This window comes from Caretta caretta, chromosome 13 (genome assembly GCF_965140235.1).
Source record: "Caretta caretta isolate rCarCar2 chromosome 13, rCarCar1.hap1, whole genome shotgun sequence".
NCBI classification, from domain to species: Eukaryota; Metazoa; Chordata; order Testudines; family Cheloniidae; genus Caretta; species Caretta caretta.
In genome coordinates this window covers 12,103,805-12,175,893 of record NC_134218.1, presented here as the reverse complement: position 1 = coordinate 12,175,893, position 72,089 = coordinate 12,103,805, and the positions used below count along the sequence as shown (strand labels likewise).

At 42.4% G+C, this 72,089-nt stretch overlaps 2 long non-coding RNA genes across 2 annotated transcripts; one reads left to right on the top strand and one right to left on the bottom strand.

Annotated features, from left to right (window-relative positions):
* Positions 1 to 43,781: 43,781 nt before the first annotated feature.
* On the top strand, positions 43,782 to 52,348 carry LOC142068808 (uncharacterized). Its single transcript, XR_012664687.1, has 3 exons — positions 43,782 to 44,104; positions 46,698 to 46,824; positions 51,695 to 52,348. It is a non-coding gene; the product is annotated as an uncharacterized LOC142068808 (long non-coding RNA).
* Positions 52,349 to 54,127: 1,779 nt separating this feature from the next.
* On the bottom strand, positions 54,128 to 65,094 carry LOC142068809 (uncharacterized). Its single transcript, XR_012664688.1, has 2 exons — positions 64,966 to 65,094; positions 54,128 to 54,911 (listed from the first exon to the last, which is right to left on the bottom strand). It is a non-coding gene; the product is annotated as an uncharacterized LOC142068809 (long non-coding RNA).
* Between the last annotated feature and the right edge of the window lie 6,995 nt (positions 65,095 to 72,089).

Sequence of the window (72,089 nt, the reverse complement as noted above, 5' to 3'; positions counted from 1 at the left end):
AGGGTTTCTTCAGGTATGTTGGCAACAAGAAGAAAGCCAAGGAAAGTGTGGGCCCCTTACTGAATGAGGGAGGCAAACTAGTGACAGAGGATGTGGAAAAAGCTAATGTACTCAATGCTTTTTTTGCCTCTGTTTTCACTAACAAGGTCAGCTCCCAGACTGCTACGCTGGGCATCACAAAATGGGGAAGAGATGGCCAGCCCTCTGTGGAGATAGAGGTGGTTAGGGACTATTTAGAAAAGCTGGACGTGCACAAGTCCATGGGGCTGGACGAGTTGCACCCGAGAGTGCTGAAGGAACTGGCAGCTGTGATTGCAGAGCCATTGGCCATTATCTTTGAAAACTCGTGGCGAACCGGGGAAGTCCCGGATGACTGGAAAAAGGCTAATGTAGTGCCAATCTTTAAAAAAGGGAAGAAGGAGGATCCTGGGAACTACAGGCCAGTCAGCCTCACTTCAGTCCCTGGAAAAATCATGGAGCAGGTCCTCAAAGAATCAATCCTGAAGCACTTGCATGAGAGGAAAGTGATCAGGAACAGCCAGCATGGATTCACCAAGGGAAGGTCATGCCTGACTAATCTAATCGCCTTCTATGATGAGATTACTGGTTCTGTGGATGAAGGGAAAGCAGTGGATGTATTGTTTCTTGACTTTAGCAAAGCTTTTGACACGGTCTCCCACAGTATTCTTGTCAGCAAGTTAAGGAAGTATGGGCTGGATGAATGCACTACAAGGTGGGTAGAAAGCTGGCTAGATTGTCGGGCTCAACGGGTAGTTATCAATGGCTCCATGTCTAGTTGGCAGCCGGTATCAAGTGGAGTGCCCCAAGGGTCGGTCCTGGGGCCGGTTTTGTTCAATATCTTCATAAATGATCTGGAGGATGGTGTGGATTGCACTCTCAGCAAATTTGCGGATGATACTAAACTGGGAGGAGTGGTAGATACGCTGGAGGGGAGGGATAGGATACAGAAGGACCTAGACAAATTGGAGGATTGGGCCAAAAGAAATCTGATGAGGTTCAATAAGGATAAGTGCAGGGTCCTGCACTTAGGACGGAAGAACCCAATGCACAGCTACAGACTAGGGACCGAATGGCTAGGCAGCAGTTCTGCGGAAAAGGACCTAGGGGTGACAGTGGATGAGAAGCTGGATATGAGTCAGCAGTGTGCCCTTGTTGCCAAGAAGGCCAATGGCATTTTGGGATGTATAAGTAGGGGCATAGCGAGCAGATCGAGGGACGTGATCGTTCCCCTCTATTCGACATTGGTGAGGCCTCATCTGGAATACTGTGTCCAGTTTTGGGCCCCACACTTCAAGAAGGATGTGGATAAATTGGAGAGAGTCCAGCGAAGGGCAACAAAAATGATTAGGGGTCTGGAACACATGAGTTATGAGGAGAGGCTGAGGGAGCTGGGATTGTTTAGCCTACAGAAGAGAAGAATGAGGGGGGATTTGATAGCTGCTTTCAACTACCTGAAAGGGGGTTCCAAAGAGGATGGCTCTAGACTGTTCTCAATGGTATCAGATGACAGAACGAGGAGTAATGGTCTCAAGCTGCAGTGGGGGAGGTTTAGATTGGATATTAGGAAAAACTTTTTCACTAAGAGGGTGGTGAAACACTGGAATGCGTTACCTAGGGAGGTGGTAGAATCTCCTTCCTTAGAGGTTTTTAAGGTCAGGCTTGACAAAGCCCTGGCTGGGATGATTTAACTGGGAATTGGTCCTGCTTCGAGCAGGGGGTTGGACTAGATGACCTTCTGGGGTCCCTTCCAACCCTTATATTCTATGATTCTATGATTCTATGATAAGAAGCTTCAGCTTGAACAGCTTGAACCCAATATAATTACATTCTTCTTTTCAGGATAGCTGATCAGGGCGAGACTGTAAACTGGCTGTTCGGAATAACATGGAGCCCCTGACTCTGCTCTTGCAAACAGCCTGTTAGATTCATGTCTGGCCATTTGCACCCACAATCACGGCAACTGTATGAGCAAATGCACGTGCCCTTATTGCATGTACAGGTCTGACAATCAGGCTTTGTTTTGTCTGAAACATTTCCCAGCAAAATGAGAGCATCTCACAAGATAACATTCCTGGATATGCTCTGACAGATGTTTATTTATTTAAAGGCAGAAGTTGGTTAGTGTTCCACTTTTACATTGTTAACTGACAGACTGGAGTAGCATTAGGTGGCTAATGCAGCATCCTCCCCCAGCTAGCAATGGAAATGATAAGGTTCTGCTGAGAGGTGAAGAAGGGTTCCTGCTGGCCATGCAAGATGTGGAGACCCCTGCCTGTTTTACAGGAGGTTCTTTTGCACCACTGCAGGGAGCATGCGTGTGTGTGGGGCTGGGGGTGGAGGGCGGGGAGCGGTACACCATCCCACCCTTGTGCAATCAGTACAATAAACTGTAGATACGGCTACATCCTTGAAGCTGCAGTAGCCAGAGCGGCTCCATGGTCACTCCACAGCTTGGGTGAGGGGAAAATGTCCTGTTGCACTAAGTCAATTTACTCTACTTGACACTGTGTGTGTAATAAAATCACCTATATCAAAGACAGTGTTGGTCATTTCCCTTTCATCATCCTGGGTATATCCAATGCAGCAATCTGACTTGACTCACGGGACTAGATACATTGACAGCTAAACCTGGAATTTTAAATGCTCATGGTGCAAACGAATTCTACTGTAGATTGTTTTTGGGGGCGGAAGTAGAGAGAATCATGTAGAATCTGCTGTATCATATGTCATCTGTCTTTGCGAAGGGTTGCGCTGAAATCACAATGCCTCTGCTTTGTGCATCTACAAATGACAGACCTATTTCCAGGTATGTTTACACTAATGGAGATGACGGTAAGTGGGATTCTTATTTAATCCATACTGTTGCGGTCTGACAGCTTTGTTTAATGTTCCCTTCCCCAGGCTCGGGTCACACCCGAATGTTCCGTAGATGCAATTGCTCCAGGTATGGAAACCTCGACACCAGTGAATACATGGCTGCAATTAAAGAGTGCCTCTTGTTATAGCATAGATAGCATCAGATTCCACTTGTTATAGCATCAGATTCCACTTACAATGGCTCTACGGGGTTGAAAATCTGAGAGAGAGATTTCAGTGGAGCTAAATCAATTTACACAATGGGAAATGGCGAATACTGGCAGAACTGGCAAAAAGCTTCTAACTGACGAAAGCCTTTAAAGTGCAACCACTGTACATTTTTCTTAGGTGACTGATAAAACAAAAGATAGTTAAGATCTGCCAATAAGGATTCTTACAGCAGTGAACAAAATGCCTCAAATCACAATCTGTTCTTCTGGGCCCTGATCCTGTTCCCACTGGAACCAATGGGAATTTAGCCACTGATTCCAATGGGAGCAGGAGCAGCCTCTGAAAAAGAAATGGGATAAATCCTACAGAATTTACTAATTCCTGACTCGGACAAAATTCCCCTGGAAGAACTCAGTGAAAACCAGACTGTGTGGAATTAGAGATGGAGTGGGTGCTACCGCAGCCGTAATAATAATATAACATTCATTACTATTACTAACATCCAGAATATTATAGAGGTAGGAAATGGTGAGGTGACTTCCATGAGACTACTGCTGTGCTTAAAATTAAACACACACTTAAGCCCTTTGCTGACTCAGGGCCTTCATTTCTGATAGATATGACTTTAGGTAGGTACATGCATTTGATATCTTCCTTCTGATCTTTTTGGAGGAGTTGAAGGAAGATATCAATCGTGTAAAAATAAGAAAATTAATTCCTGTCTTAATAATGCAGAACAAATATCTGCTTCAAGTTTGTGAGCAACTTGCAAATCAAAAGCACAAACTGAGATGACCTTTTTGTTTAAGAAAGCACCTTGGCAGCTCAGCAGAGGTAAGAGAGGTTGTATACAGGAGAAAAGGAACCCTGACATGAGCCAGAAATTCATTTGATTAGGTGACCCTAAAGATTAGAAACTAATTAAAACTAAAGAAGATGTATCGGGGGGGGGGGGTGTCAGGTGCCTTCAACCATAGCAAACATCCTCTCACGTCTCAAGTTTGTGTGGAAGTCAAGAGCACAGGCTTTGTCAAGATGAAATATTTGATTTGTGTTTGCTCAGGAAAGTGCTTTGACAGCTTAGCGAATAGGAGTTTGTATTTGAGCAAAGCTTGGATTAGATAACAGCCAAGAATGCTGGAACTGAACCAGCACCAAAGAGAGAGGAAGCAGGTTGGTGAACATGTTACTTGAGAATATTTGCTGAGCCACGCTTTTTTCTAGCACCTACCTTGTAAAGAGTGAAATGTGTTGTGCCAGAACTGGATGTTCTAGACAGTGTAAATTTGTCTCCCAAAGTCAATCTGTCTCAGTCCATTTTTTTCTGCAGCCATTCATTTGTTGTTCAAATTAATCTTTATCACATGCTCACCTACTTCCTTGTGTTGCCATTCTTCCCCTCTAGCAATTATTTTGGACTAGTGCTGTGCTGGTCAGAAACTGAGGAGGGAGGGGCACCATAGAAAGTTTAAACAGAAATAAACAAACAAAAATGTTTTAATTGAGTTTTGCACTGGAAAAACTGAGTTTTCAATGAAACAATAAAATCTGAAATATTTTGGTCAAAAAACAAAATATTTTGATTTTGAAAAGCTATTGCAGTGCCTCGTGGGAGGAGGTGTTTGGGTACTCATACTCTCATTCTCTATAAGCCAGGCTCCCAGGTGGGACTACAACTTTCATGACGCGCCATGGCCTCTGCACTCCTGGGGAGGTCAGACAGTGTGCCGTGGTAGTTACAGGGCACCTGTGCATCATGGGAGAAGAAGTCCAGCTGGGAAGCCTGCCCCATAAAGGAGAATGGAAGCGCGAGGCACCCAAACTACAATTTCCGTGAGGCACCGAAAGGGCATTTCAGAATCAAAATATTTCAGCTTTTGGCTGAAATATATATATATATATATTGGTGGGTTGTTCAGCTTTTGGAGATCAACATTTTCTGTGGAAAGCAGACACTTTTACATGAACAAATTAATTTAGTTGAAACCCTAATTTTCCGCTGAAAAACAGTTTTGATGGATATTTTTTGACCGACCCTACTTTGGACTTATGTCTGTGTGGTCTTTTCCTCCCTCAGCTGGAACTCCAGAAGTGAAGACTTCAGATAACCTAGCAAGCTAGCATAGGCACCCAACTGCCAGGAGATCTGTAGGTACCAACAAAATACCCCTGGCTAAAAAGGAAGCCAGTCCATAAGACAAAAAACGGTAAGCATCGGGAGTTTGATACTCAAAAGTATTACCCCTCAAAGGATTAAGATTGTCAGCACCCAGTTTTGTCTCTGCCTATGAATTCAGTACAATCAACATTTAAGAAGAAAAACAGCAGAGAAACAAGAGGCAGAGATAAAAGTAGATCTGTGAGAATACCACATTTTTGTATTAAGTTGGGAGAAAGAAGAGGGGGAAGAATGCTGACATGCCTGCTGCGCTTTGCTGACAGGAAGTGTCTTCCAGGCCCAGCTATGCTTTCCCAGGGTAAGAGCAATAGTACTAATATATTTTCAGCAATTTCATTATCAGGCAGTGTTTAAATGATGATTTAGTTTAAGCAATGTGCAGAGCATGGTATATATTGATAGCGTAAGCATCATCCCTTGCAGCACCTGCATGAACTGCATTGACACCTTTGTCTATAAACCTACTTAGGCTGCAGATTTTCTCTAATAATGCTCCCCTCCATCAAATAACAAAGCTGACCTGGTAAGTGTACTGCTGCCAATATGGAAAATGCTTTTCTGTCCCCAGACAGTGTGCAGGTATGCGTATCCACCACAGTGTTCTTTCAGCATGTGGTCAATGGGCAGGGCTTTAAAGAGGATTTCCAAAGAAATTGCATGGAAGGTAAAAATTGTTTACAGAAACTGAGGACCAGATTTCACCTCCTTCTATCCTCATGCAGCTCCGTCTTAATCAGTGGATGTACCCAGGTATAAATGAGGACGGGATGTAGCTCAGAGGAATCTCAAAAAGTGATGGGTGAATCTCAGAAAGTTTGTAGAGTCATCCTGGCTGACCATTCAAATATGAGTCAGTGTTTTTGGATACTGGTTGGAGCAGGTGCTGGGAAGCAGGAGATTAGAGTGCATTTCCCAATTCTAAGTTTCAGAGTTGCAGCCAGGTTAGTCTGTATCCCCCAAAAAACCAGGAGTACTTGGGGCACCTTAGAGACTAATGAAGTGAGCTGTAGCTCACGAAAGCTTATGCTCTGATAAATTTGTTAGTCTCTAAGTTGCCACAAGTCCTCCTTTTCTTTTTACAAAAGCTATTCTGGCATGCCAATGAAGTCCCAAACTTGTAAACGGATCTCCAAATATTTCCTTTTGAAACTGAAAAAATGTATAGTTTTGCATATCCTAGTCCTAGATGATATTGCTTGGTGAACTTGATAACTGTTCTATTGCTGGGCGTAGGGCAGGGCGTGTTGAAGTCTTCCTTCATTTGGTGAACCGTTACAAATATACACTCGGGCTAAGGAACCTGCTAGGTGGCTGGCATGCCATATAATCTGTTGATCTACAGGTTCTGTGTCTAAGACTCTTTTGACCTCTGTTATGTTTTGGCATTGCTGTTAGTAGATCACAGAAAACATTATACTCACTTCCCAAATTGACAGCAAAATTTATTAAAAAAAAAAACAGTAAAAGGGCCAGATTCTCAGCTGGTGTAAATTGACATAACTTCACGAAAGTCAAGGGAACTCTGCCAATTTACACCAACTGAGAATCTCTCACTAATTGTTTAAAATTACAGGTCCTGTCCTAAACCCTTGTTCAGATGAATAGTCCCAGGAAAGCAAAGTAAATCCTGAAGAAGTAAGGATTACTCAGCTGAGAAAGAGTTACAGTGTCAGGTCGCTGGAATTTAGATAAAAATGTACATTATAGGTTTCCGAACATTTGTTTTTTCACATTTTATCCAGCAGTTGCATTATACACAGATGCAAAACTGAGCAACAAAATCAGTGATGCATGTTTAGATCTGCAGCAAAGTGTGTCAGAACTGAGTACTGAACAAGATATTGTCAAACACTAGATGGTTCACATTCAAGACTAAGCCAAACATCCACACAAATTTCATCTACAAAGTTGCTTTCCATTAGCTCTAGAATTTTCTTTGTCATCTTCATTTGGCTTTACTGCTTCCTTGGTAATGCAGGAACATCTTGAAACGGAATGCTTTACCATCTGGAATCTTCCACCAGCTGAGAGATTTGGTCATATTAGTGCCAGGCAAAATGATCAGGGATGCAGAATGTCAAGGACACCATAAGTATTGAATGAAAGATAAAAATCACACAACAAAAAATTCTATCATCCTGAAATTAAAACCCACATAGATGAGAATCAAGAAAAAAAGGGATTCCCAGAGGAGCTTACATCTTTAAGGGATGGCCTTAAGGAAATTATGGGTGTGGTTTTCAAAGGTGCATGAGTAAATTAGACACCCAAAGCCCACTCGCATCGCACCTTTGAAAATCCCAGCATGTAGTAATACCTATTACTTGTGTAGCTCTTGTCATTTGTAGAATCCATAGTATTTTACCATGGAGGTAAATTTTATCATCATCCCTGTTATTACCTCACTCACCTTGTGTCTCTAATTTCCTGGGACTGACACAGCTACAACAACATTGCATACAGCTTATAAAGCCAGTTTTTTTTAAAATAAGCTATAAAAGTTCACACTGATCCTGACTGAAGCTTGGCAAGAAAGAGTGGGGGTTGTTTTATCCCTTTGCTTACATTTTCATTACCAAAATCTATGTAATGGGAGATTTACTTCATCTGGGCTCTCTTTTGTATTTTTAATGCATCAGTTGTATCATTCATTAAAACAAATATTTTACCCCCTGCCTTTCTTCATCCAGACACCCAGTGGGCTCAGTCTTTGGTAGCATGAGATAGATAGATAGATAGATAGATAGATAGATAGATAGATAGATAAAGCCAGCTAATAAAAGTGATGCTTAAAACATCCAACGTGTTGCCATTTAAAAGTTTAATATAAGATTGCACAATCATTTTTAATGATAACTTACATTGATGCACACAGCGTATAATCCACCTGCATACCAGTAGCCCTAGTAGCCCTATTACCCCTGCACAACTACTGTGGCTCAGCTTCGGTCACTATCTTAATCCACAAGTTGAAATAGCAGCTGGGTTAGAGGCCGAGCGGCTGCCTCACACCCTAAAATGGATTTTACTTCCCACCTTCTGCACACTCAACCCACATAAGGTCTGATCCAGAGTCACTGAAGTCAATGGGAGTCTTACTTCAGTGGCCATTAGCCCAAATTCTCATGTTCGATGTGAGTAGAGTGGATTTCACCGAGAAATCCATTCTTTATGGGTTTGGGCCCATGGTGTAATTACCCATGATCACGTCAAATCACAGCACCAGCAGCTCTCCCACATTACACACTGATTAAATGTTTTGTAGGCGCTCTCTTTCTCCCTTCTGCATCTTCAATAAATAAATAATAATGAATAGTCTGAATTCTAGTTGAATACATGTGGCTAAATTCTGCCTTCAAATGTGCACACACAGTTATCATTGGTTTCAACAGGATCCCCACACAGGCCCCCCATCCATGCATTCTCTCCACACAGGAGCTGTAATATGAAAGCCACAATCATGAATGGCTTTTCCCCCACATTTTCATATTTCATTAAACAGCAAAGGAATGCTAAAAAGAGCAGGCATTTGTATTTTAGTGTATGGTGTCCTATTTGCACATTTCTCAAATGATTGCTATGGCCTCTAATTGGATTCAGTGTTTTCTATATGTAGGGATCAAGTTTAATGCAATCTGAAAACTAATCATGTTTAATTAGGTTGTTCTATTAGAGAACAGCCAAGCAAATTAAAGAATTGCATATCATACTTGAGAAACTTACAAAGGCAATATTATAAAATGCAAGAACTGTTATGGCTAGGATGTGAAAAAGTCGACTGTCTGAGCCTTGAATGATGTGGAGAACACAATAATTATATCTAAATGACCCCCCCACACACACACACCCAAAAGAACCAGGCTTTAATAGCCCCTCTTCTACGTAATTTTGCTTGCTCCCTTTTGCTGTAATTTCTACACACTGGATAAAGTTGCTTAAGGTAGTTTCCTTTTAAAGTTAAAAGCACTTCCATTTGTAAAGCAACATTATTATTCAGAGCAATGCAAACAAATCAGAAAAATTCTTATCAAGCTGACTCAAGACTTCAGAAGGAGGAACGACTCAACAGAAATTAGAGGCACAAGAATTCAACTCACCAACCTAATAGTCATAGATTTAATAGATGAATGTGTCATATAGCCTAGTTTATTCAATATCCACCCCAACATTTTTCAGTAGCTTGCTTAGAGATCATTCATCTAGTGCAAATTTAATTCACTTTCTGACAAAGCTCAAATGATGACACAGCCGTTTGTACTGAAAAAAATACCCACCCACCTACCTCATGGTAGGTACACTAGATTCACTGATATTTACACTGACAAGTATTTCCATTTCAATGAGTTCACTTCATGATTTATACTATGTATTTATGCTTAGTCTTAGACACTTTGGCAATGGACAGCATGGAAGACAGAATTTGGATATAGATTCTATGAGGGATAAGCTGAGATCAGAAAATGTAACATCAAAGTATAATTTAAGAGTAAACCTAGGCATTCTATGGAATTCCAAGTAATGCAAAGCATGATTCCTTCATATATACGCCATTGAAATTGTCTTCTTTGTAAGTATTTATGGAGCTAGCATGATGGTAACTTGAGATCCGAAGTAACATCAGATACTGAAAACTGGCTTCTGGAAGTTCCATTATTATCCCAAGTCAGTGCCTTTCCAAACACACACATGCTCTAGCTGTTTCAAACGCATTCAGCTGTTTTCATAAAATCCAACTGTGATTTACTAGCTTTTTTTGGTACAAGTTTGCTAGTGAGTTAAGTCCAGCTTCTGGAGCTGCGCTATTACATCTGATTATATATATTGAACAATAGCCTTCTTCTGTCCCAATTATTTCTATATAGAAACATAGACTATCAGGGTTGGAACAGACCTAAGGAGGTCATCTAGTCCAACCCCCTGCTCAAAGCAGGACCAATCCCCAACTAAATCATCCCAGCCAGGGCTTTGTCAAGCTGGGCCTTAAAAACCTCTAAGGAAGGAAATTCCACCACCTCCCTAGGTAACCCATTCCACTGCTTCACCACCCTCCTAGTGAAAAAGTTTTTCCTAACATCCAACCTAAACCTCCCCCTCTGCAACTTGAGACCATTACACCTTATTCTGTCATCTGCTACCACTGAGAACAGTCTAGATCCATCCTCTTTGGAAATCCCCTTCAGTGAGTTGAAAGCAGCCATCAAATCCCCCCCTCATTCTTCTCTTCTGCAGACTAAATAATCCCAGTTCCCTCAGCTTCTCCTCATAAGTCATGTGCTCCAGCCCCCAATCATTTTTGTTGTCCTCTGCTGGACTCTTTCCAATTTTTCCACATCCTTCTTGTAGTGTGGGGCCCAAAACAGGACACAGTACTCCAGATGAGCCTCACCAGTGCTGAATAGAGGGAAACGATCACGTCCTTTGGCAACAAGGGCACACTGTTGACTCATATCCAGCTTCTCATCCACTGTAACCCCTAGGTCCTTTTCTGCAGAACTGTTGCCTAGCCATTCGGTCCCTAGTCTGTAGCGGTGCATTGGATTCTTCCGTCCTAAGTGCACGACTCTGCACTTGTCCTTGTTGAACCTCATCAGATTTCTTTTGGCCCAATCCTCTAATTTGTCTAGGTCCCTCTGTATCCTAGCCCTACCCTCCAGCGTATCTATCACTCCTCCCGGTTTAGTGTCATCTCAAACTTGCTGAGGGCGCAGTCCACGCCATCCTCCAGATTATTAATGAAGATATTGAACAAAACTGGCCCCAGGACTGACCCTTGGGGCACTTCACTTGATACCAGCTGCCAACTAGACATGGAGCCATTGATCACTACCCGTTGAGCCCGATGATCTAGCCAGCTTTCTGTCCACCTTATAGTCCATTCATCCAGCCCATACTTCTTTAACTTGCTGGTAAGAATACTGTGGGATATGAATATGAATAAGTATTTGAGAATAATTTGGGGATACCCATCCTGCTTCTGCTTTAGCATATGGAATACTTCTTGTAGCAACAAGTGTAGCCATGTTTATCTCACCACATTATACCCTACTCCATACTGACTCTGCTCTTAGTCTGACTAGATTAGTATACTTAGTCTACTTTTTTCCTATCTCCTCTTTTTCCTTTTCTTATTTCTTTTCTCTGTGTCCGATTATGTGAAATAACTGAGTTTCATTTCGCAAACATGTCTTGCCCTCAAGTAGTTGATTTTTCCCACTTGCACCTTACTATAACACTCTCTGTGGGTGTATTACATAGAAACCACTACATACTGGATTAAGCAGCAATTATAAAGCAATATTCCTCCTTTGTGTTACACCATATTCTTCTAAAGAAGCAGCATTAGAGGCTGCATAGTGATAAATTTGTAGCTCTTCTTCTCACTTTCAGCTTATAATATTGCATTGTAAAAGGAATTTAGTGTCATGACTATAAACTATGCATAAAAACCATTATTATTTATTGAGCAATGGCAGCATGTGCTTGGCATTGCACAGAACAAAGATGACAAACTGGTCTCTATCCAACAGAGCTTGCAGTCTAAAGGATCCAGACAGTGTTGTCCAAACTTATTGGGTCACATTTAAACAGAATACATGAAATATTGATTGCCCAAAATGTTGTGCACATTTGCATGCCTAATTTATATGTTGAAAAGACCGGTTTGATGCATATCTAAGTCATTTGTGCATGTAATTATTACATATGTAAACGAACACCCATTTATTTCTGAAAATCTATGCCCAGAGCAAACCTTGGAGTGATCAGCAAGCTTTCTTAATATATGTTCTTATACTCAGTTCTTGATGGTTCACCACTGAAAGCTTTGAGGGAAGGAGTATATTTTAAAGGCTATATTTGAATATAGCAATGGGGATTGCTTTGTGAACAAGGGGAAGAGACAGTGCGGGGGTGGCATGTGTAGGGCAGTGTGAAAATGGGAATGGTAAAGGGTAAATCAGGCAGAAGGTTTGGGAGGAGCAGGTGCAAGTAACAGCAGAGATTACAAACAATTTGGGAAAGCCTTGAAATTGCAGCCGGGAATTTAATGCAGAAAGTGAAGGGATTTGAAGAAGTGAGTAACATGGTCAGAGCAATGGGAGAGGAAGATGATTTTAACAGCCGTGTTCTGAAGAGACCATCTGATCATTTGTTCCCCTGTCTCCTTTTCTGGATGCCAAGTCTGCTTCTCTGTTTTGTTACATAGGATATGTGAGACACATGCATATCAGCAAGTTGCGGGGAGGGAGCTACTGTGATTTTCAAACACTAAATTAGCTCTTCGCAAGTTAAATAACCCACAGAGCTGACAAAGCTCATGGCTGTTCAAGTAATAAGGGAATTAACATTGATTTGAAGTTCGGTGCAAGCAATGCTCTGTGCCACCCCGTCTGCATTTCCGCACAGAACAGTCTCTCTTCCATCACAGCTGTCACTACATAAAGATCATCTGAGCACTCTGATCAAGTTTTCTAACTGATTGTTCTGATGAGTTCGATCATCAGTAACTTGTTACAAGGCATCCTCTCTCTTCTCCCCTGCCATTACAGAGGATCGATCTGCTGTCTGTAAGAGCAAGATGCTCCCATTCACGTGCAGAAGGTTGAATCTGGGATCGGGGTTTTCACAGCTCTCTCCTCCTCTCCAGCGCTGCTCAAGAAGCATTTCTGAATGATGGTATAGAGAAAGCATTTTAACTCCCAGCACTTTTTGGAAAAAATAGCACGATTCACAGATAAATTCTAAACAGACGTGAAGGGAACATGAGGCAAACAGCAGGTGGGCAGGATGGCAACAACAGGTGGCTATCAGGTGGACAGGGTGGAAGGATGCCCAACACCTGGTATTTAGTAGGTATGCAGGATGGTCAGCTACCATCATCAGGTAGTTATCCGATGGCAGGAGCTAAACCAGGGCATCAGAAGCAGGAGGGCATGGCAAAAAATTATTAATGTTCATCAATTTGACAAGACAAGGCAGAATAGCCCCATACGTCCTGCTGCATAAGTCTGTAATGCCAGATATGGCAATTTCCTGTAATATCTTTGAAGATCTTACTGTATTAAGTTGATGTATCATTTTGCACCCGGGATTTATGTAATTCCATGGGGGGAGGGTTACCACAGCTCCTCCAAGAACTAAGAACAGTGGATGAGGAGTGATTAGGCAAGTTCACTCAGGTTGAAATGCCTCCAAAGAAGTACCACCACCTGGAGAGGTTCACATATACTGGTTCAAACTGGATTCTCCAGAGACCAACTAACAAAGAAAAGAATCTTGCATAAATAGTCTCAGGTTAAACTGACTCCAGGCCTTCTTTCTGATCCAGCAAATGGACAGGACCTCCTGTCCAAGGGGAGTGGGGGAAACCTAATCCTTCTTAGGAAGGGTTGAAAGGACTTTGGCCTACTGAGGCCATAAGACTGATGGCTGACCTCTAGTAAGCTTTTAGCATGTGTATAGGAATCTTTATATGTTTTCTCTCTAATGCTTTCACCTTAAGAATAAATGTGCTTGCTAATAAAGGGACATGTGGTAACTTACAACTGTTGGTGATTATGCTGGTCTTAAGTCTTCAAAGAGAAAGCATAGCACAGATTCTGGCCTGTTCGGGCAGTCTGGTTTGCTGGAACATCACAAAGTAGGCAGGGAACTGTGCAGCCTGAAAAAACCTCGATCCGGGGGGAGAGAAGTATGGGTCTCTGCCCAAGAGAGACAACACTTGAGGAGGCAGAAGCTGAGAGTGGGTATACCCCCTAGGGATCACAGAGGGGGAAATACAGGTGCAGTTGCCCTGAGCTGTGACACATGTAACTCGAGGTGTAATACTATTGATTTCAAATGAGACTATTCTTGTGTTTAAAGCTATGCTTGTACTTAAGTGCTTCGCTGTGGGGCCATCATGAGCTAAAACCTATTATGGAATGTCTGCATACTTAAAAATTTATATATGAGGGTTACTGAATAGAAGGATGTTGGATGTGTCAATGGAAAAAATGTGGCAGGAGACAAGTCAGGTGAAGACAAAACATAGGAAGGAGTTAGGCTCCATCCTCCACCTAATATCAAAATCCCAGCTGACTTCAATAGATGCAACAGCAGGCCCATAATGAGCAGCACCAACAGTCAGAATAACTCTAGGGATACAGAAGGCTATTTGATGCTGAAAATAAGCAGGGATTAAAGGCAAATCATATCTTTCAGGGGAGCAAAGCGTGAGTGACAACTCCCTGAATCGGCAGGCTCGCCTTCCAGTCATACTGACTGGTTCCAAAATTGGATCTGAATAGTTTTAAGAACTAATTTGGCCAAGACAATACAAGCGTTTCATCCAGGCCTGGCTCATTCCCATAACAAAACCAGCCTCACCCACCCAAAAAGGAGAAAGTCTCCAACTCCCTTCTCTGTAGGTTTCTACTTTGAATCCAGTTTGTTCCTTTGGCCACCTTAGAGGGATATGAACATAACATGCTTCTTGTTTCAAATCCACCAGGATTGTTAGCAAAGTTGCAGGTTCGAACCATTCTTGAAACAACTAGCATGTTCCAATGGACTTTTCCAATGCAATAAAGATCATTCCTGCTGAAATGCTATTGCTAGTTTTATTGCCTGTTTTAAGCTGGAATTTCACAGAATTGTTTCTGCTCGAGTTGTAGCCCATCTGCTGGTATTTTTTGTTCCTAGTCATAGGGAAACTTGCTCCACAATATCCTTCCAGAGAGAAAGTATTTCATCTCTCAGTATTGCATCAGCAATAAAACTTGTTACTTACAAAACATATCCTTCAAAAAGGACTAATAGCAATAATATAGATCAGGGGTGGGCCAACTTTTTGGCCTGAGGGCCACATCTGGGTGGGGAAATTGTACACAGGGCCATGAATGTAGGGCTGGGACAAGGGGTTCTGGTGCGGGAGCGAGTGCAGGGTATGCAGGAAGAGGCTCAGGGCAAGAGTTTGGGGTGCAGGAGGGGACTCAGAGCAGGGGGTTGGGGTGCGGGGTGTGGCAGGGGCTCAGAACAGGCGGTTGGGGTGCAGGAGGGGATGCGGAGTGCGGGACGGGGCTCAGGCAGGGGGTTGGGGTGCAAGAGAGGGCTCAGGGCAGGGGGTAGGGGTGCAGGGTGCGGCAGGAGGCTCAGGGGCAGGGGGTTGGGGTGTGGGGTGCAGGAAGGATTTGGGGTGCGGGCTCCAGCCCAGTGCCATTTACCTCGAGCGGCTCCATGGTGGCAGCAGCGTGCAGTGGGGCTAAGGCCGGCTCCCTGCCTGCCCTGGCCCTGTGCCTCTCCTGGAAGTGGCCAGCATGTCCAGCAGTGGTCCCTGGGGGTGGGGGTGGGGGCAGGAGGCGCTGCTGCGCATGGCCCTCACCTGTGGATACCACCCCCAAATCTCCCATTGGCCACAGTTCCCCATTCCCGGCCAATGGGAGCAGCGGGGAGCAGTGCCTGTAGGCGAGGGCAGTGCATGGAGCCCTCTGCCACCCACACCTCCAGGGGCCGCAGGGACGTGGTGCTGGCTGCTTCCGGGAGTCCCACAGGCCAGATTGAAAGCCCTGATTGGACGGATCCGGCCCGCTAGCTGTAGTTGGCTTTCCCCTAATATAGATGATGAGAGTAGAATAATTGTAACACAGACATTGTAGTAACCATCACTAGGTTTTTATAATGATAAAAATGACTTGGAATGGAATTACTCATTAATTAATCATGGTTAAATAAAGTCATTACATGTCCTTCAATGTTCAAGTTATTGTACAAGTCCTGGTGTGCTTTACATCTGGCCAAATTAAAGTTACAACTTGTCCTCTGAAGCCTTTTTCCCCGTTTCCAGTTACACTGGTATCCCAACCTCCTGCTGGATTCAGCCACAGGGACAGCTTTGTGTGAATCTATTCTTGAAGCCAGTTGGAGGTCTTTACAGCAGCAGCCCTCTCTCTCCACCAGACACATACAGAGAGCTCAACCTCCTTGCACATGTGACATCTGTGTGAAATGGACACAGAATTAGGGTAGTCATCCTGAGCAGTCACCATCCCTCAGCTCTGTCAGAGCAAATGAAGGTTACTGCAGCAGCCTTGAAAATTAAAGCCGTTACACTGCTGGGGCTGCTTAGCATTTGAAATGAAATGAAATGAAACCTTTATTTTCTCATTTTCTGGGTTTCCAGTTGTTGGGGTTTTTAATTGTAGTTTTTACATTTGCAGTTATTCACTGCAGTTAAAGCAGGGGAGTGAAAGCCTGGACTCCTGGGCTCAATTCCCAGCTCTGCCACTGTCTGTTGGTCGGTCTGTCTTTATAATGCGCCTGTCTCACTGATGTTAAATATGTTTAAATTATTAATTATTATTATTTTTATTACTACCACTATTTTTTTGGCCAAATCCTGAAATATTTACTATCAGGCAAAACTCATTTGAGTCAGCAGGACAGTGAATATAAAAGGACTTCAGGACTGTGACTATTTTTATTAAATTCTAAGAAAGGTTTGCTTCATCCTCATTTGTACCGATACCTGTCTTTGCGGCATACTCCTCTGACATGGAAAGAGTTAATGAGCCCCATACAGACAGTGCAAACTAATGTTCCAGCACATGGGTCCCCAGTTTGGTGATCATGACCCCAAAGGGTTAATAGCAGATGTCAGTGGGTTGTAGCCACACTACCTTTCCCATATTGCTAACAGGAGGTGGTAGTCCAGTCAGGAAAAAGGAGAGGACCACTGTCTTAGCAATTATACCTGTATAACTCCCCATTGTCTCCCCACCACCACACATCCACAATCAGTACAGTTCATTATCCTTTCCACTACAGAAAGGATGTGGACAAATTGGAGAGAGTCCAGCAGAGGGCAACGAAAATGATCAGGGGGCTGGGGCACATGAGAGGCTGAGGGAATTGGGATGATTTAGTCTGCAGAAGAGAAGAGTGAGGGGGGATTTGACAGCAGCCTTCAACTATCTGAAGGGGAGTTCCAAAGCGGATGGAGCTCAGCTGTTCTCAGTGGTGGCAGATGACAGAACAAGGAGTAATGGTCTCAAGTTGCAGTGCGGGAGATCTAGGTTGGATATTAGGAAACACTATTTCACTAGGAGGATAGTGAAGCACTGGAATGGGTTACATAGGGAGGTGGTGGAATCGCCATCCTCAGTGGTTTTTAAGGCCCGGCTTGACAAAGCCCTGGCTGGGATGATTTAGTTGGGGTTGGTCCTGCTTTGAGCAAGGGGTTGGACTAGATGACCTTCTGAGGTCTCTTCCAACCCTAATCTTCTATGATTCTATGATATGATTCTATGATTTGAATTCATTCCCCTTCTGTGTTTTTAACCCCAAGAAAACTGTAGCTTTAAATGACAGGGAGGACAATTTGGCCTTTCTCAGCAATGGAAATGGTACCCCGGCATGAACAGATGTTAAGATTGTTTCCGAGTGTGCTAGACTCATTTGCAAGTCTTTTTCACACGTTTGTGTCTTAGGGACATCAGCAGTTTGTTCAGTATTTGCAGCCTTCTTCTTAACTGCCACAATGTGGGAGGTGCGGGGGAACACCCTCCGGTATAATAGAGCACAGAGGGGAAAGAAAGGCTCACACCAAAACTGACAAGGAAAGCAGGGAAATCAGCCAGCCAGTAAGAAAAGGAGACTCTGGAGAGAAAAAAGATCATTTTAATATGCAATTTAACTTGTTGCTTTCTGGATTGTGATACTGAGATGGTCCAAATAGCAGAGTAAGTTTCACCATTCAGTCAGAGGTAATTTAATTGACGCTAGCTCAGTGTTAAGGAGTCTGTCTGCAATGTGGTCATTGCAAAACTCTGTTTAAAAGGACCCCAAACACAACAGAGCTCTGAGGGCCAAATTCTGACCTCACTTACACTGCTGTAAATCAGGAGAAACACCACTGAGTTCAATGGAGGCACACCAAGATTACTTTGGTTGTAAAATCTTTGGAGTAGAGGCCATCTTTTTGTTCTGTTTGTACAGCTCCTAGTGCAACGGGTCCCTGGTCCATGACTGGGGCTCCTCAGCCTTACTGCAATGGATATAAATAAATAAGAATGTCCCAATGTAAAACCAAGAGGAGAATCAGTCCAGCGAGTTCCACAGTGAGATGCTCTAACTCTGTGGCATGGCAGCAGCATATTGATGGTCACTGTTCTTGCTGGAACTGGCCAGCTCACCAATGACTGGAACATTTTTCCTTTCATTAAAAATACTGAAAGGGGAGGGAGAGGGGGCTCTAATGTCTGCTCTGCCTTTACTGCTTTTTCTTTGTACATGCAAGCAGCTGATCACCATTGCTGGACTTGCAAAGGGTTTAATATTGGAGTTTATTACGGAATTTCTCAACAAACTGTTAAAGATCCCTAATGACCAGCTATAAATCATTATCTCGGGTTTTAGCTGGCTATCGTGTGACCTTACAACCTGACAATGGGTTTAGCTCATCCCTGTGTGTAACTCCACTGACATCTATGAATTTACCCCAGGGTGAATCTGGCCCAGCCGCCCTAAGTGTTACTGATTCCTCGGCTGAGTTGAGTCAGCCCACTTGGAAAACTTCAGGTGAAGATTACATCCACTGCTAGTGGACAATCTCCTTCTGAAGGTTGGGTGGTTATTTTATTCGTGCAATCCATCCTTTCTGCCTGGTACTCCCGTTTTGCTATTTTGTGATGGGCAGACATCAAAGAGTGTGATAGTTTGGCTCTAATGTCTGCTCAGCTGCCCATCCATCTTGTTGGGTCTAGAAACCAGGCTGAGAATTTTGCAAGAATGGTTACAGCCATGGCAGAAATGCCACAGGAATAGCCGCTCTCCTGACAATACCCGAGCATTTCTGCTTCCAGTTGACAGCAGGAAAACATACACAAGGAAAATGTTAACCCAACTTTTTTCTAACATCAGTAAACGTTTGCGTTTGGAAGGAAGGTTTCCTGTCCCTAGTGATTTTCCATCATATTTAGGTCTCCAGCCCGAGTGGTATGTTATCAATAACTAGGCAGACACAGTGGTTGTGAATAATGGGGCCAATTTTGCTCTCAGGAAACCTTATTGACTTCATTGTCTGGCTTAACTGATGATTGGGTATATGCTGGTGGAATGACTCATCAGGGACAGCCAGGTAGGGCTTTTCCTCCCAAGGATAATGTTTATAACAGGCAGCAAAATATCGTCACAAAAGCAGCAGAAGAACCAGAAATCTCCCCAGCTTGGGGTTCAGCACAGACCTATGACACTGAGTGTGGAGCTTGGGTTTCTTTAACACAATCTCTCCCCTCTTACTCCCATGCAGCCAACTTCTGCCCCTTCCCCGAGCACCTATGCAAAGAGAGGGGAGAGAGGGGCTGAAACAAACCCACTTTGCTCTTGGTGCAAAGCAGTGCTTCTGACCCCAGTCACGCAGGGCTACATGGGTTTTAATTCACCACTGGGTTGTGGCCCAGTGAGTTGCAGTGTAGCAATCCCCTTCATACTAATTCATAGAATCATAGGACTGGAAGGGACCTCGAGAGGTCACCTGCACTCAGAGCAGGACTAAATATTATCGAGACCATTCCTGACAGGTGTTTGTCTAACCTGCTCTTAAAAATCTCCAGTGACGGAGATTCTACAACCTCCCTAGGCAATTTATTCCAGCGCTTAACCACCCTGACAGGAAATTTTTCCTAATGTCCAACCTAAACCTCCCTTGCTGTAATATAAGCCCATTGCTTCTTGTCCTATCCTCAGAGGCTAAGAAGAACAATTTTTCTCCCTCCTCCTTGTAACAACCTTTTATGTACTTGAAAACTGTTATGTCCCCTCTCAGTCTTCTCTTTTCCAGGCTAAACAAACCCAATTTTTTCAATCTTCCCTCATAGGTCATGTTTTCAAAACATTTAATCATTTTTGTTGCTCTTCTCTGGACTTTCTCCAATTTGTTCACATCTTTCCTGAAATGTGGCGCCCAGAACTGGACACAATACTCCAGTTGAGGCCTAATCAGCGCGGAGTAGAGCAGAAGAATTATTTCTCCTGTCTTGCTTACAACACTCCTGCTAATACATCCCAGAACGATGTTTGCTTTTTTTGCAACAGCGTTACACTGTTGATTCATATTTAGCTTGTGGTCCACTATGACCCCCAGATACCTTTCCACAGTACTCCTTCCTAGGCAGTCATTTCCCATTTTGTATGTGTGCAACTGATTGTTCCTTCCTAAGTGAAGTACTTTGCATTTGTCCTTAGTCCTTATTGAATTTCATTCTATTTACTTCAGAGCATTTCTCCAGTTTGTCCAGATCACTTTGAATTATAATCCTATCCCCCAAAGCACTTGCAATCTCTCCCAGCCAAATTCTGTGACTGGTAACAGGGGCACGACTGGAAAAGTTTGCGCACCATTGCACTACACCACGCAGCCTCCCAATCTGCAGAGGTGTAAAGGACAACACAAGGTCATAAGCAGGGGAGAAGTAGGCCCACTGGGAGCAACTCTGCCTCTCTTGGCTGCTGAAAAGAAAATGTCTTTAGCCAGCCCCACCCACAGAGCCCCCTGGTCGCTAGAGCTATTGGGAAAATGGGGGCATTTTGTGAAAAATTTATCCCAGTGTTTTGTTGAAAAAAAGTTAATTTTGTATTTCTTTAACTAGGTCGACTCATCACAAAGTATCTATTGGCTCAGCTCACAAAGATTCTAGAGTCATGGCTCTCAACCTTTCCAGACTACTGTACCCCTTTCAAGAGTCTGATTTGTCTTGCGTACCCCCGAGTTTCAGCTCACTTTAAAACTACTTGCTTACAAAATCTGTCATAAAAAACAAAAGTGTCTCAGCACACTATTGCTGAAAAATTGCTGACTTCCTAATTTTTACCATATAATTATAAAATAAATCAATTGGAATATACATATTGTACGTACATTTCAGTGTATAGTATATAGAGCAGAATAAACAAGTCATTGTCTGTATGAAATTTGCTTGTGCTTTTTACGTAGCCTGTTGTAAAACTAGGCCAATATCTAGATGAGCTGATGGGACCCTTGGAAGACTTCTGAATACCCCAGGGGTATGTGTACCCCTGGCCGAGAGCCACCGTTCTAGAGTGTGAGTGAAGGAATCGAAAATTGTTTGGAAGAAAACAAACATTTTAAGTGTCAGAAGAACCAACAATACAAAAAATAGGAAAACTTTTGGGTTTGTACTTATGCTATATTTTTTCAACTTGAGAGAATTGTTCCCAAACTGAACTCTTGTAATTTTACATTTCAGCCCATCTTAAAATGTTTAGGGCACATTAATGAGCTCATGCATATAAAGGTTTTTAATGCACCACAGATGCAACCAGGTGCGCTCAAGCCCTCATATAATACATTGAGAGCAAAAAGTGAATCCTAGATCAGTAAGAAGGCAATAGTCTGTGCCAATAATTTGACATGGAAAAATAAAAAAATGGGTAAGATCTAAACTTAAATCATTTGAGGAGCCATGATCAAATTTAGATTCTTGAGAAAATATTGCTTGTATTCTGGAGCTGTTTAGACAATGTCTTTGTTGTAATTTAAAATCAATAACAATGAGCCATGTGTTCCCTGATTTTTGTTTGTTTTTTTGCGGGGTGGGGGGGTTGCTGAAAAATGATTCCTTATTAATGATGTGTGAATTACTTTATGAATGCCAAGATGAAAAGCACAGAATCCATTCCAGTGGCATTTGCGTAAATGTCATTTCACTCTTAAGGTCAGATAATATTATAAGGATCCCAAGGGATATTTTCTATTATGAAGCCAATCAATGTATCTCTAAACCTTATGTTACAATGATTATTATTTGTGTCTGTAACTGATACACAAAGCTATTTGGGTTTTAGACTTTATTGGAGTTTTGTCTTTATGGAATCCCATTCATCAAGAAGGCATGTGCTAGCAAAAGCAAAAATAAACATGAAAACCAGTTCATAATATGGTGTAAAACGGTATCGTTCCAGTGCCATCAATGGAGCTACATCATAAGAACATAAGAACAACCATACTGGGTCAGACCAAAGGTCCACCTAGCCCAGTGTCCTGTCTTCTGACAGTGGCCAATGCCAAGTGCTTCAGAGTAATGAACAGAACAGGCAATCATCAAGTGACCCATTCACTGTCTCCCATTCCCAGCTTCTGGCAAAAAGAGGCTAGGGACACCATCCCTGCCCATCCTGGCTAATAGCCATTGATGGACCTATCATCCATGAATTTATCTAGTTCTTTTTTGAACTCTGGTATAGTCTTGACCTTCATAACATCCACTGGCAAAGAGTTCCACAGATTGACTGTGTGTTGTTTGAAGAAATACTTCCTTTTGTTTGTTTTAAACCTGCTGCCTATTAATTTCATTTGGTGACCCCTAGTTCTTCTGTTATGAGGAGTAAATAACACTTCCTTATTTACTTTCTCCAGTCATTATTTTATAGACCTCAATCATATCTCCCTTAGTCATTTCTTTTCCAAGCTGAAAAGTCCCAGTATTATTAATCTCTCCTCATACGAAAGTCATTCCATACCCTTAATCATTTTTGTTGCCCTTTTCTGAACCTTTTCCATCTTACGCCCGCTGAGAATCTGGCTCTCCAGGCTGCACCATTACATCTGATTGCACTGCAGATAGGAGTTCATGTCAGATGCCACAACAGTGGGCCACCTTATAAAAACCTAGACAGACAGAATTTGGCCCACTAATGTTAAGTTCCTAAAAATGTAGGTTCCAAAATGTCCTCCTGACAAAGAATCATATCTGTTGTGGCTAATCCTTGTGCTTGAAAATGCTGATAGCTGAACCTGTAAGATGGTTCTCAGGAGTATCTCATTTACAAACAGGTGCTTCCCATCAAGCAGGGACTTAGTAAACTGATTTGAAAGGAACAAGAACAAGCTCCAAATCTTCACCTAGGCCTCAAAATCAATATTTTGATCTTTGAAAATATTTGGGTAATATTTATATCTCCTCCCTGACTTCTGCATCTTCACTCTGTTCTCTGACCGTTGGTGGTTCCCACTTTACCCTCTTCCAGTCTATCCAAACCACGGGATCTAAAAATATCATCTTCACCTTCCAGGATCTTCTAGGACCTTGTCACTCCTCTCTCCAAATCCCTCCATTGGGTTTTATATTCTATACCAAGTGAGACACCCAGGTCTTATGCATTCCCTAATTTCTCTTGTCTCATTTCTCCCTTTCTAGTTTTTTGCCCCACTCTTGTTTTTGTTCTTTCTTTCGTTGTACATTTTAACTCCCTCTGTTTATCGAAATCTCTCCTTAAAACATAACATACTATGGTCAACCATCTAAATTAGAAATTCTACCAGGCCTGCTGTGATGTTTTTGTGAGGTGTCCAGAACTATGGGTGACCTTGTTACCCTCTGCCTTAGCTAAAGAGAGGTTTGTTGCTGTTAAACCAAGTGACAGCTCCCTTTCATCCCAGTGTGTTAGCCTGCCAGTCCTTTTTGCCTTGAGGGTAATACTTGATACACACAAGTCCCTGAACCCCCTGAAAGAGTGTTTATTCCTCTGTGGTATCCAGCCCCTGTCACGGGACACTCACAGAAATTACCAAGTCAGCTGTCTCCAAAGGGAGTAAAAAACCAGCCTGTTGGTTCAGCTGAGTATTCACACCTTACTTTAATATAACAGCTTTGAGATGAATTTTTAATAAAACAAGAATAAGTTTATTAAGAAAGAACAGAGATTTAAATGATACTAAAGCAGAGATAATCGAAACAGAAAATGGTTACAAACAAAATTGTAATCACACTTTCTAGTGATTAAAACTTAACAGGCTACAAGCCTTTTCTAAGGCAGTTTTCTCACCTACAGACACTTAGTATCACTAACCCACATGGCTGGGGCTCCACGGTTCCTGGATGCAAAGAGCACTGACCTCAGTGATGGATCACCAAAACGTTTTTTTGCCTCTCCTTATATCCCCCAAACTTTATTGTCTTTGTCACCAGAGTTAGGATGAACACCTAGGGTTCAGATGCCAGTGTCTTCCCATGTGGATTTCACATCTTTATGTTAATTTGCTCCTCCTGATTACCTTCAACTCAAATGAACTGTCCATTTTCTCTGGCATCACCATGCTCAATTTACATTAGAGTCAGGAAAATAATTATCCTCCCTCTTGACAAAAAAACCCCCTGTTTCTCCCTTTGTTTGCTTACAGATTTTAAAGTATAATATCAGTAAGTATCCATAATTTCTGATACAGTGTTAATACATATGATTCACAATGGTATTAATGGCCACTGTGTCACTAGTTTTCATTGGCTATCTCACATAACATTCTCTATAGATAAATATCATGAAAGCAATGTGTTAGGTGAAGTGAGTTTGTCAGGGTTGACAGCAGCTGCTGTTACATGACATTGAACCCTGTATCAGTGGGCAGTCAGAGGCTCTTAAGGTCACAAAATTGTAGCCCTTTATGATAACCTCTCTCTAGTCATCAAGAGCAGCTAGTATTTGTAACCTCTTGTCTGTCCAAATTCTGAACTCTGGCACAGGGACCATGTGTTCTCTTTGGCAGTGCTGTGCAAAACAATGCTGAGCACATCGTAATAGTTATTACTCAGTCTTGTGCCCCACTGCACATTCTAAGACTGCCTGGAAGTGCCCGGATGATATGATGAAGAAAATGTTTCTTCTTAGTGTATTGTCATCCCTAATGGAATCGGAAAGAACAAGAAATATCAGGGGAAAGCCTATTTTGGGGTAGTTTGAAACCCAATTTTGCAGGCTTAAGTGGTCCAATTTGTCCCTGGTTAATTTAATTTAATATGGCTTTGATTACGTTACCCCAGAGATAAATTTGGTTCAAGAGGTTCATAGAGTTTCATAGGCAGGGTTAGGATATGTTTGCATACTTTTGGATGCTTATCCATTCTGGACCTTGAAGCATAATGAGGATACACTGTAAGAGATCTGCCCTTATTAATTTCCTTGATTATGTTCCACCCTTAGCATTTCTTGAACATAACTTGATTTTAGTAAGTGTGTGACTAGCTAATTATTTACTATAGAGACAAGGTGAGTGAGGTAATATCTTTTATTGAATCAACTTCTTTTTTTTTTATTTTAATAAACTTCTTTTATTGGTCCAATAAAAGACATTATCTCACCCATCTTCTCTTTCTAATGCCCTGGGACCAACATGGCTACAACAACACTGCATATAGTTTTTATGTATGTCTGTTATATGCCTCATAACAGCCAGCATCACAGGAGCTCTTGACCAGTCAAAGCTCTTACCCATGAAAAATGTGGATGAAGAATTGAAATGTGGATGAAGAATTATAGACTACCCAGGCTGGTGGCTACTGAGTGGTCGATTCCTCATGGGAGGGAAATAATTGTATGAGACAAGAACCTTCTGGTAGACCTCTGAAAGAACTGTGAAGAGAGTGACTCTTTGTTCCTCTCCACCTGGAAAACAATGGCTGCAATTAATACAACTACATTTCAAAGGAAGGAATCAGAATTTTTTAAGTGCTACTGTGCCAGGATGAATGTTGTGTTGAAGCAGCCTGAAGCTCATTTGCAGTTTGCAGAAAGTGAATACTATGAGGCCATTGTATACACAGTATTAATATACCCACTTTTTTCAGACACTTATTTTTAATAGATGTAGTACTACAATAATGCCTACAGATTACAGAGTCCTATTATACTCGATACTGAACACACACACCTAATATGGGGCAGTCCATGCCCCAAAGTGCTTAGATTCTAAGACAGAAAGAGGTAGTAGAAAGGACGTATGATTAGCCCCATTTCATAGATGGGAAACTAAGATACATTAAGTGACTTTTCCAAGGCCATACAGAAGTCTGTAGCAGAGCTCGGAATTGACCTCAGGTTTCCTTAGTCCCAGCTGAGTATCTTAGCCACAAGGTTATCTTTTCTCTCTAACTTTAATTCATCCATCACTTCTCACTTGGCCTGGTTCTATTCAGTAAAGGGAAAATGCCTGAAGTTGCTGGAATCCATCTTTGAAAAATTAGTGAAATTGAAATTTTAGCCCAATAACTCTTAGTAAAAGAACACTGTTATGATATCTTGTCAGAGGGTAATATTGTTAAACATTGTATTTTATGGCAGTAAGATACTGAAACACAAAACCTTGTGATCCAGTTATTGATAGGATAAGTAAAGGAATGTTATTCTGCCTTTTCTGGGAGAAATAAAAATCCTCTGAAAGATTTCATGATACAGCCAAAAAAATGCATTTATTCCATCAGGACAGATGTTTGGTTATTGAACTATCTGGAACATTTAGTAGAAAATAGATTGTGAGGCTATCATTGCAAAATCCATATCCACTACATGTAGAAACCATCAGATACAGGAAGTGATTTATGTCCCAAGAGTGAGTATCTTATCTGGCTCCAAGTGCTATGTTGTGCGTTGTTCTTACATACTCGCCTGTTTAACACTGCTCCTTCATTGAACATGGATGGGCAGGCAGCAGAGGGGCAACAACTTTGAGCACCCCCACATCAGTCATGAGGGATCATAATGATATAGTGGCAGTCACTGAGAGATGGTGCAGGACAAATCAGACAGCAGAATGACAACTATGAGAACAAATAGTGAGTGCAATCAGTGGAGATGGAAATCCAACGAGCAATGCATCTGGCAACACACAGTGGCACGGTGCACGATGAGCATCAAGGTTGAACAAACATCATAAAACACTGATCGAGCTGTCAATTAAAAAACAAACAGGCTCATCATAATTACACTGAATAATTGTTATCTAATGGAGAGGTAATTAAGTACATTTTATGAGATCCATTGTCACTGAATTGAGCATAGAATTGGTCAAAACATTTTTTTTTTACATGAAAATTTCAAAGCTGGTTTTGTTTCATTTTATTTTAATGGGCTGACTTTGAATTTTTTACTAGAATGCTTTCTTTTTTTGTTGTTGTTGAAAATTTGTAGTTTTCGAAAATGAAAATTTCCTACCATTTGACTAAGCCAACCCGATCAAAACTGCTGATGGGGAAAGTTAGCAAAAGCTCTAACAACAAATAAAAAGTGCAAAAAATTATTTTTTTCTACTGAAAATGAAACAAATATATATATTTTTTAAAAGTCACCATTTGTGAGAAAGAGTCAAGTTTCATTCCCCCCTGAATAAATGAATGAACATTTTCCACCCGCTCTAACAGATTGTGCAGGAAAGGAATGCTAAAGGGACCAGGCTTGACTGTTTAAAATGGACATAGGACAATGGTGAAGCAGGGCACTCATCTGGTCAACCCACTCTCTTTAAAGGTTTGATCCAAAGCCCATTGAAGTCAATGAAAACCTTCACTTGGGCCTCTAAAATAAGGGGCTTTGCATCAGCCCCTATTGGAAAGCAAAAGGCACAGAATAGTTTCTTTATAGGGGACACCAAGATACAGATGGGAGCTGAGACAGCCACTCCTCACCATGAATGTAAGGAATGTGAAATAATCTCTGAGCATTCCTGTGCAGAGCACACTTGGCTATGTGTAAATAATGGGGGAAAAAATGATAATTCTGCCCAGTGTTCAAAGAATACAAAATGACATTGAAATGGAACAGTTTCAACCAATGAGAGAGCAGGGATGTCACACGTTCACCCACTCAACACTTTCCAGTAGCTCTCAGTAACTCTGCATCAAGGCAATCCCTGTACTTGGATTTGCTCTCACCTTTCACGTTCACTGCCCATATCCTCAGCTAACAGCTGCCTTAATTTATCATTTCATGCAGCTGCTAGAATGGGAAAAATGTCTAATATTTCATCAGTAGACATAATTGCACTTATAAGGTCTTTTTGTTCTGTGTTTGTACAGCACCTAACGTAATGGGGTCCCAGTCAATGACTGCAGTTCTGAGGAACTACCGCAGTTATAATAAGAATAAGATGGGAGGATTTGCTCACGACCAATCTTGGGCTAATAAATACCTTGGCCTCAGCTGTTATGTAAATTCAGGATATGCCCATTAAAGAAGGACCCTAAATTATGTCCTAACCAAAAATATTTCGTCATTTTGGTGCATAACTAGTTTTTTGCATAAAAAAATCCCATGATTTTCTGAGAACAGTAGCACTAAAGTTGACCACACACAGCCCAAAATAGTGTGAGAAAGGAAGTGATTGTAGCTTGCAGAATAGTCATTAAATCAAAAGAATGGAAAATTCATTCCTTGTAAGAATGTAGCTACTGGAGAGTTGCCCAGTCCTGAACAAAGAGTAGCAATTCACAGCTGAAGGGACATAGCATGAGTACACAATGATCTAAATTATAAAATGTACATACAGCCTGCAACAAACGTGTGGATGTTATAGATCAGTATCTATGGCAAACATTTTCAAGTTACATTAATTCATTTAGTTGACTAGAACCTTTCTGAAGAATCCTCCTTCTATCAGCTTCTGAACCTGGATGGCTAAAAAAGTAAAATGTGCCCTATGTTAAAAGACTTTAAAGTGAGGAACCTATAGAGTTATATAGGCACCAAGAGTGCCTCCACTCCACAGTAAATTCATTTCCCACAATGGGGAGCCAATAACATTTTCAGGGAAAAAATGATGTGGATAGATTCTAAGAAGTTCTCCTCCAACAAAGTGATACAGTTCACTGTGACTTATGCATACAGGTAATTGATATTAATACAACAGAAAATTTGAGGTCACTTCTGGCAAGCAATATATAATGGGGTTTGTTTTTTATGAACATTGAAAAGGGTTTACAAGAAAGGCAAACTTAACAAAGACTGCATTTAATATTTAAATGTATATTTAACATTCAGCTAACACTATCTCAGTTATAGCTTATTCAACCCCAGTAGGCCACAGACAAAAGAGATTTCTTTTTGTTTCACAGGTTAAACATTATACTGAAATGTCCTTTCTCCCTTCCTATATTAAATGTGCAGTAGATGCTGCCAATAGTAAGGAGAAGATTTGAGCATATCCTATTATTCCTATATAGGTAAGAGAACTCACAAAGACTGGCCAAGTTGTGAGGACCCAAAGCAGGCTTTCTGGATATGTTCAAGCACATGGGGCCTGATCCAATGCTCAAATTAAGTCAGTAGAATGATCCAAAGTCCTTGGAAGCCAATGGGAGTCTTTCTATTGAGCTTTGGGTCAAGCCTATAATGAAAAGTAATTGTATTCCACTTAGATGCTGACACATAAACAAGTCTAGGAAATCAGTGGCAGAGATAGGATGAGAAGGAACATCAGCCAAACAGAAGTGCCTCTTGAGAACTTTTCAGCCTCTTAAAGGTTTTTGAGTAGGAGGGAAATGTTACTCCTCTGCACTGGGGCTTCACAGAGTAAGTTGAGATAAGCAGCAGCAGACAGGCATCTATCACCTGTCATCTTTATCAGTTCTAGGATGAGGGCTAAGGAGGCTGAACACATTCACTTTCCCAATAGGCCACCAAGGATGGAAGAAGTCAAAGCAGTATGCATTAACAAGTCTCCCTTTCCTACTGTGACTGGGGCTGTGAGGCGTTCACTGGTGGTGACCTGGACTTCTAATGAAAAATGAGGAGCTATTAAAAAATCCAGTTGATAACATATAGGTGACCTCCTCTAACATGAATGTCCATTATCTCAGGTCCTGCAATGGTGCATACATGAAACACACTAGCTAGCTAAACATTTGAGAAGAGAGAGAAAATCTTATTCTGTGATAGTTAAGATAATCATCACCTGAGATCAAGGAGATCACCTAACCATTGTTTTAATGGGAAGGGTGCACTGAAGTGTTGCCTTGTGGCAAAATACTGTAGTACACATGGGAAAGAATGCTTTTGTGGGCAACCAAGATAACTCTGCCCAAGACTCTCTTTGTGAGCCCTCATCTTGTCCCCAAACTGTAAGGTACTAAAGACATGTACATTAGAATGGCCAGGGGCATAACCCACAATGATGAACGCTGGTGTTTGTCACTCTAAGATCATGTCCGTACTGTTTGCAAGAGCTGCAGTAATTGTCAAATTATGGGTTGGTTACTTAAAAGTAATAAGCAGCTCATCTCTGTCCAAATCCCACATCAAGGTGAGAAGGAAAGTGTTCCAAATCAGCTGCTTGAGACTATCGTGAGGGAGAGTTTGAAAAATACCTGTAGTCAAGCCCTGAAGGACATGAACTGACAAGCAGGCCATTTGCCTCTAAGGGCTTCTATCTGCAGCAGTTTATGTTCTGCCTCTCACTGCTGAGTTTACCCTGCATGTTTACACTGCTGTTCACCCACACCACACACACACCAGAACTTAATGATCAGCCATCTGACCCACTTTCAGTTTACTATCTGAGGCAAGGAGGAAATTTATTTTCATATCTGGAACAGTTCAAGGCATGTTTCCAAAGCCAGTGACACATGTACAAGGAAAAGAGAATAAATTTTCTCTTGTCCTTAATCAGAATCAGTCTCTACTCCATGCCAAGTAATGGATGTTCTCTATTTGTTGCTGGAATGAGGAAAATCAAGTTCCTGTTAAACAGGACTCTTCCATTATATGGCAGCCATGTCAATGGGCACTATTTGGGTGGCAGACTGGTATTTTGATATTGTCTACGGTTTTATAGATTCCATCCTTTCTAGCAATAGATTGGAAGGATGCAACCTGTTACCACTGAATAATAAGAATGGAGCTGATATGGTTACACAAAGAAATGGACCTTTTAAGTTCAGTCACGTTCCTTCCTTATCTCCAAGCCAAGACAAAGAAATGTCCATGCTCTCAGTGGAAAAAGGCCACCCCCCAGTGCTGTAAGTGCAGCTCCATTGAGCTACACTGACTTATACTAGCTGAGGCTGAGGCTTTGGCCCATCTTGTCTATAAATAGCAGTATAGTCCCTAGAGAACTAGTGTATCCTATACGGAGGGTATTTCATATACAAATAGTATTTTATTATGATTTCTCATTTTGTAGGCATAGTAAGCAATTTTTATGCCCCAGATGCAATGTACCAGATTTGCATGAGGTTTAAAAACTCTGATAAGTAAATGAAATCCATAATGATAACTTGCCAGGGACCCTAGACTTTCTCACAGTGAAGATTTTCCAAGTCACAGAAATCCTGCCTGCTGCTATAGTCTTTATGGGGTTTTATTTCCAATAAAGAGAGTGTGCCATCAGCACAGGGGTCAATAGTCCTACTACAAAGCGTGAAGATGGAATGAAATACCAGATTTCCATACACTAGACAGCATGGTGGTACGGGAGCAAAGAGGGACACAAAGAGAAATAGCAGGCATCACATAAAACCAGACCATAAACACATAGACTCAAAAGGTCACCAAGAGGCTTTGAAGATTATAACAGGGAGGCAGTAATCACCAGTTTAGCAAAAGACATGGAGAAATCAACAGCAGACATGGGATGCGTCTTAGCTGTGCATACATCAGGGCAATGAAAAATCATCTATTTAGTGATCACACAAACCTTTGCCTTTGCAACTTCTAAGTAGTATAAATGTTGGCATAGTTCTGTAATTCAACATTCTCTGATCAGTAATTGTAGATTTTGCTGTAGCCAAAGGTATGCAATACTTACTAAAAGCCTTGCACAATGTACGACCTTCCTTATGTATGTTGGATGAAAGTACTGCATTGAGTAACAAAAACTGACTTCTTGTCTGGCAGACATGTTCCTCTGGGAACAAAGCACCTGCAACTTCCCCCCCCTCACCCCCCACACACTTGATTTGATTTAGTTTGATTCTTCAGTTTCTGTTGAGATCACTGCAGAATTACTACAGTAAATATGCTTGATGAAGGATGGAGATGGGAAAAAACTCCAGCTAAACCTGATGTGAGATGTGGAGAGTTTAATGGATAGGAGGAAGTGTGAAGATCCTGACCATCTCTGACTTTCAAGTGATATTCAAACAGCATGTACAGGAATTATGCATAAATATCAAAGGAAAATATACCCTGCCCCAAACTAGGTGAATAAGAATTTTATTGTAAACCACTCCTAACTGCCTTTGCTTTTCGCAAAGGACAAATGATGATATTGTTTCCCTATATTAAGAGAAATAATCTGCTTAAAATGAGCCTTGTTTCTTCTTGTAAGTTAAACTAACCATTTGGATGTCTTTTGACATTTAGATTGCCATGTATTAAGTGCCATTCTAGTCCATCCAAACATAATTGTAAAGTATTCAATGAACAGGAATATTAAAATAAAGTCTACCTCATACCACATTGATTCTGTTTTTACCTTTCTAGTCGATCATCATTAGTGTCTATGAATCTAATCTTTCATATGATCACACCACAATGCAAATCAGTAACTATTCCTTACTGCTGCTGAAATTGGGAACTAGGCCAAGTTAGTTGTTTCTATAGTATAGGAATGTATGCCTCATTACGAGGAATGCCCGTCATTTCAGACCCAACTTTACTTCTGACCCATGCAAATAAGATGTTATCTCACCACTAATTATTTCATTTTTATGCTTAGAAATACAAAATCACATAGTCCAAAGGTATAGAAAGTATCCATTAGGTTAAATAAATGAACCCAACATATTTGCAAACTTCCTGTTTGTTGTTGTTTGGTTGGTTTTGGTTGTTGCTTGTGTCACTCATTCTGGTCCTAAGGGGTTGAAAAGTATGCCCAGTAAGGCAGTGTTATAGAGCAGAACTCCAGGAGTTTTTAAGGTGACCTACCAATCTCTTCTCTTTCTAGCCAGAATTAGAACGGAGCTAATGGTTGGGTTATTTCAAGTACGCCTGAATAATGATGTATTCGGAAACCTAGTAGATTTGATCTTTTCCTCCTTCAGTTGACCAATGATCCACTTGAACAATACCAGCTGCTGTACTATGCATATCATGACCCACAGACATACCAGCCCTCGGATATTAATAGCATCATAATCCTGGCATATCAATCTACTGATGTTATGTCCAAAGTTACTGGACTAGTCTTTGAATCAAGACATTGAGACAGATATCTGTGATGTTAGTGGACCAGGTGCCACTCATGCCAAGGTCCCTAGGCATCAAGTGAACACTATCAAATGCATAGCTGGAAACCAGTCTGACTCACCTGTGTGTTAGTAGCGCTAAAATACTAATTGTTAGACTTGTAACAATGTATTTAGACTTTATGAAATGCCTGTAAGTTGCTGCATGCATTAATCTCACCGATAGTATCTGTAACCTATGCTATAAGGCAGGGATCAGCAACATTTGGCCCTCGGCCCACAAGGGTAAGCCACCTAGTGGGCTGGGCCAGTTTGTTTACCTGTCACGTCCACAGCTTCGGCCGATCGCGGCTCCCACTGGCTGTGGTTCGCTGTCCCAGGCCAATGGGGGCTGCAGGAAGCAGGGGTCAGCACAGCCCTCAGCCCGCACTGCTTCCCGCAGCCCCCATTGGCCTGGGACGGCGAACCGCGGCCAGTGGGAGCTGCGATCGGCTGAACCTGCGGACATGGCAGGCAAGCAAACTGGCCCGGCCTGCCAGGAGGCTTACCCTAGCGGGCCGCAGGCCAAAAGTTGCCAATCCCTGCTATAAGGTAATACTTGAGTGTTTGTTCTATAACTGTAAAAATGTTTGCTCTGAAACTGTAAATCCAGTCAGGGAAGAAACATCACTAAGTGTGAAATACTGGTTTGCACCTATGAAGAGGGGTGATCTCCTGCCCATCAGGAGGGACTATTGAATCCAAATGGGCCATAGTAAACCATCAAAGAACAAGAATTTTGTTAATTTCTCCCAGCACACCCATGAAGAGGGAGATGTGCAGAAGCCCTCGTCACATCAGCTTGGACTTTAGGGAGGTGGGGATAAAAATCCCTGGCCAGAAGGAATTAGGATCCTTTAATGCTGTTTGGACTCTCAGGGGCAAAGATTCCTAAACACAAACAAGAGTTTCCCAGGATTAAGCTGGGTTAGCCGTAAAGGATTTACAGAGCTGGCATATTTCAGCAGCTCTATCACCATCTGAAACCTAAGACTGCAACTCATTTGTGTGTGTTTTAATCCTGTACATAATGTTGCTCATATTTCTTTTGCTTAGTTAATAAATCCTTAGTTTACTATAGGATTGGCTACAAACTTTATCTTTGGTGTGAGATCTAAGGAAAGTAACTGGTCCTTTGGGACTGGGAGTAACCTGATCATTTTGTGATCTTTGCTGTAAAGTAACCATCTATCACAGAGTCAAGCTTGCCTGGATGGCAAGATAGATTGGAAAACCCAAGGAGGCTGTCCGTGACTGCATGGTAAGGCTGTAAAGTGCCAGAAGAGTTTATACTTGATATTTGGTTGGTGAAATAAGTATAGAACTCACAGCCAGTTTGGGGTGTTTGCCTTGCTTCTTAACAGTCTGCCCTGAGGTTGGTATTCTGTCTCATGAGCCACTCCAGTCAGCATGGCAATAGCTACAAGCTTGCTTGATCCAGGGTACACTGTCTTGTAATCACAGAGCAGTGATTAGACTTCCAAACTTCTTTCTTAGCAGACTGGATTCAAGGTCAAAGTTGAGAAATATGAGCATGGAAGGATTCTTTGAGTGTGTTCTGTTCTAGGATAGTTTCAAAGTGCTAGGCAGGAATCTGCAGGGGATATCCTCAGATCACCACATAGCTGGTTAGTATTGTAATGTAATAAAACATGTTTGAACTCATTCAGCAACTATTATGAAATCGCTGACCACACAATTTATGTTGCTCTGTGGTCTGATCAAAACTATTTGTATAGCATCTCAGGAAGTATGCATGGTCATCTTACAAAAGCGCCTGCTGAAACATTCTCAATATGTATTTTTGCACTTTCATGTAACTTAGATCGGACATCACAAAAAGGGAGGGATTTACTGAGTTGTGCAGTAACTATTGTTTAGTCTAACACAGTGAGCTATGTTGAAACGGAATAATGCATCTTCACTTCTCCCTCTGCATTAGCTCTAGGCGAATACTACCAGAAACTATTCCTTGGAATAAAAGCCAAGCTTCATTCTCATGTTTGCAATTCTCTTTATTCATTTCCAGTAGCATTCATACTAGTGATGTATTTTATTTTATTTTGTTGTTTGTAATAATGTTACAGAACACACAAATCTCATTAGTCCTTATGCAAATATATTCCCTCCCACTATTTGCTTTGGAAGTATTTGCAAGGTCATCTTGAGATTCTGCTTCCTCCAACATTTTATAAAAGTTTCAGACATCCAGTCAAGAAGCAGAAAAAAATACCATCTGACTTAGGTAACCATCCAAACACCATAAACAGTTTAACATGAATAACTCCTTCACAATCCATAGGTTGAACTACGTTCATACAAAGCATGCATCAAACAGTATACCATACAAAGTAGTTTAAAATAATCCATTCATGGGCAATCTGAAAATAGAAAAGGAATACATCTATTGAATAAAGCATTAACTATAACTGGTCCATCCAGCTTTGCTCTCTCTATAGGAGCCCATTCAGTTATTCTGAATGCTGAACATTCTTCACACAGTTATTTCATACAAGCCTGTGCAGCATTTGAGCAATATGAAATGTTCCTACCCCCTGTGGGTGTTTCATATTTTATTTTTGTAGAGTTGAGCTGCGGGGTTTATGATGTTTTCCCCCAAAAACGAACAAGGAAAGGTTCGAATGACTGTGTGTCAGCATATAGACAGTGCATAAGTGAACCAGTGCAATTGACATGCAGAAATTAAGTCTGGATAGATGGAGAACTTCATGCCTACCCACCAAAGGACCAGTAATCTTAATGAACACATTATGATGAACGAATGGAATTTATTATTTCTTATTTCTTCTGTTGTAATAGCCCTGGAAATACTTTTGTACTTTCTCCAAACAACATAATATCAGCCCAGAAAAGGATGCCAAGTATACGCTTTTTTAACCTCCTTTTAAAAAATATAAAGTATTTTTATTTTGAAGTGGAAGGGGGAAAAAGCAAGGGGATAAAAAAGAACCAAAAGATTTTAACAGCTCTAAAGGTAAAAGAACTGATCATCAAACCATCTCTAAATGCAGAAGGCTGATCATAGAACTCTTTAGTGCAACAAATAATTTGTACATATTGCATTGCCAAATGGATGCATTTTGCTTCTTGTCTCAGTGCTTGCATATGTACGTGGAAGGCAGGGGTTGCCATAGCAAGTTTATATTTTAACTGGATGGAAGACTAAAGAGGCAAGTGAAGCCCTTGGGTCATTTGTGGCTCACAATAGCATTTTGGCCCACATTTGGAGGCTAAAGTAATTTATTTATTCTTCTTTAAAGCAGGACATTCTGAGATTTTATTATTTCTCAAATTTATTTAAACAAAAATTTTCTGTGAACTTAGTGCTCATGAAAGGTGCCGATTCCATAGACCGGTGTGCTCTATTCAATCAGTGCATAGGTACAGAATGGGAAGCAGCAGTGCAAATTTACCGTAGACTGTCCTCTGTAAATATGCCTCTCACCTCTAATGGCTGACAATGTAGTATTTAGTCTCCATGGATCACTTCATCCTTGGCCTATCTACTGAGGCTACCCATTGTGAGGGTGGTGTTTTGTGCTGTAGACATCTGTCTGCCAGAAACTGGACTGAGACCACCAAAACAGACACCAGCAGCAACTTAGTCAGCTGGCATAAATCAGGGTAGCTCCATTGACTGACTTCTGGTCTAGATGATTTGAAAGAATGACCCAAAAGGAGAAAGCTCATAATTACCAAACCCTCTCTTGGTGTTCAGCCTCTGACTGTATTTTAAATTCATATCATTTAATAAAATCAATGTCCTGCCCATCTTAAACCTTTTGGAGTCTGAGCAGAGTTCTGAGATGGATGGAATGTATTAACTGAAGATCAAAAGGATGTTACCATACGGTCTTCCAAAGTTTCAGGTGGACCATCACTTGTATTTAGTATTAAATATGGAATGATTTAATAGTCCCAAAAATGTGTAATAAAAACTGCCTTAACTCCTTTGTTCTTAAATACATCACTTTTTTGTTCTTTTTGTCTTTTTTTACAGAGGGGGTATTTCAGTAAAATATAAATTAATAGCAAATACACATCACGACTAGGGATGGGTGAATTAGTTTTCAGTGTGTGTGTGGGGGGGGGAAATGAATAAAATTTTAGTCTAGGTTCTTGAACCAGGCCAAATCTGGACCCTTTAAAAGGTTTGAAACAGTGATTTTATTTATCTTTTTCTTTAACACTTGCACCTCTCCTCTTGTCTATCTCTGGATAGGAAGCAGAAAGACCAACTTTACACGTTTCTCCAAAACTTGTGAGAAACGTCACAAGAAAGATTATTTTCATGAAATTTCTAAACCAGTTTCCAGAGAAAATTTCTAAATAACCTCTCAAATTTTTGAATGGTCCTTCATATAGACATGGACTCCAGCTGCAAAATTTGGATCTGAATCCATGTTTCCAATAGCCACAAGTTTGGGGTGAGTGCTTGAGATCCGTGGCATTGATTTGGGATCATCTCTAATCTGAGCCAAACCAAGCCTTTAAGGCCAAGTTCCCTCATGGTATATATAGGTGAAATGTTAATGAAGTCATCAAGCTGAATCCATTTACTTCAGCAGAAAACTTGTTTCACTGTGTCTTACTCATCACAGCATTATTATGAGATGAGGTCAGTTTGATCTTGGAACTTTGTGTACAGCCCCATGAGTCAGACTTTGCCCAAGTAGAGAGCAAAAAGATGTTCTGTGAAACACAACCAAGTATTCTTCCCATGGGGGAGGAGGAGGAAAGCCCTTCCTATTTTTTGCTGGGCAAATTATGAGACTCATATGGACATATAGTTGAACTTCTTTTTGAAGGAGATCAACCTGGCTTCTAATAGTCCCTCTGATGGAACAAAGATAGCATAGACTCATAGAAGATTAGGGTTAGAAGAGACCTCAGGAGGTCATCTAGTCCAACCCTCTGCTCAAAGCAGGACCAACCCCAACTAAATCATCCCAGCCAGGGCTTTGTCAAGCCAGGTCTTAAAAACCTGAAAAAGCATAAAAACCTGCAAAAACGATGCAAAAGCATATTCCTTTGTGCTGTTGCCAAATGGAGATTCATCATAATTAAAGGACCAAATTGCCAAAAAACAAATACCTTAATATCTGCTGATGGATTTCCTTCTCTTCTGTGAAAATTCTCTGTTTACATTTCAAATGAGGGTAAAAATAAGATTATATTTTTAAAAGGCCTGAGGCCTATGATTAAGTGTGATAGGAGAGTTCTGAATTGTCTCCTGCAAAGCACACCTGAAAGAGACTAATTTCTCAGTGTGTTGACATTATTTGAATTCCTGTCTTTCAGAAATATAGCCAAAGCTGAAGCTCTAGCCTCCAGAAAGTAAACAATTGTTTAATAATGTGATGGATAAATGCATCCAGAAGTGTCACAAAATAAATCTGAGATGAATTAAACAAAACTGACTTTCTTTCTTATGTCAGATGCCTCTAATTTTGGCAGTTTGGGGGTAACAAAGGGAAGAAAGAAAACACTGATGGAAATGTCTGAGCTGCAACAAAGAAAAGGAGCACGTGGTGTCCAAAATTGCAACAATTACAACAATGTACAACACATGGGCTAGGACCTGAAGCTGCTCCCTACACAGAACTCCCATTGACTTCAATCAGAAGCAGATCTCCTCTGCTTAATATATTTACAGTTCTGGTGAGGAAATGTGCCGGATTGGAGGAATCTAGAAAATTTACTCATCCATCTTATACATGCTAACCATTTTAACCATTCCTAGACATGCATACAACTGTATGCTACAAAACATCTGTTCAAAGAACAGAATGTCAGGGCAGGTGAGTGACTTCCATCAACACCAGATGTGTGGAGCTAGGGCTCAAGGAAGCTATTAAAGCAGTGGTAAACAGGATTCAGTACTGCTAGACACAGACTATTGGTAATCAAGTCTTATACAGGATGTGGATAGCTAATCTTAAATTAAAATGGAGTAACGTAATATATAGAAAACATATTCATTAAATAAGATGGAAGTTAATTTTGGGCTAAGGCAAAAGACTGGAATCAGGAGACTTGAATTCTGTTCCCAGCAACTCCATTAAGTTCCTGTGTGACCTTGGACAAGACACTGAAGCCAACATTTTCAAAAGTGTCCACTAATTTTGGGTGCCCAGCATGAGATGCCAAAGACCTGTTTTTAATAGGTGAGCTCCCATTGACTCCATCTGGAGTGATGGGTGTTCAGCAACTCTGAAAACCAGGGATTGGCAATCTTTGGCACGCGGCCCATCAGGGAAATTTGCTGGCGGGCCGGGACGATTTGTTTACCTGCAGCATCTGCAGATTCGGCTGATCACAGCTCCCACGGGCCGTGATTTGCTGTTCCAGGCCAATGGGGGCTGTGGGAAGCGGCAGCCAGCACATCCCTCGGCCCGCGCTTCTTCCCACAGCCCTCATTGGCCTGGAACAACGAATCACGGCCCGTGGGAGCTGTGATCAGCCGAATCTGCAGACGCTGCAGGTAAACTAACCGTCCCGGCCCACCAGCGGATTTCCCTGATGGGCCACGTACCAAAGGTTGCTGATCCCTGCTGAAAACTATGTGGTGGAGCAACCAAAATAAAGGTGCACCAAAGAAGCAGACATTTGAAAATGCAAACAGGGCCTTAACCCTTCTCTACCTCAGTTCTCCCATATGTAAAAGGGGGGAAATATTGTTTCCCTACCTCACAGGGAGATGAGAGGCCTAAGGCATTAATTCAGGGATGCATAGCCTTCTTCTGCGAAAGCAACTGTGCTATGTCCCCTGTTCCCATGCCCCAGTGTAGATGCTATCTTTCTTTCACTACAGGTTCTCTCTCTGTTATGTTTTTCTTTTCTCAGTCATTTTTCTCCCAAATTTGTGTTCTTTCGTTTTGGTGGCTCACCTTCCCTGTTCCCTTGGAGCAGAGCTACATGCTACTTGGGATGGAGGTGTTGGTGGCTCTGTAGTGGTGGATCACATATGATCTTCCAGCAGAACTGAATGCCATGAGAGCAGAGATGAGAAGGTGCCTACCTAAGCCCATAGCTATTTATGTATGAGCTGCCCATGTGATTCAGCAGACACTGGTAGTAGGAAAACAATTATCTTTGTGTGTGGCTGAGGTCTTTAGATCTTACTAGGAGACAGATGTTCAATTGCAGTCAAAAATATTTCAGAGATTAACTATGAAATTTGCCTATCTTTGTGGATAGTGCAGATTTTCTGAATCTCTCCCTGTGGACATCATAAGGTTGCCTACTTATATACCACTCTAACCTGACTCACTGCTCCAGACAGAAGCTTCATTTCTTTATAATACTAGATGTTGCTCTGATAGGAAAGTCACCTTTGCCTAGAAATGAGCCATCCAAAATGATGCTTTGTGGATGGAGTTTGAAAAGTTGCTATATGGGAACGTGGAAGCTAAAAGAGGGAATTAAAGGAATCTATCCCTTGGCATTGACCACAGTGACAAGATAGATTTCCCAAGTAAGCCTTTACTCCATGAGAGACACAAGAATACATTAGGTTGGTTTATTTAGTGACCCACAATTACCTGTTTCCATATGAATAATGTGATTTTTTTTAAATGAGCTTTTTCCTTTCTCACCACTCTCCCCCAGTCTATTGTTTGTGTGCCTCTATCGTTCATGCCCCTTTAGGGCAATAGGCATGGTGCTGACTACCAAGGAGATAATACCTACTGCAGCCCCAGGGCACTGTTGGGTAATTTCATCAGCTTGAAAGCAGCCAGCTGGCTGGCACTTTTTCAGGCACTAAGTGATTCATGTTCCCCAACCATTGATGGTTCATCTGATGAACAGCCCCAGTGGACAGAATATTTCAGCCCCGACTCTAATTTAAAGGATAGGATTTACTCATCACAGGTACTTTGAAAACACCCACCTGTGTGACAGGAGTGATGAGATACGCTGAACTATATCGATGATGAGTAAGAGTTTGCCATTTCCAGCAACCCTCTCTCATTCCGAGACATCCTCTGGGAAAGAATGTCAAAAGCAAGGCAAAAAGAAAAGAAGTACTTGTGGCACCTTAGAGACTAACAAATTTATTTGAGCATAAGCTTTTGTGAGCTACAGCTCACTTCATTGGATGCATTCAGTGAAAAAAAAGCTAGGCAGTTACCCCAATCAGTAGAGAAACTAAACACATCACAGCAATGTGCTTTGCTGTCTCATAGCACCTCCCCTCAGCCAATCTCCAGGGGCTTTATAGACACTGAAGAACAAAGTCTCACAACAGCCTTGGAGGAAGTAATATCATCTCTGGGATGGGAGAAACTAGAGAGGAAAACCGAGGGGCAGAGAGTGACTTTCTCCAGATCTTATGGGGGTCTGTGGAAGAGCCCGAAACAGAATGCAGCTGCCCAACCTATCTGTGGTCTCTTGCATGTTTTCTTAGTGAATATAAGTATGGTTTGAGGGAGGATAAGGAAAGGGCTTGCTCCTCTGACAGGAAACTCCATGGAAGCAGGCCCTGGGGAGAGGGGAGCACTGAAGTTCTGAAGAAACCATGCCCAAATAAATCGGTTGGTCTTTAAGGTGCCACCAGACTCCTCATTGTTTTTGTGGATTCAGACTAACACGGCTACCTCTCCAATACTTGAAGTTCTGAAGGAATCCTTGGGGAGTCATTCTGCCAACAGGGCAAGATATCAATCTGAAAACATTCAGCTCAACCCCAAATGCTCATTTTTGTACAATAATCTCAGGCAACCTAGCACCTAGCCTCTGCCACCCTGCGCTGGGTGTCATTTACTGAGCAGAGCATGCTTTGCACTATACAATACAAAGGGCTATCCAGCTATCTCTCTCTCTCTTTCTCTCCATTGTTTGTTTACTCAAAGCTCAAAAGCTTGTCCTTTCCACCGGCAGAAGTTCGTCCCATAAACGATATCACCTCACCCACCTTGTCTCTCTTATTTACTCGAAGGCAGACAGGGCTCATGAGCTTTCAGGATATAACTTAAAGCCTTAATGCTCATCAGAGGGAATGATTTCACCTCCTGTTGAGATGTACTGTTGTTGGTTTCGGTATTTCTACCCCTATAAGTAGAAGAATACAAATCCTCTAGACATTCTAAAACAAAGGCCTGGGGGCCAAGCCTTCCTGCGTTCTAACGGGCCCCCACGCTATCCCACTGGACAAGGCTCAGAACTTCCGTGCCTCAGTTTGCCCACCTGTAACCACGGCTCACCAGCCTCATGGGGTATTGTAAAGATTAATTAGGACAGCACTTGGAGGATGAAAAGCGTTGTGTTTTCTGTGTGGCTTGGAAGTAGCTCTGTGTATGGTCTGTTGCCTGAAACTGAACCGAAATAAGGAAATGCCTCCTTCCTTTCTCAGCTGGGAAATGGCTCCCGTAAAATGCGGCTGCTCTACACAATTAACCAGTGCAGCCCATGTTGGCTCATATGCCTTGAAATTCCTTATTCAACTTGTTTTGAACTGGGTGGGGGAGGGGAAGAGATTTTAGCACCGGTTCCAGTCGTGAGAAAACCAGAGGGGTGTGTCGGTGTGTGTGTGTGGGGGGGTGCATTATTGTAACAAAGACCTAGAACTCGGATCCATTTTGGCTAGCGACTTTCCCCCTCCCCCCAGTCAGCGACTTGAAGAAAGAACAAAAAAAGGGGGGGGGGGAAGGGGAGGAGGGCTGCCTCCGCTGCAGCGGCGCGAGGCAAAGGGGGGTTACAGACCCGCTAATCAATCGTGTTGATCCAATTTCTGTGCGTCCAGATGCAGGGGAACGGGGTGGCGGGTCTGAAACGGCAGGCTGGGAAGAGCGGGGCTTTGTGGGGATCAATACCCAGTGGAATAGCTGACAAGGTCATGCTGTCTGAAAGGCCATGAAGACAGACTGGAAGTTCCTCTCATTATCTAGACGTTTGTACTTTTAAAGGCGATGACTTAGTGTCTGCAAAATAAAGAAATAAATAAATCTTGGCTTCGTTTAGTAGCCACGGTGGTTTCAGAACTTTTTCAGGAACTGGACAGTCTAGACGCTTTCCTCCTGCTTCTATAATGAGCGAGAAGTTTCACTTTTTTCTGTCACTTAATTAGCCAGTAACTCAGTGGTTTTGCCCTGTATTTCACTGGCAGCTCCCAGGCAGGTAATTCATGTCTGACAGAACACTAGATCGCAGCTAGGGTCAGTCAGTGTAGCTGGACCGATTTATTGAGCGGAGGCTCTGAGCCACTCAGCGTAACTGTCCCCACCTCTCTAAACTCTAGCTAATTCCCCACCCCCCCCAAAAAAACACCACCACATGGTCTCCAGTTGGCAAAGTGTGGGAGTCAAATTCCCACTGCCTGGGTGGCAGCGAGTATCTGCAGAGTTAGAAGCTTCCGAGAGAGTCAGAACGTTCCCTTTGGAGGAGGGAAGTGCTCTGGGTCTGGGTCCAGAGGAGCTTAATCCCCTTTAAGTTGTTGTTTCCTTGGAAAACGAAAGTGGCGCTCTAAAGCACGCTCTGCCCTTTTAGGACCATGAATATAAAATTTCCCTCAACCAACGTGCAAAGCAACACTCTGAGCATAGCTCACTTCCACCAAGTTAATCAGGAAAGAAGGATTCCTGTGCCCCAGCGCACACACCCTTTAACGATCTCCCTCGAGACTGGTCTGCCTAGACCATCGCTGCCATACTCAAACCTCTACTCTCGCCGGCACATCCCTTTTGTAATGTTCCTGGGGGGAATTAATGAATTCTCTACAGCTGGCTCAGCTCTGCTACTCTGCACTCAGGGCAGGCAGCTGTGTTCCTTCAGCTAACCTCAAGGAGAAAGAATTTGCCCTTTCCCTGCCAACCTACGGACCAGGTCAGTGTGTCCCATCACTTGGGCCATCACTTTGTCCTAAAATACCAAGGTGAGACTTTCACTGTCTGTTTCCGTACATCGCTGGTTGACCTTATAATTATATCTTCATAGGCTTCCACTGAAAGGATTGGGAAATCATGGGTGTGAAAAGTAGCTAAAACAGATAAATTGTAGCCCAGAGCAAACTATTGTTTTTACCAAATTATATTATTTAACATATAACTATTTGTAATTAATATGGTTAGCCTGTCTGTAACATCTGCAAAATGGGGTACTAAGATAAACCAGTTCATTAATCCACTTTCGATGGCTGCCTGCAGTTGCAATTTGGAGTGTTATGAAGTGGTTAGAATGCAGGGACTGGGATCTGGACCTACTCTCCTCTGTTCTTAGCTCTGCCCCTGATTCAGTGTATAACTCTGGATGTGTATGGATCTATTTAATCCATCTGTAAAACAGAGATACCAACACTTAGGTGCTGGTCCAAGATGTTGCCAGAATTAGTTAATATTTCTTCAGTGCTTTGAGATCAAAAGCATAGTTGTGGTGGGGTTTTTTATTTGATTGATTGGTTTGAGGTTTTTCTTTTGTTTGAAGAATTTAAGAATAAAAACCTCTCTGAAACTGATTCAAAATTATGAACTTGCTGCCGAATAATTAAATAAACCTTTTTTCCCCCTCTGTAGGTCCATTGCTAAGCAAGCTTCCAAATCCAAATTTCAGCCTAATGTAATTTGAAAAAGTCAGACACCAAACTGCAATCATGGAACTCACTTCTGCCAGCCGTATTCACATTGTTTTCAACAGGTCTACTCACAGAGAGTTTGGTACTTGTTTATGTAAATGTAAGGGTGGTAGAATAAAAACCTTGTCTGAGCTATGGTGAAGCTGTAGGCACTGCTTTAAGATATATCTTTCTGGGGTTGTTTATCCTTGTGTGTTTTAAAGTCATCATCACAGAATATCAGTACTTATCCAAGGTGAAGTGCCAACATCATATTGACATTCAACAGGGTTTCCTTGCTTAGTTCTCAGAAGTCTGAATGAACTTCAGTAAAAATTATTCACCACCAGAGGGTTGAATTCACGTACAGGACTTGTGTCGAGGATTTTGTCTGTGAAGCTTCTGTGATCTTACAACTGCGGAGTTGTTTTCTAATTTAGGAGAGGAGCCCAAATCTTTTTCCTGATTTATCATGGATAACACAAAATTGCAGGTTAAAGCTTAGATAGATGGACTAGGTGGATTAGGTAGATGGACAAGAACATTAGGTCTTCTGTTGCCAACATCTGTGATTATATAAAGGAACCGATTAGTCTAATGGTTAGAGCAGGAAGCCTGACTCAACAAAGCTATTCTCTGTTCTTCCATTGATTTTGTCTATGACCTTAAGCAAAATGTAAAATTCAAGTCATGTTTACTCTTCCATGGGTCTGAGACCCTCAGACAAAAAGTGTCACATGGGTACAAAGTGTTATTAATGATTATTATTACTGATTGATTTGTGTTGTACAGCATGTCTGCCAGCATTCTCCTAACAAGCACTGGCAGGCTTTAGGTACTGATGGTTTCTTGCTACTAGTAAACCTCCCCTGTGGATGGATTCTGGGGATCAGCCAGCTGATATCGCTTCGTACTCCTTTTACTTTAAATGATGCCCCATGTGTCCAGACATGTGCAAGCGGGCATCATACCATCCCTCCACTGGACCTGCATTGCCTCAAGCTGTTTGTGTCCTGCAGACAGCTACTAGCCTTGGTCTTTCAGCACTGTAGGAAAAGGAAGGGGGAGGAGAAAAGCCACGAGGCCATTGGTACTTGGTATCGAGGAGCTTAATTGTTTTCTGAGCTTGGCAGCCAATGCTGACACAATACTGCTCAGGAAGTTCTTTCTTTGGGTACATCTATGCTAGTAATTGTACATGTGTCCAACCCCCATATTGTCCACTTCTAAACCCAGAAACAGCTGGCTGAAAGTGACTAGGAGGTGAGCAAGCAAGCACACCTGCGGGGTGTGGGTAAGGACATGCCTCAGGCTCTGGCGCAACTCTGTACCCATGCCGGTTTGCAGCGTGGATGGGGGTAAGAGGCATGTGCCAGGTCTCAAGTTTCAATAGTCCTCCACCCTCAGTCCCATAACGTAGTGAATCCTTTTCTTCCGGACCCTTCCCCAGTCTACATAGGTCCCTGTCCCCCTGTCTTCATTAGCGGTAGCGAGCTGTATGGACCACATCAGAACAGCTTTCCACGGCATTCTTTTGATCAATACAGCTGGTAATCATGGCTCCTGCTCCAAGAGCAGCTGCCTGGCCTGCCAACTAAACCCAGCTGCTGATCAATGTGTGTTCAGCACATACCATCCTCCTTGACTACTTCTGGAGCGGCAGGAACATTTACCTCTACTAGGAAATTTCCTGGAGGCTGGATTGGATGGACATTAAGTAGACTCCAGCTCCATGCCAGGAACGTCTAAAGCACTTAAGGCTCCTCTACAGGAGGACAAAAGCCTTGAACAGTCGCTCTGGGAGGGCTTGTCGTACATGCCCCTTCTACAATGGGCTGGACTGGGTGCTGTCATGGGCTCCCAGTACAGAGTCTGAAGTGACCTCCTCCTCAAGCCAGCCTGCCTCATTGTTTGACAGGATGTTGTGGAAGGCCAGAGCAAGAAGGAAGTCCCAGAAGATGGAGAGCATGTAATTTTGCACCTCTACCTGAAGGAACTGGTTGAGGAGGACGCCAAGCCACTGCAGGAAGCAGACCTCAAGGCTGGTAAGTTACAATGGAACCCCACCCTTCCTATCAATATCTCCTCTTGCTTTGGTGTGACATTCTTGATTTTAAGCCCAGGCCCCACTCCACTCCACCCTGAAACCTTGACTCCAAACAAGACATGGCTACAAATCAATGACTTTATTGATTTCTGATGAACCACTATTATGCATTTGGCTGAATCTATGGCTCAAAAACAGATGAAAAACAACAAAAAAAAATCATTGTGCCCTTGTCTGTGCATTTCTCAGCCAACACACAGGCAGTGATGACAACGGCTTCTCGCAGACCAGCAGAAGTGAGGGGGAGGGTTGGAAACGTACCAGCTGGGGATAGGACAAACACTTATCATTGTTTGTCTAAAATTAGTAACAGCTGTCTTTTGTCCCTTGGAAAATTGCAATTACGATGCTTCTGCCCCTCTCTCCCTCCTGTCTTACCATCCCCTTACCAATGGGAGCTGTGTGGAATCGGGGGATAGAGAGGGGAAGGTAACACCTTTGTTATCTGAGGAAGTTTGTCACAGCAGTCCTTTCTCCCTTGGAAGATCACAGAATGTTTACCCTTTCTGTCCCTGGTGTCTGGCCTCTCTCGGGGCTGAGTCCTGCTGCACAAGCCAAGGGAAATAGGGGTAGGAGAAGGATCTGATATGGCAACTAGATACACACAGTGTGGTGCCCCTTTTCAGTGGAGAGGTGAGGGGCTTGTGGTGCTGATCTGAAACATTGGGGAACCAAATAAATATGTGGTATGCCCCTGTCTATTCCACCACTGTTGGGCACGATTTTCTGGTGATGCTGAGACCAGGGAATGGGGGTGGGTTGCAGTTCGCATCTCCCTTTGCATGGAAGCTCATATGCTAACTGAGAATATAGTCAATTCCCAGTTGAATTGCCTCCCAGTGCAAATTTCAACAAATTTCTGGTGTAGCAGAAAATCCAGCTGGATCTTGATGTTCAATGGCAGTGCAAATCTGCTTGATCCACCTTTATAGTTGACCAAACCCCTCCATTCAGCAATATATAGTGGACAACTATTAGCAGAAAGGTTTCAGAGTAACAGCCGTGTTAGTCTGTCTTCGCAAAAAGAAAAGGAGTACTTGTGGCACCTTAAAGACTAACCAATTTATTTGAGCATGAGCTTTCGTGAGCTACAGCTCACTTCATCGGATGCATACCGTGGAAACTGCAGAAGACATTATATACACACAGAGACCATGAAACAATACCTCCTCCCACCCCACTGTCCTGCTGGTAATAGCTTATCTAAAGTGATCATCAAGTTGGGCCATTTCCAGCACAAATCCAGGTTTTCTCACCCTCCGTCCCCCACCCCCCACAAACTCACTCTCCTGCTGGTAATAGCCCATCCAAAGTGACCACTCTCTTCACAATGTCTATGGGCCATTTCCTGCATAAATCCAGGTTTTCTCACCCCCTCACCCCCCTCCAAAAACCACACACACAAACTCACTCTCCTGCTGGTAATAGCTTATCCAAAGTGACCACTCTCCCTACAATGTGCATGATAATCAAGGTGGGCCATTTCCAGCACAAATCCAGGTTTTCTCACCCCCCCCACACACAAACTCACTCTCCTGCTGGTAATAGCTCATCCAAAGTGACCACTCTCCCTACAATGTGCATGGTAATCAAGGTGGGCCATTTCCAGCACAAATCTAGGCTTTCTCACCTCCCCCCACCCCCGAAACACACACACACACACAAACTCACTCTCCTGCTGGCCATAGCTCATCCAAACTGACCACTCTCCAAGTTTAAATCCAAGTTTAACCAGAACGTCTGGGGGGGGGGGGGAGGAGGAAAAAACAAGGGGAAATAGGCTACCTTGCATAATGACTTAGCCACTCCCAGTCTCTATTTAAGCCTAAATTAATAGTATCCAATTTGCAAATGAATTCCAATTCAGCAGTTTCTCGCTGGAGTCTGGATTTGAAGTTTTTTTGTTGTAAGATAGCAACCTTCATGTCTGTGATTGCGTGACCAGAGAGATTGAAGTGTTCTCTGACTGGTTTATGAATGTTATAATTCTTGACATCTGATTTGTGTCCATTTATTCTTTTACTTAGAGACTGTCCAGTTTGACCAATGTAAATGGCAGAGGGGCATTGCTGGCACATGATGGCATATATCACATTGGTGGATGTGCAGGTGAACGAGCCTCTGATAGTGTGGCTGATGTTATTAGGCCCTGTGATGGTGTCCCCTGAATAGATATGTGGGCACAGTTGGCAACGGGCTTTGTTGCAAGGATAGGTTCTTGGGTTAGTGGTTCTGTTGTGTGGTATGTGGTTGTTGGTGAGTATTTGCTTCAGGTTGCGGGGCTGTCTGTAGGCAAGGACTGGGCTGTCTCCCAAGATTTGTGAGAGTGTTGGGTCATCCTTCAGGATAGGTTGTAGATCCTTAATAATGCATTGGAGGGGTTTTAGTTGGGGGCTGAAGGTGACGGCTAGTGGCGTTCTGTTATTTTCTTTGTTAGGCCTGTCCTGTAGTAGGTGACTTCTGGGAACTCTTCTGGCTCTGTCAATCTGTTTCTTCACTTCCGCAGGTGGGTATTGTAGTTGTAAGAAAGTTTGACAGAGATCTTGTAGGTGTTTGTCTCTGTCTGAGGGGTTGGAGCAAATGCGGTTGTATCGCAGAGCTTGGCTGTAGACGATGGATCGTGTGGTGTGGTCAGGGTGAAAGCTGGAGGCATGTAGGTAGGAATAGCAGTCAGTAGGTTTCCGGTATAGGCTGGTGTTTATGTGACCATTGTTTATTAGCACTGTAGTGTCCAGGAAGTGGATCTCTTGTGTGGACTGGACCAGGCTGAGATTGATGGTGGGATGGAAATTGTTGAAATCATGGTGGAATTCCTCAAGGGCTTCTTTTCCATGGGTCCAGATGATGAAGATGTCATCAATATAGCGCAAGTAGAGTAGGGGCTTTAGGGGACGAGAGCTGAGGAAGCGTTGTTCTAAATCAGCCATAAAAATGTTGGCATACTGTGGGGCCATGCGGGTACCCATAGCAGTGCCGCTGATCTGAAGGTACACATTGTCCCCAAATGTAAAATAGTTATGGGTAAGGACAAAGTCACAAAGTTCAGCCACCAGGTTAGCCGTGACATTATCGGGGATAGTGTTCTTGACGGTTTGTAGTCCATCTTTGTGTGGAATGTTGGTGTAGAGGGCTTCTACATCCATAGTGGCCAGGATGGTGTTATCAGGAAGATCGCCGATGGATTGAAGTTTCCTCAGGAAGTCAGTGGTTCTCGAAGGTAGCTGGGAGTGCTGGTAGCGTAGGGCCTGAGGAGGGAGTCTACATAGCCAGACAATCCTGCTGTCAGGGTGCCAATGCCTGAGATGATGGGGCGCCCAGGATTTCCAGGTTTATGGATCTTGGGTAGTAGATAGAATATCCCAGGTCGGGGTTCCAGGGGTGTGTCTGTGGGGATTTGACCTTTTTCAGGAAGTTTCTTGAACAAATGCTGTAGTTGCTTTTGGTAACTGTCAGTGGGATCATAGGGTAATGGCTTGTAGAAAGTGGTGTTGGAGAGCTGCCGAGCAGCCTCTTGTTCATATTCCGACCTATTCATGATTACAACAGCACCTCCTTTGTCAGCCTTTTTGATTATGATGTCAGAGTTGTTTCTGAGGCTGTGGATGGCATTGTGTTCCGCACGGCTGAGGTTATGGGGCAAGTGATGCTGCTTTTCCACAATTTCAGCCCGTGCACGTCGGCAGAAGCACTCTATGTAGAAGTCCAGTCTGCTGTTTCGACCTTCAGGAGGAGTCTACCTAGAATCCTTCTTTTTGTAGTGTTGGTAGGGAGGCCTCTGTGGATTAGTATGTTGTTCAGAGGTATTTTGGAAATATTCCTTGAGTTGGAGACGTCGAAAATAGGATTCTAGGTCACCACAGAACTGTATCATGTTCGTGGGGGTGGAGGGGCAGAAGGAGAGGCCCCGAGGTAGGACAGCTGCTTCTGCTGGGCTGAGAGTATAGTTGGATAGGTTAACAATATTGCTGGGTGGGTTGAGGGAACCATTGCTGTGGCCCCTTGTAGCATGTAGTAGTTTAGAAAGTTTAGTGTCCTTTTTCTTTTGTAGAGAAGCAAAGTGTGCGTTGTAAATGGCTTGTCTAGTTTTAGTAAAATCCAGCCACGAGGAAGTTTGTGTGGAAGGTTGGTTTTTTATGAGAGTATCCATTTTTGAGAGCTCATTCTTAATCTTTCCCTGTTTGCTGTAGAGGATGTTGATCAGGTGATTCCGCAGTTTCTTTGAGAGCGTGTGGCACAAGCTGTCAGCATAGTCTGTGTGGTATGTAGATTGTAATGGATTTTTTACCTTCAGTCCTTTTGGTACGATGTCCATCTGTTTGCATTTGGAAAGGAAGATGATGTCTGTCTGTATCTGTACAAGTTTTTTCATGCAGTTGATAGATTTCCACTCCATAGCAGAAAGATCACTCTGGCACAGATTTCTAGCTCTTCTTCACAGGACTGAAAAGTCATCTCTCTTTCCATGCTGGTACCTTGAAAATTCCTATGTTCTCCCAAAATTGGCCAGTCTTTAAGGAAGAACAAACTGGTAACATAGCTCCTAGAAGGAACTGCCACCCTCCTTTGAGACAATATGAAAAAATTAAATTTTAGAAAACAGTAGCAGAGTTTCTTCTTCTTCCACATGCGCCACGTTGTCTGAGAACCAAGGATAATCTCATTCCTGGAATGCTGAGCAGTATCAATGCTGTGGCCATTGACAGCAAAGTTATGTTATGTGTGTCTGTGTGGAGGGGGGGTGGGTGGAATTTCTCAGCTTCTTATAAAAGAAACAAAATATAATGCGACCCTTGTCTTTGAACTGGCAGGATCTTTGGCTCCAGAGAGCGAAACCATTCTCCCAGGAAGGCAGAAGCCGCACCCCAGGGACAATAGAGACAGCCTGAGAAGGACTCTGGGAGAGCTGCTCATAGGGATGGACAGGAGGAACCAGGAGCAGTTTGAATTCCTTAGGGCCAGGGAGAAGCGGAGGAGACATTGGTGAACTGGTTCACGGAGCAGGAGGCATGCCATAGGGAATGGGAGCATTCCCAAATATAGGGCTTATTGAACTGGTGGCCAAATGAGATTGGGGTCCACCTGCTGCCATGACCACTGTACCTGTCCATGAACCTCCATCTCTTCCTCCTTCAGCTTCTGCCCATGGTGCTGCTGAGTCAGAGGGGTCAACCCTCTCCCCCAACCCCCCACCAAACAAGAAGGAAAACAAGGAGCTCAGTTCCACAGGGACCTTACCTTCCACTGGCACCCAAAACCCCGCGCTGGGGGATTGCCCTACACGTCCATGACAAGAACAATGAGCCTGTGGTAGTCCCTGAACCCCACCAAGTGCCTGCTTCCCTGAGCCCCATGCAAGAGATGTCCCTGGTTGTTCCCAAGAACAGTTTCTCCTTGTCATTCTCCCCCTTGCCAGGTGGAGGGCAAGGGGACTGATGCAGAGACATTAATATTCGCCCACTGTTCAGTCCCATTATGTTTTAAATATTGTTGGTTTGCATTTCTTTTCTACAATATTGTAATTATACATTCCATCGAGTATTTTTTATACTTCATTATAGTTTCTGTGACTTTGAACCCTCCTTCCTAATGACGATGAACAGATGTTTTCAGGTTCAGGATTGGGGCCCGCGATTCACAGCACATGGAATGAAATGGCGTAACTGTCTGGTGCCAGCATACTGCAAACACTTATTTTTCTGTTTCACCACCAGGTTCAGAAATACCAGGAGTACCAAGGATACACAGGAGGGATGGGCAAAGTGAGATTAGTGATATGTGGCGACAGAAAGCATTACTAGTTCCCAACATAGGAGAAATCTACAGCACAGGAAATTCATAGATAAATGTCTTTATGACTTAGTTCATAATTCAAGTAACCATAAAGGCATCTGCTTAGTTACTACCCAGTGATTAAACAGCTCTTCTTTCTCACTCAACACTGGCAAACTTTAACCAGTTTAACCTTAATAGGGATCCCTTCTCCATATCAACTACTAATTGGGATTCCATGCTTCCAATAACAGACATTTGTGAACAAGTGTGAATCGTGAAAACAAAAGCATTGCACAATGACTGCATTGCAACTCGGTCACCACTCCCACAGCACAAACTCAACCCTAAAGTGTTAACCCAGTGGAGGTGCCCCGTTATCATTATCTTTAATATGTGAATTGTCCAGGATCAAAATGGCTAATGGTTTTGGGCTACAGGGAAACAAACCCTCGCAAATCTGCGTAACCCCAGTGGGTACCAATGTTGCTGCCTGTGCTTTTCCAGGAGCAATGCAGATTAGCTATTTATATGGATAATGAGAACCACCACGGTTACATTAGATAGTTTAAACAATTTAAATGCTCATCCAACTACTAAGGGGCTGTGATTAGATGGAAACTTCCTTAGGGACATGTTATTCCAGAACTGTCCACTCTGATGGTTTTTGAACCTTCCTCTGAAGAATCTGGCCACTGTTTGAGACTAGCGACTGGACTAGTCTGATCCAGGAAGGCAATATCTATATAACTATGTTTCTATGTATCTGAACCAGCTGAGACCAGTGAACAAAAAACAATGGGAGTCTCTCAGCCTAAGACAATATCCATGGGAGCAAGACAATATCTACAAGCTTCAGAGTTCATTGTGGAACGCACAACCTCAGCTCCAATCAAAGTGAGACAAATGGGACCTAAGGAGCACTGTGCATGACCATTCATTTTCTCTTCTGAGTCTTTCATTTTTGCATTTTGCTCAACAGGGAGGTTTTTAGGGCGGCAAAGGAGGGGTTCAGACCAGTGGGCTGCAGCATGGGGCTGAGGCAATAAGATTTCACGGAGACACCCAACAAACAGAAAACGAGTAAGAAATTGCAATGCCATTTCCAAGGCTGTTGGCCTAAGTTACTATTGCTCTTGTTGACATAGATTTATCTTGGTTGTTTAAGTCCTATGGGTAACTATGGTGTGATGAAGTGCACCATGTACCCAGAGTGTCTAGACAGAATTTTCAAAAGGCTAAAAGAATTTCTCTCGCTGATGCTTCATCCGGTATTATGTGAAAGGGAACTGAAATCCATCCCCAGAGGGCTTAGGGGATATATCTAGAGGCAGTTTTGTTGCCCCACTGTTGCTCTCTTATCGTTACTCCTTCAGCTGTGTATGCAATACCACCAGCTGAGATCAGTAAATGCACTTGAGCTTATGCTTTGTTTTAACGGGCTGGGTCTCAGTGAGAATACTGGCAGAGTATTCTCACTGAGACCCCTCCACCTCTGGCTTTCCACCCTTATTCCAACAGACCCTAAGCACACTGCCTCCCAGTCTTTCAAAGAGTGGGGTGAGCTAACATGGGGGTAACTGAGTAAAGGGGAGGGAATATCTTCATCCTGATGATTCGAAAAAGTGAGATGAGTTCATAACTTATTTGTGTAGAAGTTGGGGACGTTGTTTGGGGGTTTTTTTGGTGGGGTGGTGGTGGTGGCGGTGAGATTTGTTGTTGCTTGTGTTGTACATATGCCTAGAAGCAAGGATAAAAAAAAACAGCTATAATAAGCAGATTTGGGAATTTACCGAGTGGTGAACACTCGTCACCTGCTGCAGGTCTCAGCAAATCCCATACTATTGGTACGTGCCCAGAGTATTCCAATGGTAAGCATCCCTGGAAAAGATGAAGTTATACATATAATCCCTTTGCACAGCTATGGGACTGCATAAATAATAAATCATATGGATATAGGATTATAGACTCATTGTGTACATTATCTAGGCCTGAATAGTAAAATGCAAAAGCATGCCCCCCTCCAAAAAGCAGTGTTTGGATCCAGTGTTTTGTTTTGGCCCATTACCGAGACAAAAGCCAGATGTACAATGCAGATCTGGGTTCTGATTCCCATTTCTTCTCACCAAGGTTCTGAGATGTTTGGATCCATCACTTGGCTGACACCCATCTCTATGATAAGGGCGAATATACAGAGAGACATCTGAGTTGAGGGATAAGGAAGGGATACTTTGCAGTGAATTCCACACACCATGCCTGCAAGAATATGACACCTACGGTCAGGATGCCTGAACATGAGACAAACATTTCAGAAACAAAACAAAAAGAGTCTCTCCTTTATTGTATTACCTATTTTGTGTTCATGCTATATGACTGTGCTATAAGCTGATGGCGCTTATGGTCCCATGAAATCTATGCTAAACTTTGACAATAACTTAAAGAAACCAACCCAGAAGCAAACCAATAATCATAATACAAAGTTAGGAAAACCCCTTTTAAAACTTTTTAATTTCTCCCTCCTGCAACTGCTTAAGGAGTCCCAAGCACTGAGAAACCCTTCCCCCCCCACCTAAGTAATGTTCTAGGATGGTCAGAAAAAGTTTGATTTTTTAAAAGAAAGTTTTAATCACACCAACCCTTCCCTTTATTATTGAACTTTGTGAACTGGAATTGTTGAAATTTCTGCTTCCTCCTAGTAGGCCCTGCAACCACAATGCTTCTTGCATGTGTTACAGTTGGTGGCACATTGAAATTGGCACCTGCTGTGCAAGATGTCACACATTATTAATTGCTTTTATATTATTTGTAGTACCGTAGCGCCCAGTATATCACTAGGAGCACCAGTCATGGACCGGGACCCTATTGTGGTAGGCATTGTACAAACTCAGAACAAACAAGACAATCCCTGCTCAAAGAGCTTTCAACCTGAGTAATAGAGGAATCCTTCTATTAGAGTGAATTCCTCTAACTCAGAGCAGCTGGATACTCCGGTACTCAGAAATCCTTCCTTGACTGCTGTAGTCCATTTCTAATCCTCTCTAGGTGACATCTAACCTTCATTCAAAGCCTGAGACAATTAATTTTTGCATTGGAGCTAAACAGAGACTGGACTATCCCTTCCCAGTCCTGAGGAAGGCTGTGGGGAAGCAGTGCTCTGTACATCTGTGCAACCACTGATCCAGGCTGTGGCCTGGAATAGCCACACTGCCCCTCCATGCACAATATTCATAGGTATGGATCCAGTGACTCCACCCCCCAAATCTTCCTTTCTGCTTCACTTTCAGAGCTGGTGAAGAAACCATCTTCCCAGCATACCCCATATATGGAGGTGCCCTTGTCCCAGCACGGCCATTCTTCTGCTATCCTGCTCCAGGGAACCTATTGCACAGGGACAGGGAATGTGTGCAGTAACTGGTGCCCCTGTGATCTGTGCATTTGTGGGTCAAGAATCTGGTGGAGCTTGGATGACCTCTCCCAACCTGTGGAGCTAGAACCCAAAGAGACCCATGGAGCTCTACAGGATAAGCAGAAAGAAGGGAACTGCCTCCTTCTGCACCCCTATAGCCAGAATCCACAGGCACTGGTTCCCCTCTGTTTGGAGACATGTGAAGAGGCATTTGTGCCTGTGCAACTGACATCACCGGGAATGGGAGCAGGCCACTATACACACAGTTGGGACCAAATTCTGCCAGGATTGCGGATTCGCACTGGAGCTGGTAGAGTTGCAGGGGGTTATTAGTGGGGAGAGCGTTTGGCTCATTGAATATATTCTTATTGTGTGTGGTTCTATTTACCTAGCATTTGCATGGTTATAAAAGCAAAGCCAGCTATTCATCATTATCTTTCAGAAAACATTCCTTTAGTTCAAATGTACAGCTTTGGCTCTTTTAGTTGTGTCGGGGTTGTAGTTATTCCAAAATCTGACTTTATAAAACCCTTCCGCAAAACGAGGTAAACCAAAGACACTCTCAGTGTAGGCGTGGTTAGAATTCTGGAATGTTGCAGTACATTTTCTTACAGAGTCTTTTTTGTGTTTCCCCTGTCCCTTTCAGAATAGTATACTTGTGGGCTTTACAAATCTTAAAATACGTTTAAGATAATGTTAAAAAAAATCTATATTCCGGGTTTGAATTATACAAATTTGTTACAACTTTTGCTGGAATTAGTTCACATTAGGAAATAACAGTGTGGGTTGCTACAGATTGGGGCTCAAAATCAAATGAGCTATGCCTGTGAGGAAGGCTAAAAGGGTTTGGATCAAATATACTTCCCTTTCTTACAAGTGCTGAAGTCCCAGGGAATGCAAATACTCTTTGGTTTAATTGTGAGTGTAACACGTTTAGGGAAAATAGCTATAGCTTAATGCTAAAGAATTAACATAATTATAAGGGCCCAATCTTGCAAGTTGCTACACATTGCCTGTGAAGTGCTGAGCACCTTCAACTCTCATTGCAGTCAGTGGAGTTGAGGGTGCTCAGCAGGTTGCAGGATTAGACCTTCCATTGTCTTGTAGCTAATAAAATCCACAAAAATTAAAAAGAAGATAGAGCAGGATTCTGCAAAGCTAGCACCCCAATTCTAGGTCTTGCATGGAGTTTTATATCATTGGATCATGGCCAGTTTATGATTTGTTCAACTGGGCCCTGAGCTAAAGCCCACTGAAGACAATGGACAGAATCTTAGTGACTTCACTGGCCTTTGAATCAGGCCCTTAGAAAGGAACTGACATGATGTCCTGTGAGATATGTTGCCAGCTTGGAGTCCAAGTCCAAGACATTATGGAAGGGTTGTCGAGGCTCATCCATCTCTCTGACCACTACCCCAGCTAGCAAGAGATGTCAAGAGTAACAAGAAGGGTTTCTTCAGGTATGTTGGCAACAAGAAGAAAGCCAAGGAAAGTGTGGGCCCCTTACTGAATGAGGGAGGCAACCTAGTGACAGAGGATGTGGAAAAAGCTAATGTATTCAATGCTTTTTTTACCTCTGTCTTCACTAACAAGGTCAGCTCCCAGTCTGCTGCGCTGGGCATCACAAAATGGGGAAGAGATGGCCAGCCCTCTGTGGAGATAGAGGTGGTTAGGGACTATTTAGAAAAGCTGGACGTGCACAAGTCCATGGGGCCGGAAGAGTTGCATCCGAGAGTGCTGAAGGAATTGGCGGCTGTGATTGCAGAGCCATTGGCCATTATCTTTGAAAACTCGTGGCGAACGGGGGAAGTCCCAGATGACTGGAAAAAGGCTAATGTAGTGCCAATCTTTAAAAAAGGGAAGAAGGAGGATCCTGGGAACTACAGGCCAGTCAGTCTCACCTCAGTCCCTGGAAAAATCATGGAGCAGGTCCTCAAAGAATCAATCCTGAAGCACTTACATGAGAGGAAAGTGATCAGGAACAGCCAGCATGGATTCACCAAGGGAAGGTCATGCCTGACTAATCTAATCGCCTTTTATGATGAGATTACTGGTTCTGTGGACAAAGGGAAAGCAGTGGATGTATTGTTTCTTGACTTTAGCAAAGCTTTTGACACGATCTCCCACAGTATTCTTGTCAGCAAGTTAAGGAAGTATGGGCTGGATGAATGCACTATAAGGTGGGTAGAAAGCTGGCTAGATTGTTGGGCTCAACGGGTAGTGATCAATGGCTCCATGTCTAGTTGGCAGCCGGTGTCAAGTGGAGTGCCCCAGGGGTCGGTCCTGGGGCCGGTTTTGTTCAATATCTTCATAAATGATCTGGAGGATGGTGTAGATTGCACTCTCAGCAAATTTGCGGATGATACTAAACTGGGAGGAGTGGTAGATACTCTGGAGGGCAGGGATAGGATACAGAAGGACCTAGACAAATTGGAGGATTGGGCCAAAAGAAATCTGATGAGGTTCAATAAGGATAAGTGCAGGGTCCTGCACTTAGGACGGAAGAATCCAATGCCCCGCTACAGACTAGGGGCCGAATGGCTAGGCAGCAGTTCTGCGGAAAAGGACCTAGGGGTGACAGTGGATGAGAAGCTGGATATGAGTCAGCAGTGTGCCCTTGTTGCCAAGAAGGCCAATGGCATTTTGGGATGTATAAGTAGGGGCATAGCGAGCAGATCGAGGGACGTGATCGTTCCCCTCTATTCGACATTGGTGAGGCCTCATCTGGAGTACTGTGTCCAGTTTTGGGCCCCACACTACAAGAAGGATGTGGATAAATTGGAGAGAGTCCACGAAGGGCAACAAAAATGATTAGGGGTCTAGAACACATGACTTATGAGGAGAGGCTGAGGGAGCTGGGATTGTTTAGTCTGCAGAAGAGAAGAATGAGGGGGGATTTGATAGCTGCTTTCAACTACCTGAAAGGGGGTTCCAAAGAGGATGGCTCTAGACTGTTCTCAATGGTAGCAGATGACAGAATGAGGAGTAATGGTCTCAAGTTGCAGTGGGGGAGGTTTAGATTGGATATTAGGAAAAACTTTTTCACTATGAGGGTGGTGAAACACTGGAATGCGTTACCTAGGGAGGTGGTAGAATCTCCTTCCTTAGAGGTTTTTAAGGTCAGGCTTGACAAAGCCCTGGCTGGGATGATTTAACTGGGAATTGGTCCTGCTTCGAGCAGGGGGTTGGACTAGATGACCTTCTGGGGTCCCTTCCAACCCTGATATTCTATGATTCTATGCTACTCAGCCACATGAGCACTCATGACATTGCCAGGTCTGACCCTGGGCAGATCAGCAGTTACTACAGGGCTCTAGGAGCTAGAGTGAAGGAGTCAGAGACACAGGTTATATTCTTGTCATCTTTCCAGTTGAGGGTCAGGGCCCAGGCGGGGACACACGTATTCTGAAGATGAATGTATGGCTGGCTGCACAAGTGGTGTCGATAGAAGAACTTCAGTTTTCTAGACCATTGGGTGCTGTTCTGAGAAGAAAGTCTGCTGGGAAGAGGTGGGGTGAACATGACCAAGAAGGAGAAGAGCGTCTTCACACATTGACTCACCAATCTAGTGAGGAGAACTTTAAACTAGGGTTAAAGGGGGCAGGTGACAAAAGTTCTTTAAAAATTTAGGAGCAAGAGAAAGATGAAGGAAAGTATAGGTCCACTACAAACCAGGGAAGGAGAGCTAATAACCAGTGATATCAAGAAAGCTGAGGTGTTTAATGCCTATTTTGCTTCAGCTTTCACTAAAAATTTAATGGTGACCTGATAGTCAACACAATATTAAAAAGGGGAAAGGAATGAACACCAAAATCAGGAAAGAACAGGTTCAAGAATATTTAGATAAGTTAAATATATTCAAGTCAGCATAGCCTGATGAACTTCAACTTAGGGTACTTAAGGAATTAGATGAAGCAGTCTCAGAACCATTAGCAATTACCTTAGAGAACTCCTGGTGGATAGTTGAGGTTCCAGAAGATTGGAGAAGGGAAAACATAGTACCTATCTTTAAAAAGGTGAACAAAGAGGACCTGGGAAATTATAGAATAGTCAGCCTAACTTCAATAGCTGGAAATATACTGGAACAAATTATTAAATAATCTATTTGTAAGCACCTGAAGGATAACAGGGTTTAAGAAATAGCCAGCATGGATTTGTTAACAACAAGTCATGCCAAACCAACCTGATGTCCTTTGACAGAGTTACTGGCCTAGTGGATGGGGGGAAGCAGTAGATGTGATATATTTTGACTTTAGTAAGGCTTTTGACACAGCCCCATGTGACATTTTCATAAGCAAACTAGAGAAAGGTAGTCTAGATCAGTGATTCTCACTCAGGGGTACCCAGGGAGGTTGTGGAATCCCCCTCACTGGAGGTTTTTAAAAACAGGTTGGACAACTCCCTGTCAGGGATGGTCTAAGTTTAGTTGGTCCTGCCACAATACAGGGGTGGAGGGTCGGGGTTTGATGACTTTGAGTCCCTTCCAGTCTTACAGTTCTACAATTTGATGGAAACTCTGATTCTACCTCTTCTCTCCTTTTAGCTGTCCTTAAACAATTGAAAAGATTACTCTTTAAATAGGCATTAATATCAAACACTTGTCTTTTCTTTTACTTTGCTTATACTGAATATTTAATACTCAACTCAAGGTTGTTAAGCTTATCTTTAACTATGTGTGTAGTCCCATTGATATCAGTGGGATTGCTCATTGTGCTTAAAGTTAGTCATGCTTTAAGTACCCTGTAGAAGATAGGCCCTGAAATAGCTCCCTTATATGGAAAATCTAATATAGGTTAACAACAAATGTGATTTGCCTTGTGGGAGCCTTTGTCTCAGTTCCATGACTGAGGGCAAACCACAATGTAGTAATGGACAGATAATGCACTTAACTCAGTTTTTAAACAATATTTTATTGATTTAATAGAAAATCTCTATTCTGTGGATTTACTCTTTATAATGTCAGTCAATGAGTGTGTTAAAGGAAAAAGAAGGAAAGGAAAAAATATACTGCAGTCTGAATTTTAACCCTTTTTAGATGTATTTGTTTTAAAGGTCTGTTGTCTCAAATAGATGGTGTGAAACCAAACTAGCAGTGTTGCTTTGGCAGACCAATTGGAAACAGAGACAGAGAAGAAAGGCAAACAAGGACAGCCCAATTTGTGTCCCAGCTCAATATATTAGAGTAGGTCTATGCCCTGAATCTTTTCTCTGTTCATGCCAGCACTCCTTTGATGATTACTTTATCTGAGGAAGATAAGACATTGCGAATTTGATTATGGCATCACTCCATGTGGTTTGACAGGGCCTCAAGCACATTGGTAAATTGCTGTCTGAGCAGTTCCATTATTATTACATAGCACAGCTGAGAGTTAAGGGCTAAGCTGGAATAAATATAGAATTTTTTTTAAAAAAAGATAACAGTCACTCTTAGCCTTTAAAGAAATTACTCTTTTAAAGTTACAGTGTCGTCTCATTACTTGCAATGTCATTCAGTTAAACAGTAATAATTGCTGGACCGTGTATTACCTACAAGCTCAAAGCAATCTCAACTTCACAAACCTGGAATGTCATTTTTGTCCACCTTTATAGAATTTAATCGGTACTTAAACTGTAAAGGACTGACAAGGAGAACGGTTGATGGTAGTTGCTTTGAGACCAATCATATAATTTTCAAGCTGAATTTTATGACTATGCAGTATTTTAACAAGGAGGACACTACAGGGACCATCATTTTAACAAGAGGAGGTTTTTACAACACTCTCTCTTTTTCTCTCCCTCTCTCATGTCTGGGACTAAATGCACTTAAGCTGTCAGTTTAAGGACCTTTGACTTGGTACGAAAAAAACAAGGTAGGACATCTGAAGAGAAAGAGTTTATATCCTCCCGTTATCATTATAAGTTTGGAAAACTGATTACTATCATTATTATAAACAACCACACATTTTTACAATGCTTTAAAAATGTAGGGCTGTACCCAGAGCTGAGCCTAAGGCAGTCCAAGCTGGTGTAGTTGACACCTCCTTCTGGCCCTTTCTCTCCGTGAGGACTGCAGAAGAAGGGAAGAAAGAAGAGAAGGGCTCTTGAAAGGACTGACCGGTTTTAAGGGGAAGCAAGAAAGCTCTTTGTGAGCAAGGAGAGGTGAAGCAGGGAGAAGCATGAGTGAAGCTGTGACCAAAGCCATGAGATGAGAGAGCTGGGAGAGCAGGAAGCAAATGGGAAAATGGGAACAAGGCTATGTAGGGTCCTGTAGGTGAGGAAGAGAAGCTTGAATTTGCTGAGGTAAGAGACAGGCATCCAGTGAAGGGATTCATGGAGGGGGCAACTGCCACCTTCTCTGCAATAAGAAGGAGATACTTGAATCTAAATCTATGGCTCAGCTCCTCCTTTAATCAGGCAAAAGATCCATGGATATCAATGGGGATTTGCTTAAGAAAGGGCTATGCTCAAAACCTCAGGATGTGGCCCCATGTGTTGAGATGTGGTCTTACTGTGGGGGTACGTCATACTTACCTGACCCCTTCAGCACTGTGCATTTTGATTGAATGGCTACTCAGATGAAAGACTGTATAGAAGTAAAGAATTTGGACAAGCAGCCAATCAAATAACACAATATTCAAAAAGCTAAACTGATTCAGAAGACTATCCTAATGGAGGAAATAGGCACAATGGGTGAGAGCTACAAAGTGTACGTAGGCGTGTTAACAATTCACTGTATGTCTCTTTCTCGTTTCCCTTCCTGTTAATGCTTAGGGAGTGGGAGGGGTATTGAAAAGCTGACCTCCATGTTTGGGACCTCAGTTGCCCTATTGTCCTGCCACAAGGCTCAAGTAACTCCCATCAATGTCAGTAAGTAGGGTGACCTACGAGTGATAACCAATGCTGGTCTAGTTCTACTTTCTCAGTTTCACAATATTATTTTGTGGCCAAAAGGTACAGTAAGTGCCTCCACAGGATCCAGTTCTGCAAAGTCTTCCTTATACAAATAGCCTTACTCATGCAAGCAGCTCTATGCAGCTTTTTAGGACTGCTTACATAAACGAGGGTTGCAAAATCCAAGCCGTATGCTCTACAGACCAGTCTCACTCCTATTTCCTCCTTAACTGACATGGTGTGCATTAAGCTGAAGCAAAGAGGGGCCCCTGCTTTGATGTGCTTTGCTAGAATCCAAGAAAAGTGTATATTGAGTATGTTAATAATTAAGAATTATGGGTTTGAAAGCAAAGCTGTTAGCATTGCCAAGCTCAACTAGGGTCTTTGGAAAGTACTCAGTTGAAATGAGTTTCTAAGAAGAAATTATGTTATAAATTATTTTTATGGAATGTTCAAATGTTAAATGAATATTTAGGCTGCAGTTCATGAAAGCCTCCCTCTTCTGAAAAAATGTTTTCATTTGACAGATTTCTCTTTGTCAGCATTTCTAACAGTAAAAATGACAAACTTTCATGGGTAAATGCCAATGGAGACAGCTGTATTTTATTATTGAATACTTCTGGTGCTTAGTTTGGCACCAATTCTGTTTATATTGCTAGTAAGATTTCATGCAAGCCTTTGCAAGGTCGTGTGTTCAAACTTAAATGTCTGATATGGTTTGTAATTGATTCCATCCCCCCTCCTTCTCAGTCCAGTTTGCAAAAGAGAATTTATCACTGAGGAGCGCAACCCTCCCATATTGCAAACTCAAAGACAAAAAATTCCATAGGAAGACTCTTAAAAACCTCTGCTTCTATTATGATTCTCTCTAACTGTAGGGGAATGTGTCAGTTCCTGCTGTGACTGCCCTGGGATTCTTATTTTTTTCATATGTTTGGATTAATTAACTTCTCAGCATTAAATCAAACCAACCCATGTGTCCCACATCTTAATACCAAACATCCAGCTATTGGCTGCACCGCCAGGTTCCTTCTTTTTCCATTACTTTGTCCAACATCCTCTAGGTCTGACTTACTCCCATTCACTTCTATCGCTGTGCTAGGCAATTTACTGCATACTTGAACTGGAGCTGGGCAAATATCACCAAATATCTTCCCAAGCCAGGCGATGGAGGGGCGGAGCAGAGGGGGCATTTGAACTGAAAAAGGAATTAGCTTTATACTTTTATGCCCACATTCTGCATACATTTGAACCAGTGAGTCTTATTTGGGGGAAGGTTAGCAGGAAAGTAATGCTAGGCTTGCCCAGTCATGTGTTTGCACTGGCAAGCATCTGTGTTATATGGGATGGATTAGTGATTGGACAGCAGGGGAAGAGAGATCCCAAAACTTTTGACCAGAGCCCTGAAACAGAGACAAGTAAATGATCCATAATCTTTTCATCCTGGTTGACAAATGGGGAATCCCCTGGACACTGAATTCACTAGCTAATTTGGCAATGTAAGATTCTACCATTAGGGCACTCGGTGAAAAGTGGTCATGCTGCGGACCATCTGCCCTATGCACTCCCTTATGTCATCACACTTCCCTCTACTGTTACCGTGTCTCCCTCCCCATTCTTGTTTATGTGTTTATTCATCTACTGTGTATTGTCTAAACCCCTAGATTGTGAGCTGTGAGGCAGAGATGGTCTTTGTGTTATTTGTTTGTGTGGTGACTAGTACAATAAGGCCCAGAATCCCTGACTGGGATCCAAAGGCTGCCACAATAGAAATAATAATTATGAAGATGTGCCACATTTTTGTCTCATTCTGTCATTGTTATATAAGACCATACATTACATTTCACACTCTTTAAAATGAAGTCTCGCTATTACCTTGTTTTATGTCAAAATAGCCTCCACAAAACACATTCCCTACACACTGCTACTAAATATTTTACTGAGAGATAAAGTGGGTTATTCACAGTCACCTCAGGTTTCTCTCTTGCTCTGTATTCTGAGCTGTGCTGCTGTTAAACTGTAAAGGTACCTTACCTCATTACTTTACATTTTCCAACAGTGAACGGCATGGGCAGCTTATCTTCCCATAACAAATTTCTCCATATCCCCACCTGGAATGGCAATGACTTTGTTTAAGAAAAAAAAGTACTGTATAGGAACACTAAGATCTCTACCCCCCCAAATATCTAGAAACTTATTGCAGCAATAAAACCATGGCTCTAGCTGGATAAGGTGTTGTGAGGTTTTTGGGGGGCGGGGAGGGGTTTCAAATGAAAGAGTACATGGTAGAGTTCAATATGGAGAAAAGGTTAATTTGCATGTCATGCAGATATCATTGGTGACAGAATTACTACAAATATCATATGCTAGTAACACTTGCTAAGAGCTCCAAAATGCTGTTAATCCCTCTCTCCCGGGGTGAACAGGCAATGGTGCATCAGCAAATTGGCCCCAGAATCTAATTAGTGCTCTCACTCCAGCCCCTCACTAGAAAGAAGAGGCAAGGGGAAAAAAAGGCAATATTCAATAAGCAAAGGTGCAGACCGATCTGGATTAGTATAACTGGCAGATCCAAAGATCTCAGGAGAATACAAAGCACAAGCTAAAAGTTTACCCAACTATCAGTCTCAGCTGGATTGAGAAAATGGAAATGGAAAAAGAAACTTTACAGACCTGAAGTCTCATAAGTGTCACAGGTCCTTGTATTGCTACCATTGAGGGGTAGCCAAATGAGCTCATGTGTCTTTCAAATGCTTGTGGGCCTGCCTTCCTATGGGGAGGGAAGAGCAGGGCTCAGCTGATTCATCCTGGAACCACAGCAGGGCAAATAACAGAGTTTTTGAGATTTCAGGAAAGAAATTGTTTCAGGTCAAGCAAAATGTTTTGATTTTGACCACTTTTAAATGGTTTTGAATTCTTGAAATCAAATTAAAGGACACGTTGACACACAAAGTCATTCCAAATGGAAAAATTGAAGCCTTTTGTTTTGACATTTTCACAACAAAATGTTTTGATTTTTTTTTAAAATTTGGTTGGGGTTTTTCCCCCCCTGAAATGAACAATATGGCAAAACAGACACAAATTCACGAAATCTCTCAGAATCTGCATTTTTCACTGAAAGAAGAGGCAACAAATTTCATAGAATCATAGAATATCAGGGTTGGAAGGGACCCCAGAAGGTCATCTAGTCCAACCCCCTGCTCGAAGCAGGACCAATTCCCAGTTAAATCATCCCAGCCAGGGCTTTGTCAAGCCTGACCTTAAAAACCTCTAAGGAAGGAGATTCTACCACCTCCCTAGGTAACGCATTCCAGTGTTTCACCACCCTCTTAGTGAAAAAGTTTTTCCTAATATCCAATCTAAACCTCCCCCACTGCAACTTGAGACCATTACTCCTCGTTCTGTCATCTGCTACCATTGAGAACAGTCTAGAGCCATCCTCTTTGGAACCCCCTTTCAGGTAGTTGAAAGCAGCTATCAAATCCCCCCTCATTCTTCTCTTCTGCAGGCTAAACAAGCCCAGCTCCCTCAGCCTCTCCTCATAACTCATGTGTTCCAGTCCCCTAATCATTTTTGTTGCCCTTCACTGGACTCTCTCCAATTTATCCACATCCTTCTTGAAGTGTGGGGCCCAAAACTGGACACAGTACTCCAGATGAGGCCTCACCAATGTCGAATAGAGGGGAACGATCACGTCCCTCGATCTGCTCGCTATGCCCCTACTTATACATCCCAAAATGCCATTGGCCTTCTTGGCAACAAGGGCACACTGCTGACTCATATCCAGCTTCTCGTCCACTGTCACCCCTAGGTCCTTTTCCGCAGAACTGCTGCCTAGCCATTCGGTCCCTAGTCTGTAGCTGTGCATTGGGTTCTTCCGTCCTAAATGCAGGACCCTGCACTTATCCTTATTGAACCTCATCAGATTTCACTCAGCTCTACTTGTAACCAATTCTGAGTCTTAGGTATATATCCAGTAGACAAAAATTACAGAGTCTAACTGTTGCTACGAATTTTCCACATCCAGCTCTCAGAAGCAGGCTCTGAGTCTGGAGGTAGAGTGACACCTTAAATATCACACAGAAGTGGACTTGCAGCCAGTACAAGGTAAACAGCACAAAAGTAATTAGGTTCTCCTCCATTTGGAAGGTGGGCATCTTCATTCTGATTCTGCATTATTCAAAGTATCTTGTGCCCAGGGCATCTTCATTCTGATTCTGCATTAGTCAAAGTATCTGGTGGCCATCAAGGTCCTTTCTAGGTACAAAGCACTGTGACAGTCATGCCTACAGGTGGATAACAGTGGTCAGTTAGCAACTGAGAAAAAAGGGTGTTATCTTTTGGCTAGTTGCAGATGAAACAAAAGTTCTTCTTGACCAGGATGCAATATGACAGGCAAGGAGTAGTGATGAATCTAATAAGCCCCTAAGATGATGAATCATTTCACAATAAACAGGCAAATTGAGAGGACGCTAAACAAATGTATCTGTAAACAGAATCTTTTCCAATATCAGACAGGTAGTGAGCTCTCTCCTCAAATGATGATCCATTTAATTTAATGAGAACAATCATCAGAACTGGAGTGTCCATTTGAAATTGACTCCGTCTATGCCTCAATGCTTTTTGTCTCAAGAAAAAATTGACAAAGCTGTAATACTATACTGCATTGGGAGAGATTCTTGCTAATAATATCTGAGGGAAGCCCCAGCCGAAATCATGGCTTCTGCCTCACAGAAAAAAAAAAAAAAAAAAGACAATTTCCCCCCAACCTCCACTGGAGTAATTCTACAGGAGAAGGATACCAGAAGGAATCATTTACTTACAGTGTGGTTCTGCCTTTAAAAACAGATTGCAAAAATAGCATTAGGATTCCCCTAGTCCATATGATTAATCATATACACCATCGCAAAGTGAATGCAAAACATTAAGGGAGAAATCGTGGCTCTGTTGAAGTCAATGGGAGTTTTGCCACTGACTTCAGTAGGGCCAGGATTTCCCTCTAAGATTCTTATTTGATGGCATTTTATACCCACTTTACACATGTGTAAATGACTAGGCAAGATCCAGGGCAATGGAGAATCAGACCCATTATGTTTCACAGTGATTTTTCTAACCACTAGCCCCACAAACACAGTCTGGATTCAGTCTGGCTTGGTTCTTTTTATCTATCACATCATCCCAATAAAAAAGGTCTGCAGGACTAATTATGACAGGTTTAATTATGTTAGTCATTATTTAACATTTTTATTATACCAGTGGGACTGTGCAAAGATACAATGAATGACAATGCATCAGAGAATGCTCTCGTTTTCACTTACGCAATCCCATTGTTTTCAGGTTGCGCCCATATTGCTCCTTTCATACAAGTCCAGTAGCCTTTAAGTGTGTGCTGCTGGCAGCTAGAAAAAACATTGTTTTACTTGTAAACTGAGAACAGTAGGTATGGATTTACTTTTGAGGTTTTGAGCAAAACACACCCATATGCTGTTCCCTGCCAGTCTATTTTGACCAACTCCCAATCAATAAACTATAATATTCCCCACAACATTAAAAGGCACAGCAATTACAAACACTGATACTCAGCAGATGTGCTCCCTTTATTAGAACACCAGCGTGCAACAACTCTGTTCTTCTTTTAGTCCAAGGAATATCTGTCCTCTATCTGGTTGGCAGATCTCTAGAGCCTCCCAACTATATCTGAAGTTTAAACCTTTTTTTTCCACATCTTGGGAAAAAAAAAACGCTACTATCCGCTTACTAGTCAAAAGGCCATTAGTTACGAGTGAGTATGGGATGGAAATATAGCCACAAGTTCCAGTAATTCAACCATCAAGGAAAGGACGCTATGGATAGAATGATAGATTTATTCTCTCTCCCCTTCACCCCCCCGCCCTCCCCTGCCATGTAAAAGAGACTTGAAAGATGCCAATGCCACTGAAATTCTAACCACTTCTGGAGACATTCTGTTACATCATGTAAGTTCTTAAAACATACTAGACAAAATTCATCTCACGGATACCACTGGAGCTACAGCAGGGATATATTTGCCCCACTGTATCTTTAAAAAGAGAGACAAGAGAAACCTTATGCTATCTACTTCTGTGGATAAGGCTAACCCCCCGTACAACAGGTAAGACATTCATATTTAAAGCCCTTGCTTGTCTACACTGAGTTCTTGAATGTAACTAGTGGAATGCTCAGTAGGGCAGGCAAATGGTTCTTACTCAAGTCAGTACTCCACAGTTCACAAGGTCCACGAAGAACACATCGGGACTGGGCAATACAGTTTGGCCTTTTGGATATGTACAGCAGCCTATTCATAGGTAATCAGATCTATTACTTCCATGTAAGGGTTGGGGGCAGGAGTAGGCCATGCTGTTTTTATTATACTTTACCTGCTCCCATTAAAGTCAATATCAAAAATCCTAGTTGCATCAAGATAGGACCTCAGCCTTTAAGACGAGAAAGTAAGAATGAGAACTAAGCTAGATTTAAATCCCATTGGAGTCACTGAAAAGACTCGGACTGACTTTAAAGGACTTTGGATCAGGTCTTAAACATGGAGAACCAGCTGGGATAAAATAAGAATCAACTAAAACTTTTGCTAAAACCTGAACCAAACGTTTGAAATGACTCAAGCAGCCTCTAAATCATTTTTCTTTCTCTCACTTTTTTGCACTTCCCAGAACATTAACCCTGATAAAGCTATTGTTAAATTTATGTTTAAAAAAATCTTCTATTGTTGTTTGCACTGTGGTGGTAGTGATGTTGGTCCCAGAAGATGAGCAAGACAAGATGGGTGAGGTAATATCTTTTATTGGACCAACTTTTCCTGGTGGAAGTGACAAGCTCTCAAGCTTCACAATGTTCTTCTAACGAGGGAACTTGTCTCTCTTAAAAAAAATCTACTCCTGAATTGAGATCATAGGTTCCAGCCTGGAATTAATACTTATGAGCAGTTATAAGCCCCGGAAAATAGAGTTTTTAATGAAAAGGCTGACAGACACTTTATAATGAGTCCTCATGGATAAGGATTCAACTAATCTCTGAAAGAAGCTCACAAAAGTGGTGCATTTCAGCAGAAGTGCATCTAGTGTCACGCCACAGAACAGACAGCATTGCCATCCATTGGGTCTCTTTAAAAAAAACTGAGCAACTTTAATAACTCAAGGAGGAATTGCTCTATGTCCTGGAATTGGTGTCCAGTTCCCATTTACGCCAATTGGAAATTGTTCCAGAAGCACACATTATGTTCTTGAGATAAGAATATCACTTTTAATGTTCATTCAAATAACACTGCTTCAGAAAGCTTTGGGCAGTATTCATATTTGACTCACTTTGGGCGTTATAGAATTTTAAAAGGTTCCAGAATTGTTCATATTCACCGGAATGTACAGCTAAGATTGATAGGTATTTCAAAGCCAACATGATTTCTTATCCTTTCAATTGGGAGTAAATGCAACAGTATTCTTCACCTTATATGCTACTTTCTTCACTCCATCCTATTACTTCTGAGTGACTTACTGCACCGATGACAGAAGTTTTCAGAATCCTTTGTGCACAGCATAAAAGCTACAAAGCCTCTTAATTCATTTTGTAAAGCCCATTAAGTTTTGTGAGTGCCCCTGGGAGGTATTCAGCAGGGGTGATAGATTGGAGGACAACAGGAAGCTACCATGTGCTGTTCTCTTGTTGAGGATACAGTGCTGTTCTCTTCTGTAATGAGGGACGATGGCTTTGTAGTTAAAAGCATGGGACAGGGAGTCAGGAGCCCTGAGTTCCATTCTTGATTCTGCCACAGACTTCCTGTGCAACTTTGGGCAAGACTTACAACTGCTCCTACAAGATGCTGGGAATCAGCAAGAGTTGAGGACACCTGGCCCATTACAGGGTGAGGATTTTAATCACTTAGTGCTTCATTTTCCATAAATGCTCATGGTGTTGCCAGTCCTCTTCAAAATCAACATTGATCCCTTCACCTACCCTGTGAATAGCACTGCCTAGCATGTTCTCATGGTGTCCTAGCCACAGACATGTGTAGGCTGTTTGCCTTTCACCAGGTATGTTTTAATCTTTCATTACAAAGTTGTTATAGGGGGAACCACAGTTATACAGCAGAAGGCAATTTCCACAAAACATTCTCTCTTCTTCCCAGTTCACTCTCTGAACTGCCACCCTTACATCCTTGTTCCTCTCAAATATATCCTCCCAATTACTGAACCAATTACCTCATTAGCCCAGCAACTGCCACCCGAGTGTCAGTAAACCCCAACAGAAACTGGCAAATTAACTTCAATTAAGCCTGCAACCTTCCCAGGGCAGCAGCAACCTCATTGATCAGGGTTCTTCAGGTAGTGCCCTGTCACAACGCCATTTTATGATCCAGTCAACCAACTTGCGGGTGTTACCCTTGCAGTGAGATAGGCCAAACCAGCAACATGTATGTGAACCCCTTCAAATTCTGACATGCTTTGAACTCAAATCCTAGGATTGCATCCATCCATAGAGTTTTGATTCTAGGTAAATTATAAATCTGAGAGAAGATTTATTTTCATATGTGTCCAAAATCTTTCAAATGGCAGCTAATTTTACAGCTATGACTCAAGAGATTGGCTGATTTTGCAAGATTTCATCCATCTGAGAATGAAATTTTATGAGAAAAGCTCAAATCTGAATGCAAACGCTAGCTCTTATTCAGCACTGAATCTATGCCTAAACCCAGGCTCATGGATCTCAGAAATTAGGAAGTGAAATCCAAGAAATTATTCTCATTCTTGGACTCTCTGAACCCTCAGCACACAATCCTTCCCACCAAGACACTGGTAAGGCATATTTATTTAATCTACACCGTATGATCAATTTACAAAAAATGATGTGTTTAGATATTTGGTTAAAATGCTACCAAAACAAGTTTAGGATGCTGCATAATTCCTGCAAAGCATCTCCATCCAGCCTGATACTTGTGTGTATCAGTGGGAATTTCTGGAGACTCTTTGTGCTTCCAATAAAGAAACATTTTCATTGGCTGCTTGAGAAATACAGGGTGACCTAGAATGTCCTAGCTAGCTGCCTCTCCCGTCTAATCTGCCTGGATATTTTAAACTTTGTGGAGAATGAAAAACAGTTCAAAATGAAAAGATAATGCCAATGTTTGGCTC